Below are 72,089 nucleotides of genomic sequence, written 5' to 3'. Positions count from 1 at the left end.
ACTTCGCCGTAGCGAAACCTGAGAATTTTTTTTAACCCCCCTTCATTCTCTCAATTTTTTCGATTTCAAACCCTAGCCTCCAAAGAATTTCTTTGTCTCTTCTTCAATTTCTCACCTTTTTCCCTCAAAATTCTTACACCATTCCACTCCCTTATCTCTTTAAACAATCATGCACCTTTCAATTGCCCCAGTTTAACCCATTTTGAAGAAATTTTTAGCAACCCCTAGGTTTTGAAAATTTGGAGCTTTCTTTGTGATTTTTAATGAAATTGGAGCAATTGAAGGTTGGAAAGCTTGGGCTTGGTAAGGTTAAGATTTTATGCAATTTATTGTTCATTTTCAATTGTGGATTTTTGTTTTTGTTGAAAAATTGCTTGAATTTGTTGATTGTGGATGTTGGTTGAGAACTTGAGGATTGAGTTGATTGTGGAGTGTAAAATTGTTGATTTTGATTTAATTTGGTGTTGAGGAAGTTGGGTTTGTTGTGTTGAAGTGCTTTTAGCAAATTTGGAGTTGTGTGAAGGAAGAAGTAGAAGAAGATTGAAGCCTGAAGCACTTTTCTTTTATGTTTGCTTTTATTTCTTTATGTTTTGTAAGTAATTGATGTTGATTTCTTGGTTTTTAGCTCTTTATTTGTTTTTGTTTAGATTTTAGGTTTAGTTCAATAAGGTTGAGATTAGGATGTAATTCTTACATATTAATCGGTGAGGGTATCTAACACATTTGGCACCATAAACCTTCAATTGTTTGACAAATGATGATGGAGGAGCTAAGGAATGGATGCCAGGATTTAGCACAAGACAGCCTTTAATTAATCAGAGTATCTCGTAACTTTTACTTTTGTTTTTTCTATTCCTTGGATGTGCATGATGTGACATTGGGGACAATGTCATTTAAGTTTAGGGGTAGGGAAATTTTGAGAATTTGTGTGTTTAGTTTGTTTGTGTGTTTCTGTTTGCTTTAAGTTCTTTGATTGTTAAATGTTAGTGTGTTTTGTGTGTGTTGTTTTGTTGTTGCCTAGATGAATTGCATAAGTCCATGATGAATTTAGAATTGTTGGGATATTATTCTTGGAAAATGTTAAGCATGCTTCAAGTTTAGGTTTATTGTGAATTTGATTGAGGTTTGTTGAGTGGTTCAACCCACCATTTTCATTTTTTCGGCATGCTTAGAAACATTTTATGTGGTTAGGTGAAGTCTTGATAATGTTGGTGGCCTCTAGAACCTAGTAGAGGAGTGCTTGAGGCGAAATTCTAGGATTAGACATTGTTGAGGAAATGATTAGGCATTTTTCGAACGATTGAGCCTTTCCACCGACCCATGAATGAATATTTCCCTAGTCACCCATTTGAGCCTTATGAGATCATCATTGCCTCATTTCCTTGCAAACAAAAAAAAATTGTACAATCCCTATACCCTACCACTTTATCATACCCTTTAGGAGAATTTTGGACCTAATGTATGACACAAAAGAGCTTTGAGAGGTGTGTGAATAAGTGATGACCAAATCTTAAGTGTGGGGTTGCAAAAATGGCACGAAGAAGGGGACAGAGACCTCAATGGTGTTGTAAATATTTGTTAATTTCAAAAAAAAAAAAAAAAAAAAAGGAAAAAGAAAAAAAAAAATTCTTTAGTTCGATTCAAAATCAAAAATAAGAAATGCACAAGTTTGAGGGTTGTAAATGGTTGATACTTTGTATGGTGGTTGAGAAAGAAAGTGGAGATTGATGTAGCTCTTAGTGTTTGCATGAGGAAAACCGAGTTCCTTACTTTGTTTATCCTATCCCTTTCCTTGGAGCCCACTACCCCAGCCTAAACTTACAAGCTTGCAAAGACCTTTTGATCCTTAGCAATGTCTAGTCTACATTAGTGGAGAGTAGTTCCATACTTAGGCTTATGGAGTTTACCACCATTTGATAAACTTTACATTTCCGCATAAAATAATCTGGGAATCGGAATGTGGACTGAAGTGGGGATCACCTACTCGGGGGGCCAATAGAGAAAGATAATCGATGCAACTTATAACTTCTTGGAGTGTTGAACATTTTCTAGTATAATTTTTCAACAACCTTAGAGACTTGCATAAATTCTAGGCAATTCTTCTGTTGAGTTTGAGTCTAATTTTTGTTTGTTCATTTCTTTTTGTTGTTTTGTGTTTTTGGTGTTTGTTGCTTTTCTTCTTTGGATTTTTTATTCCTTTTTGCTCGAGGACGGCACCTTTTAAGTTTGGGGTATTTGATAATCATATTTTACACTTTGATTTTGCATTGAATTTGATAGGATTTAGGATACTTTTCATACTTTGGGCCATAATGCTACCTAATTCTATTAATTTGTCTTTGCAGGCCTAAACTAGGATTTTAAGCATAAATGACAGTTTTGAGTGTAATTGTGTAACGGAGCTTGGAAACTCAGAATGACCTGAATTTAGAAGCTGTGAAAGCAGAAGAAGAGACAAAACTTTCATGTTTTGGGTTTTTCCTAATTCTGATGGACAAGGGTGAAAAATGGCTTGAAGTCGTGAAAAGTACACTGGGAACTGAAGAAAAACGTCTTTGGATGTGCTTTAGTAGTCTACCATACTTGAGCTGTAGACCTTGGATTGTACCGATTCCTAAACTAACAAACATAATTTAAAGGGCTATATTCATATGTTTAACACTTTTCCAGATTCAGACTCTATCATGCTCATATTTGGCCCAAAAATCTTCACTGTGGCGAAGACAAATCTTCGCCGCGGTGAAACCTGCATCAGATTAAAATAAAATGACACGTTTTGGCTTGCTATGGCTTGATCCTTAAGTGAGAGAGGTATAAACTAGAGTGAAAAGGAAGAGAAAAGGGTCTGGTTCGTCATTTGGGAGGCAGCTCATGGAAGGGAAGATTATTGAAGATTTGGGCTTCAAATTAGAGAAGATTTGCCCATCTTTGCTTGTTTTTCAATGATGAATCTGATTCGTTGGTTTTTGTTATTTTATTTCGTTTTTGAGTATGAACTGAGTTGTTTAGCTAGGGTTTGATGTAACCTTGATACATGATTCAAATTTATGAATTGATTACTTTGAGTTTTAATTTCATGATTGAGTGTTTATCTCTTTGCTTAAGGACTTTTGGATGCTTGATCACCATTCAAATGTGTGTTGTTCCCAATGAGACTGAAAGTGATTTGTGATTGTGCCTCTTGGGATAAATACCGTGATTAAGCAAACCTAGAGATAGGTTTAGTGATCTATGAAATCTAGATGGATTCCATAAAGCTATCTTCATTTTGTTGGGTGCGGAATCTTGATAGGGATAAGTACGGAAATGTAGCCTGAGAAGGATGTTTTTACAACTTAGGGAATTCGATTTTCAATCAAGGAATTAGAATTTGGGTAATAGATTCTATGATTTGGGTTGGCGTATCTAGGTGAAATCAACACCTTAGCATTTTTTTTGGCATTGTTTAATTAGTTAAGTTGTTGGGTTTTGCTTTAATTTCATTATCTTTCTATTTTGTTAATTTGTATTTAGTTTGTTAATTTTCCATCAATCCAATTTATTGTTTCTTCAATTAGGACTTAAACTAGAGAAATCAGTACTTAGTAACACTATCCTCGTGGGAACGATACTCACTCATGATCACTTTATTACTTTGTGCGACTAGTATACTTGCTACATTTGCATGTTGTAGGAAACGCGCATCAGCTACCGAACTAATCAGCTTCCTCAGGGAAAACATCGATGTGTTCGCATGGTCGCACGCAGATATGGTCGGGATCAGCCCGAATATTATTTGCTATGCATTAAACATCGACAGTGAAGACAAGCCAGTTCGCCAAAAGTGGTGAGCGATAGACCCGGAGCGATATGCTGCCTTGAAACTTGAGGTGGATAACCTCCTCTGAAATGGATCCATCCAAGAAGCACTCTATCCGACCTGGGTTGCCAACCCAGTTCTAGTAAAGAAGCCTAACGGCAAATGGCGGACCTGTGTCAACTTCACCGACCTCAACAAGGCATGTCCGAAAGATAGTTTTCCCCTGCCAAGGATCGACCAGCTCGTGGATGCCACCTCGGGGCATGAGCTGCTAAGTTTTATGGACGCATACTCGAGATATAATCAAATTCTGATGTACGGGCCAGACGAACATACATCTTTTATTACAGATCGGGGACTGTACTGCTACAAAGTTATGCCCTTCGGCATCAAGAACGCTGGTGCAACTTACCAGCGAGTGGTTAATCGGATGTTCTCTGAATAGATAGGCAGATCGATGGAGGTCTACGTAGACGACATACTGGTGAAGTCGCATGTCGCTTCAGATCACATAGCACATCTCGCTGAGATGTTCGTCATCCTCCGGTAGTACCGAATGAAGTTGAACCCCCTCAAATGTTCATTTGGAGTATCTTCGGGAAAGTTCCTAGGGTACATGGTTAACCAGCGGGGAATTGAGATCAACCCCGAAAAAATCCAAGCTCTCCTCGATATGAAGAGCCCGACTAACAAAAAACAGGTTATGAGCCTGAACGGGCGTATAGCGGCGCTAAGTCACTTTATATCGAGGCTAACAGATCGTTGCTTGCCATTCTTCAATGTACTCAGGGCCAATAAGAAGTTCGAATGGACTGCCGAGTGCGAACAGGCCTTCCAGAGAATAAAGGAACACCTCGGGAAGCCACTACTTCTGTCCAAACCTTTCCCACAAGAGATCCTCCGTTTATACCTGTTCGTCTCGCAGTTCGCAGTCAGTGCAGCTTTAGTTTGGGAAGAGAACGGAATGCAATGGCCAGTTTATTACACGAGCAAGCGTTTGTTGGATGCCGAGATGCGGTATTCGGAAATGGAGCGATTAGCCTATACCCTGCTGATTGCTTCCCAAAAGTTGCGACCTTACTTCCATGCCCATACAGTTCATGTATTGACTAATTACCCGCTCAGGTAGGTCCTCCAAAAACCAGAGGCATCGGGAAAATTGCTCAAATGAACCATGGAACTCAGCCAGTTTGATCTCCATTACAAACCAAGAGCAACTATTAAAGGGCAGGCTATTGTCGACTTTATATTAGAGTTCTCGCATCATCTAGCGAACGAGTAAGAACAACCCAACGAATTCATCTAGGAAACTGTTCAAAATCTCTTGACTTGGACCCTCTACATCGATGGATCATCGAACAGAAAGAGGGTCAGAGCAGGCCTTCTCTTGTTGAGTCCCGAAGGGGCCCACATTCATGGCATTCTCCGGTTCAGTTTCAAAGCAACTAATAATGAGGCCGAGTATGAAGCTCTGCTCGCTGGACTCAGGTTGGCCAGAGAAATGGGCGCAACTGCAATCAGCGTACACAGGGACTTCATGCTAGTCATTAACCTGATTTTGGGAGAGTATCAAGCCAAGGAAGATAACATGATCAATTATCTGAAGAAAGCTAAGGCCACACTCGAGCCGTTCAAGCACTTCACGATCACTCAGATTCCTAGAGAAAACAATTCAGTGGCGGATGCCTTGGCAAGGATAGCCTCATCATTAGACTCGGATGCACCGGAGAACATTCTTGTTCGATTCATCGAAATCCCCAGTATCAGCTCAATCGAACAGGCCGTGAATGTAACGGGTTCGGACTCATGGATGACCCCCATTACTCGGTATCTCAAGGATGGGATCTTGCCTGATGATAAGGTTGAGGCAAGGGTTCTGCGAACAAGATCTGCTCGCTACACCCTCATCGGAGACCAATTGTACAGGCGAGGGTTTAGTGCCATTCTCCTCCGATGTATAACCAGCGAAGAAGCGGATTACATCATGAGGGAGATACATGAAGGGATCTGCGGTAATCACACCGCTATGCGATCTCTTGCGAACAAGGTGTTAGAGTAGATGCCCTAGAGCCAATCAATTATTGTAGAATTGACTCTTTGTAATAATGTTCATTAATCAATAATAAAAGGCATTTTATTCTATATTGCGTAAATCATTATTATTGCAATATATATTGATATATGTCCTTAGAATGGTAGAACCGTGACGATCAAGTGTTTCAAATCTTGATAGTGAGAACCCTATGAGCACATATGGTGGCCATTCTAGAAACGTCCGTAGCCCCAGTATTATTCTGAAGTAAGGGCACAGATAATACGGTAAGGCTATCATAGTGTTGAACGACCCTGTCGAAAGGCAGTGACTGATCTCACTTGTCAAGGTTGTTTGGTGACAACCTGGTGCAACACATGGGTGCTTGTTGTAGGCGGATATACCGCAGCAAGTTCACTGGACTGACCCACCAGAGGATTCCATATGGATGGTAACCCCAGTGTCTATGGAACAAATCCTCTAACGAATGGTGGTGCATGTGATCCTTAGACTTGAGATCACCGGAGTGCCTTGTGCACCGATTGGTACAGTTTGACACTAGCCTAACGCAGTTCTATTCAGAGCTGTCAGTACGGTGGTGATTGGCTATATCAAGGAGTGTATCAAGACTATGGTGGATTGACAAAGGATTCATCACTCCCGGGTACGGGAGAAGTTATCTCACGGCGCAATTCAGTATATGGCAATGACACTAAAACTGTGGCCACAGTGGGATTGAGTTGTTGCTCTATCCAGATTATAATACGGGTCATTGGTCCAGAAACTGAATATATAATATCGAGAGTAACCGAAGGTTGACACTATTTCTATGCCTTCGTCTCGTCGAGATAACGTATGATGAAAGGATCGTATTGTACGGTAACCATATCGTTGACAGGTAGCTACTTTGCTGAATCCGAATCTATCGGGTGGCCATGATGCCTTGCTAGGGGCCAATCTTGGTCTGTGTATTAGTGAGACGATTAATTGGTGTTAATCGCGATACTATACACTACCGGTATGATGAGGAGCCTATGGGTCACACACATAGAAGATAATTTAAGAGCTAAGAAGAAAGAAGGGCGTTTTCGTCTTTTTAGGTGAAAGGGTATTGGCAAATTTGGGGGTGTTTGGGTTGTAGCCCAAGCCCATTCCCTATGGGAATAGGGAAACTAAAATAGACTATAAAAGGAAAAGGTTTTAGTTGGAAAAAGGTAGTGTGTTATTTTATTCATTCTTCAATTTTGAAAAGAGAAAAAAAAACCTCCAGCCAAAACTCTCCCACGCCACTTTTACTGTTCCATTGAAAAACAAACACTTTTTGTTTTTCTTCTTGATTTCTTAAGGCCAAGGAGGATCTAGCAAATCCCTCCTTGGTTCTTGTTGATTGTCTTCGTGTGGACCTCTACGGTTCGATCCTACACTTGGATCGGTAGCAAACACGTTCAGAGACAATATTGGTGGAGCCTCCAAACGTGGGTATGAATCTAAACCTTTGGATTTATTTTTCTGCAGATTCTTATAAAATATAAACTGTAATTTTCTATGCCCTGATTTTGGGTTCTAAGGAACGATCCATGGTTGTAATTTTTGTTTTTCCGCTGCGCAACTGGGTCGTTTCCTAACACAAGGTTATTCGTTAGGGGTACTATTGGCCCCGAATCCAAGATGACGCCTACAACTTTGTCAAAAGGTGTGATAAGTGCCAGCGGTTCGCGAATATACCGCGAGCTCCCTCCCACGAACTGATAACCATGACTAGCCCTTGGCCTTTTTCAATGTGGGGGATCGATCTCATCAGTCCCATGCCAGTCAGAAAAGGGGGAGTCAAATATGTCGTGGTCGCGGTAGATTACTTCACCAAATGGGTGGAAGCCAAACCGCTAGCCGCGATCACGACCAGAAAGCTTAAAGACTTCATTTTCAAGAATATTGTGTGCCGCTACGGAATTCCTCATACCCTCATCTCGGATAATGGGAAATATTTGACAACGAGGAATTCAAGCAGTTTTGCGACGAGCTGGGCATCCATAAAAAATTCGCCTCAGTCGCAAGGCCACAAGAAAATGGCCAAGTTGAAGCTGTCAACAAAACCATCAAGCACACTCTGAAGGCCAAACTTGGCACAGCCAAAGGGAATTAGGCCGACGACCTCCCCGAAGTCCTATAGGCGTACAGAACAACTCCAAAACCTCCACCTCAGAAACACCTTTTTTGCTAGCATACGGATGCGAAGCGATGATCCCTGTATAGGTGGGAACTGGTTCACTTCGAAGGGACTTGTACAATGAGGTCGACAATGAAGCACTTATGAGAGCAAGCCTAGATCTTGTTGAAGAACATCGCAACAAGGCTTCGCTAAGGATAGTAGTCTATCAGCAACGCGCGAAAAGGTTCTTCGATTCAAAGGTCAGACAAAGAGACTTCTAGGTCGGCGACCTTGTGTTAAAGGAAGTTCTTCTCGGTACCAGAGAGCCAAGTGCGGGAGTGTTAGGACCGAACTGGGAATGTCCATACCGCATCGATAAAGTGATAAGACCTGAGACTTATCATCTCAAAAGGCTGAACGGTTCTAAAGTACCCCGAGCTTGGAATGTTGAGCACCTTCGACCATACTATCAGTAATTCTGAACTTAGTTTTCCTTGTAAATTAACTTGCGATTTGTGTAAATAATTTCCTTGTAAAGTGTCATTTTGTGCGGTTGTAACAATCTTCGCATTTAATCTTGTTCGTGTGAATGTGTTATGTTATCACACTTGTTCCAGTAAATGTAAGCAATCAGGAAGTACTCATGTACAATAAAGCGAACAGAAATTGTAAAAGTAAAAATGTATTTCATTAATATGGAATACAACAGGCAAAATGGCATGACTACAAGCCCTAATCCAGCTCCTAGAGGGCCGATCTCATCGTCCTAGGGCTGGTCGGCTAAGGGTTTATCCGAGGTGTGTCCCGAACCTCCTGCTCGGGAGGCCGCCGCTTCATCATCCTCCCATGCCATGGACATAAGTGTATCTCGCCAGTCTTTCGGGAGGTCGGACATATCAAGTCGCAGATTCTTCGGTCGCAAGGCATAAATAGACTCGATCGCCCATTCGGTAGCCTTCTCCTCGAACTCCGCTGCCTGATTCTGCATCTCTTGTGTCAAGGAAGCAACTTTTCCTTGACTTGCTTGAAGTTCAACTTTGAAAGCTTGCCTTCGATTCTCGGAGGGGTCCCTCTCTTGTTCTATTCGCAAGGCCTGCAGAGAGGTCGCTTTGAGCTCCTGGTCCTTCTCCCCGGCCTTCTTGGAGAGTTTGGCTATGGTCCTTTGTAGCTCCTTTATTTCCTCTCCATGCTTCTCGAGCTACGCTTTTTGGAAGTCCACCGTACAAAGAGTCGCATCTCTTTTGTTCAGGTTTCTCTCTGTTTCAATGACTTCTAGGCTTCGCTTGAGTGTTGCGTTCTCTTCTTTCAAAGCAACATCTCCCTTTGCGGCTCCCAGTTGAACCTTCTCCAGGGACATTCGCATGGAAAGAAGAGCCTACGAACAAAGAAAGATAGAGTTAGCTAATCAAAAGAAGCTAAGGGTAGTCCTCGCCGAGGACAGTTCATTCACCTTGATTAAGTGTTGGATCGATGTGGATATTAGGTCCACGTCGTTGGAATCTGTGAACTGCTCGAATGATTCTGAGAGTCCGCATTCCAATAAGGCGTAGACCACCGGTTGTAGGTACTCTAGCAGGTTCCCCAGCGAGTCCAACACTGGAGTATCCTTCTTCGCGCCTTCAGCAGTGGTCGTGTCGTCCATCGGTTCCTTACCTGACCTCCTCACGTCTGGTCGCGACCTCTTGGGTTGATCGCCCTCATATTCGGTCTCTGACTCTTTGACCTGAATCTGTCTTCTCTTCTTTTGCTGGGCCGTTGTCTTCAGCCTCGGGCGAGTAGGCGATGGTTGGGAGACCTTCGTGGTTCATATTGGTGCGTCCTCTAACGGTTGTGGCTGGGAAGTTCTGGAAGGTCGCAACGGTGGGCCTAATGTTACACCTTCAGCCGGGGGAAAGGTCGGAGCAGCATCAGTAGCCTTGGCTTTTCTTGACCGAGGGAAATTGAGTGGCCTTCGTCGCGGCTGCTCTGACTCCTTCGGAGGCATGGTCGCTGCATGCAAAGCATCGTTAGCAAAGATATCTCATTTCGCAACCAGAAAAGGACCAGTTAGCAGGACTTACTTAATGGGGGCTCTAACGATGCGTTTGCGTTGAAGAAACCGTATTTCCGCAAATTTGCGGTCGTCACGAGTTTCTTCGCGTCGTGCTTATCCTCGAGTAGGGAGTTGAAATGCACGATCCTACTTCTATCGAAGAGCAGCCCTAAGTCGGTCGTCTTGTTAACTATCAGAAAGGAATCAGGTCGTTAGAAAGAGCACATTTCGAATGTAATGAATTTGTCGAAAAAAAAAAAAAAAAAAAAGGCCTACTTGGTTCCTGGAAGCAACAATGGCCGTCATAATGAAAGAAGAAAAACTTCGTTTCATAGGCCCCTACGTTGCTCGGGTAACTGTGTATTCCCTTGGAGATAGTAGGTCGCCTGGATAAGTAATAAGAATCCTTGTCCTTGCTCTTTTTCAAAAAAATACGAGTAGCTGACCTTCATTGCGGTCAGCTCGCCTAGCCCATTCTCGTGGCACACGATGTACATTGCAACGATAATGACATACGCGTTCGGAGTCAGCTGCATCGGCGCGACCCGGAAGTGGTCCAAAAACGACCTGATGAAATGGTGGAAGGAGATCAGTCCCCCACCCTTGATGATCTCCTCAGAGACCGTGACCAGACCACTTAGCGAGTATCGCGATGAGTGTGCCACGTCGAGGAAAGCGTCCACCTTGATACCGTACTATTTTATTACCCTCTCGAGCTCATCCCCAGTAAGTACCGAGAAGACCTCGATAGGAATACTTGGAGCACCTTGTGGGGACGAACCGGTTCCCTATTCAGATTTGGTTGTTGAGTGGTCCATTTTGCTAACCTACTAAAGTGACAAGCAGAAGGGTCATTTAGCCGCCGTACGCTATTTCGTACGATGACGTGGGAGGAAACAAACTCCTTAAATCCCAAAGGAAACCTTAACGGCATGATTTGAGCCGCCATTCATGGCTCGAACCTGACCTAAGCATCTCATCTCCAATGGGCTACCGGAAGACAGACGCCATTTAACCATGGAAAATAATGAAACAAAAACAGAGAGAAACTCTTACCTCTCGCAGTATGAGAATAGCTTTCGCTTTGAATACTGGAAAAATTCTGGTTTGGAAGGCAAAGGTTCCAGGTTTGTGAAAATCTTTTACTCTCTGTGAAAAAGACTCTGGTGACATTGCCTGAGAAAGACTCGAGGTTTCTATAGCGTATGAATCGGCGTTTGGATTTCTTGGAATCGAAACAGCGTTTGGGCAACAAAGGTTTCTTACCGTTGATCACAGCCACGTGTAGCCCATCAGCGGGCAATAGTGTGCGTCACGACTGGATAAAGTCAAACCTTCATCTTTCTCTTTGAAAAGCTCAAACGACGGCCATCTCTCTTTCTCAGAGCATTAATTGCGTCTCAAATCTACATTTAATGCTCTGATAAAGGACGTCGTTCCAACGTATAACGCATTTAATGTCCTGATAAGGCGTATTGTGTCAGCGTACAACACATTTAATGCATCTGGCTGGCACTTATCACGCACAAGGCACATCTGTCAACGTAGAAACTGCTTCATTAAATGCGCCTATATCAAAAGCACAACAAGTGACGTCTGACAAAATCAGGTCGCTCGTCCTCTGCAAACAATGATCATGCGAGGTCGTGTTCTCAAAAAAGTGTCGTCCTGACCTACTTTCAAACAGGTCGGAATCACCAGAATTTCCAGAAATCATCCAAATGCGGCATGACTTGTAGTTTCCCAGGTTTGATTCTCAAACCTTAAAAACTAGGGGACTTCTGTTATGCTTGGGAGAATAGGGTTGACGTGGCGCCCAGTTAAGTGTGAAAGGTCAGACCTCGGGAAGAGTTTACTAACATTCTGACGCAGCCGCGTCGTGTGATCATGGTTACACCCACAGCCTGCTTCCGTCAGAATAGTGGGTGCACGTCAGGTCAGCCAAGAGCTGTGATGATCCCGCGTGTCCAATCCCTGCAGCAAAGCACGTGAATTACTCTAGAAGATGGATAATGTGACATAAAGAAGGATTTGCACGGATCATCCCAAAAACTTACAAATCCAGTGATCATTACTTCAATGCATCCCACTATAAGTTGAGAACTCCTCTCTCATTAAGGGGATTTGCACATTTACTCTTGACCAACCTCTCTCTCTCTCTCGAATAGACAGCATTTGATACCTTGTATTCTCAGTGTAAATCAGTCGTCTAAAACGACCTGACTCTTATCATTAACAAAAACATCAGTAGACGTAGGACTTGCTTCCTTAGCATCCGAACCACTTTAAAACTCCTTTCTCACTACATTTACTGTCATTTTCCTTTCCATTCACGTATATCTTTTGGGCCAACTCAACATTTCACACGTGCGTTTCATTGGTGTCAAAATCACGCATCAACAACAATATTTTCAAACTCCTCTTCATCTTCGTTTTCTTGTCATTGATTAGAAGGCAATTGAGAACATTGTCTATACTTTTGAGCGGCCATTTGTTGAGTTAAGATCTCCATTTATTGAGTCACCTAGCTATTGTCAAAGCAATCATTTATTGAGTTAACATCTCCACAAAAAAAAACAGATCTCTTTTAAGGAAATACCAACATTTTATATGATGTTCTTTCAAACAACATTTTCTATTCTCTAAGTTTCACAAAAAACACAAATAAGGATGAAACTAAAAAGCTAAAGAACTGAAGGACTCAAGTAAACCAGATAACATAAGACCATAAAATAATTTGAGGATCAAAGTTCAAACTCGGACTGAACTAAACAATGAAACTTGATGGACTAAACAGATATTTACCTGGGTAGGACCAAACAAAATTCAACCGACCACGTTTCAAGCAATTTTTTTTTTAAAATAATAATAGGAGAAAGGCAATTCTGTGGAAAAAAAAAAAAGGTTTTCATTTCAATTTTTTTTTTAAATAATAAGGGGAATAAAGAAAGAAAAAGAAAAAAAAAAAAAAAAAGGGAATGAGGAGGGAATAAAAGGATTGTCTTACCCTTGTTCATTTCATAGTTTTGGACGACATTAGGGTTTTAGGGAGTGGTTGATTTATTTTTTAAAACTTCTGGGGGTAAGTTGATAAAAAGTCTATAGTTATAGTTTCCTAAGTACTTGTGACTTTTGAAAACTATAGGAGGCAAACTGATTATTTTTTATTAAGAAATGGGAGATTTTCATAAACTACCTCTGAGGTTTAGCTATTGCACAAACTCATGGCACTTTTGCAAGAAATCATCAAAACTTACCCCTAAACCCTATCACCATGTAATTCTGTCAAACTAAAACTTAGCTATAGTTGAAATAAAATTAACTCTATTTATATTTACAACATATGCAAATGACTAAAGCATCCCTAAATTGTAATTTTTTTTTTTTTTTTTTTTTTATGACCGGGAGTGTTCGGTTCAACCTACGTGCATCTCAACTAATCATCTAAAACCGTAGAACTACCGACCAGGTAAGAGTTCTACTAGCTATTCCTATTAGCAACCGAGGAGAGACTCGAACTCAGAACTTCTTGAGTAATATACTTAAGAGTCATTATCAAACTACTTGATTACCTAGAGGTAGCTAAAATTGTAAATTCTCTTGATGGTGCTGGATTTGAGGGTTGGATTTGATAATTTTCTGTATAAGTGATATAAGTTTGAGTATTAGCCAAACATTATACTTTTCAAAATTTTCCCATTAAGAAATTGGTAAATAGAAATATGGGCCCATTCGTAAAATAGAAAGCCCAATAGGCCCAACGCCAACCTTTCTCTTTCCCATTTCACTACCGCCTCTGAGAAGAAAACATCCGCAGAACCCGAACCTGCTAAAACCCTAACCACCGTAAAATGCCGGAACCAAGAAAACGTGGACGCAAACCCAAAGCGCCCGAAACCGAAACCTTAACCATGGACTATCAATACACCAACCCCACTCCCCAAAACGACGCCACCGTCACCGATACTCATCATAATCCTTCTTCCCCTCGTCGCACACGTGGCCGCGCCAGACGGGCCCTTACCGAAGACGATAACAACAACAACAACGGCAACGTTAACAATTCCAACTCTAACATCGGCCATTTGGCTTCACCGGAACGAAGCAGACACGGGGATGCAAATGAAATAACGATATTGCCCCCGAGGTGGGACAGCGTGGCATTTAAAGCGGTGCCGTCTATGGACGCTGTCGTGAAAGTGTTTTGTGTTCACACGGAGCCGAATTTTTCGCTGCCGTGGCAGAGGAAACGGCAGTATAGTTCGAGTAGTAGTGGGTTTATTGTGGGAGGAAGAAGAGTCTTGACTAATGCTCATTCGGTCGAGCATCATACGCAAGTCAAGTTGAAGAAGCGTGGCTCCGATACGAAATACTTGGCCACCGTTTTGTCTATTGGGACCGAATGTGATATTGGTACACAAAATTTTATTATTTGGTTTTCCAGAATTTTTATATTGGCTTAATTTGTTGGTTTCCTGGATGATGTGTCAAGAATCTTGTTTGAAGTCCTTTTTTTTTTTTTTTTTTTGGTGAATGTCATAAAAAATGCAACTGATGGGTTCAATTTAATAGTTATTATTTCAATACATGTGTTGTTTCTTGAATGAAACTTGTTATAATTGTATTTTATGAAATTATATTAGAGGGGTCAAAATGGTTATTGAGCATGTCGGAAGTTGTTTGAATTTGTGAATTGCTTAATTTGTGATTGTGTTTGCATTTTTTTTGTGGTGCTACAGCAATGTTGTCTGTTAACGATGATGAGTTCTGGGAAGGAGTTTCACCGGTGGAGTTTGGAGATTTACCAGCTCTTCAAGATGCTGTCACTGTTGTGGGGTATCCGATTGGGGGCGACACTATCTCTGTGACAAGTGGGGTTGTTTCACGCATGGAGATACTATCTTATGCCCATGGCTCAACTGAGCTTCTTGGACTGCAGGTTATTGTTATAGAATTTGGTTTATGCATATTTTCTGTTTACAATATGGAATTAGAGATTTAAAACTGGAACTGAGTGCAGTTGGAGAGGTTAAATCGTTATTTTTCTGAAGTTTACGTTTAATTATGTTTATTCTAATTCTATGGCTCAGTCACTATGACCAGATACAGTCTTCGATTGCTTTAGTCATGTTTTTCCTGTAGAAGGTATTGATGTATTGGACATTTGTACTGATATCCTTTATTTTTTATTGTGCTTTTGTAGATAGATGCAGCTATAAATTCTGGAAATTCTGGTGGACCTGCATTTAATGATAAGGACAAATGTGTTGGTATTGCATTTCAGTCTCTAAAACATGAAGATGTGGAAAATATAGGTTATGTGATACCCACACCTGTTATTATGCACTTTATTCAAGATTATGAGAGAAATGGTGCTTACACAGGTATATTTGCTTGTAGAGCTCTTTATGTTTTTGCTGTTGCTTTTTTCTATTGTACATCATCTTTCTTATTTACTTTTGGATCTTAATTGTTTTGAGAACCTTTTAATTCCTAAATTCTATGGTGATGTCCAATGTGTTAGGGTTCCCGATTCTTGGAGTTGAGTGGCAGAAGATGGAAAATCCTGATTTGCGCATGGCAATGGGGATGAGACGTGATCAAAAGGGTGTTCGAGTTAGAAGAATTGAACCAACAGCTCCAGAATCTCAGGTTCTGAAGTCATCTGATATTATCATTAGCTTTGATGGCATCGATATTGCCAATGATGGAACAGGTGATTTTTTTTTTTAATATTTAGTGACACTTTTTCCTTTTAAGTTTTTATTTTACACTTTTGTTGTCTTTGCTTGTGATTCCTAATTGTTGTTCCTTGCTAATCTTACTATCTTGTTGACAAAGCGGTACATCATGGCGTTCTTCTGAAATATTTATTAAGGGCTACCATGTGCCTCTGAAACTGTTTCTTTTTTATACAAGATTGTTTAAAGTGTGTATATAAAGGGCTTTACCGATTCCACTAGATTGTGCTGCAAAGAAATGAAATTATCTATAAATTTGCCGTTCAAATGGATTGTGGTCAAGTATTTAGTAGTTTAAATGTGGCCTTTAGGAGTAACCAGCATGAAGCTGTTAAAGAATCCTTAGGTTATTATGGTCAAAGATACTATATAATTCTAGAAAGTGGTAAACACTAATGAAAATAACAAATTGGATATACAAATAGTAGTTAAGAGTGTTAATTGGTATGATTACGCAGACAACATGTTGTGCAGATGGAAAAAGTCCATGTGAGGAATTTAGGGAAGGTTAAGTGCAAGGTAGGAAATGACTTGATATGAATGATACTTAGAACGAGAAATTTAGGACTAGTTTTCTGTGCATTATAAGGGTAGGTGATGGAGATGATGGTCATATGATGATATATTAATGGAAGCACATATTTTGCAATTGTTTTTGCCTGACTGCTATTCAGAAAAGAGTTAATTGCTCGAAGAAATAAACAAATAGAGCTTGTTGACAAGTTCCTGACAATATTTGGACATATTTATTGCTCTAAATAAAAGCTCTACAGTTAATGCCAAAAGCTGTGATTAAGCTTGAAAGGTGATAAATCTGGAACTTGACTGTCTCAGTATACACAGATAGAGAGTTGCTTAGGCAAGATTCACAAATAGTGCCTTAACACCCTCAACTCAAACAATTTTGTTCATGTGATTGTGATAGGAACCTGCTCCAATAATTCAACAATTTGGGTTGGGCTATGGGTCTTTCATGGGCTTGGATAGAACTCTTCTTGGAAAACCGACCTCATCCTTTTACCTTTCAATGTGGGATCCTAACATTCTCCCACGCTTCGAGACCCAACGCCCTCGTTGATCTTCTTTCCAGAGAGTGCCCGCCCTCATCGGCCTTTACTGCCCTCCTTTTGGGTCTTACTTCGCCTAGAAGCCTGTCAGCAACTCTCCTTCTTGACCCTTCGGGGGGCCCACTGGGCCCTGCTGCATGGGCTCCACGTCGGCCTCTTTACCCCTTGGGTGACTTTACGGATCCCCTTTCCTTGGGATAATAGCCCGAGCCCAAGGTTAGCCTGCCACGGGATCATGCTCTGATACCAATTGATAGGAACCCACTTCAATAATTCAACAATTTAGGCTGGGCCATGGTTCTTTCATGGGCTTGGGTAGAACTCTCCTTGGAAAACCGGCTCCATCCTTTTCCCTTTCAATGTGGGATCCTAACAGATTGCCTTTCCCATTTAGATGAGTTACTTGTTAAAGTATTCAATGCTTAATGCGTATGCCTAATTTGAATTCACCCATATCTGTGCCTATTAATTCACTGGCCTTTTGTTTGATGGGCTTAATTCTTGTAACGAGAGGTATTTTTAACTGAAGGGTGCTTGACTCACCTTGCTTAGGCAAGATTCACAAATAGTGCTTTAACACCCTCAACTCAGACAATTTTGTTCATGTGATTGCCTTCCTCATTTAGATGAGTTGCTTGTTAAAGTATTCAATGCTTAATGCGTGTGCCTAATTTGAATTCACCCATATCTGTGCCAATTAATTCACTGGCCTTTTGTTTGAGAGGCTTAATTCTTGTAACGAGAGGTATATTTTAAATTGAAGGGTGCTTGACTCACCTGCTGTTTGCTTGCATTTCTTTTTAATATTGTTATACTGCCCTCATGGTACTTTCTGTATTGTTTTAATTCTTTATCCCTTTTCTGGGAGCTAAATATTTGTTCTAACTTCTCTCTTGAACTTGATATTAGTCTCATTCAGGCATGGGGAGCGGATAAGTTTTAGTTACCTTGTTTCTCAAAAATACACTGGGGATACTGCTGTTGTAAAAGTTCTCCGCAATTCGGAGGTTCTAGAATTCAACATAAAACTTGCGACTCATAAGCGGCTCATCCCAGCACACATCAATGGCCGTCCTCCTCCTTATTACATAATTGCAGGATTTGTCTTTACAGCTGTAACTGTTCCATATCTGCGTTCTGAGGTGTGTTTTGGCACTCTTTTCTCTCTGTGCTTTATTTGTGAAGTGCTGGCTGTAGATGCATGTGTTTCTTCCTTCCGCTGTGTGTTTGTGTGTGTGTGTGTGTGCGTGCGCGCACTCACATGTGTAGGACCTGTTACTTCCACAACCGTTGCCAGCTTATTTCTTTATGTTTCAACAAGACAGTAGAAATTTTGTTGGTGGGTCTATAAAATGCTTTTTGATATTAGTACAATTTACCTCTTGTTTGCATTTTTGCCCAGTATGGAAAGGATTATGAATTTGATGCTCCGGTCAAACTGCTGGATAAGCTTTTACACGCAATGGCACAATCTGTGGATGAACAGGTTGTTGTCATTTCTCAGGTTATCTCTCTCTCTCTTGTGCATTGTCCCTAATTTCCTACTTGTTATTGTTACAATATTATAATAGATTTTGTTTCATGTGAAATTAATTATTTTAATTTACAAAATTTTCATTGTAAATGACTGTCAGAAGTTTCCAACATAGCATAAAAATTTTCATTGTATACATCTGAAATTTGGCCAGGTGCTTGTGGCTGACATCAATATTGGATATGAGGAAATTGTCAATACTCAGGTCTGGATTATGAGATACAACTCTTGGATGACATAATATTGCTGAAACAAATAAAATTGGTCCATGAGCTAAAGGTTTCTTTATGTCTGTTTTTCTAGGTTCTTGCTTTCAATGGTAAGGCTGTGAGGAATCTTAAAAGCCTAGCCGACATGGTGGAGAGCTGTAAAGATGAATATTTAAAATTTGATCTGGAGTACCAACAGGTTCTCTCTCTCTCTCTCTCTTCCTCATCTCTATCTCTATGTACATGTGTCTCCCTGCTTCCCTGTAATATTCTTCAATTTACTAATTTAAATTCTTTGAGCAGATAGTGGTCCTACAGACTAAGACAGCCAAGGCAGCTACCTCTGACATTCTCTCAACACATTGCATACCTTCTGCTATGTCAGATGATCTCAAAACTTGAGAGAATGTTGAAACTAAGGTATAGAAAATTATTCCTCTTTCGTCTCTGTTTTGTATTTAACTCCATCTCTTTCCATGAGCTGACATAAATAAAACACACTTTATTGCCTTGAAGCGAGTATGGAAGGTGGCAGTTAATTACTTCTTTGTTGTTACCATATGCTTTTGACATGATATTTTCGTAAACTTAGGACTGGAGTCTAGTGGCCTTTTGGCTCTTAGTTTTCTTGACAGGGGATGAGATATTTTTTTTATCAGTTTTTGTACTCATGTATTAATATGTACATTGGGAGAAAGCTGGGATGATTTGACTGTAGGTTTTGCTGAACCTAGAAGCACCTTTTGATGATCATTTCTTGTCATTCTCTTCAGCTGAAATTATGTGAGAGATGTGATCTTCATGTAATATTTTACGGAACCAGAGAAAATACTAGAATATCAACTGCGGGTCAAGCTGATTATGGTTTGTGAATGCTCTTTTTACCATTATTTCAATTGCAATTTTTGATGTGTTTTACTAAATACCAGATGTCATTGCTGTTTTGCAGGAAATATTTTGATGATACTTCTTTCCCAGCTGAATGTATTTGTTTCTATGTATGATATGGCGATTGTCTGGTTAAATGTGTCTCTTTTTCTCCACAAAATAGATGTTCTAATTACTCTCAATTTGCTTTCATGTGATAGCTGAAAAGCCCCTTGGCCTTGTAGTTTGGTATGTCAATCTTCAGGTAAAAACCATGTGAGAGGTATGATCTTCTTGTAATACTTTAACTGGCAAATTTGCAAGATGAAATACAAGAATACTAATTGTAGGTCTATCAATGCTGTTTTCCATTGCAAATTTTTGTATCGTTCTTGTTGCCAGTATATATAAACCTGTTTTTGGGTAATCATTTTTGTGTCAAACTTGGTTTTCCGGCAGATGCTTAATAGTCCAAGGGGATTACATATCTGACTGTCTTTTCAATTGGTTTTCACTGCCTGGGTCAAGATCTATTTCTTTGCTACATAGATGTTCTACAGTCTACTTGCTCAGAATTTGCCCATGTATTTTCTATGTTAGATGAGGTGGGTATATGCTTGCTGTAATACTCTAGCTTCTCGCTAGTCATCTGGCGGAAACTGTTTTCTAACTAGTGTGTTGCAAAGGCACACGATGTTTTTTAACATTCTTTTCTTCTTAGGAAATACCGCAAAAGCTGATCAATCTCATTCTAATTCTATATATCACAAGCCTTTAAGTAGGAAATGTAATTAAGCCTTGATCTAGCATGTATTCATTTTTACATAAATAAACGGAAAGCTGTCTCACACGACTTGTGCCACATGTTGCATGATTTGGTCTCTCACTATGGCATCAGAAATTTTATCCCCACTGAATTAAATTCCTGAAAGAGGAATTCGTGTTAGGAATTATGTCACTGAGTGTTCGCTTTTCTTCGGTTTCAACAAGTTGTCCGTTGTCTTTGTAAGAAGAAATGGGTAACACACGATACAGGGATGAATTTATGGCAGTACTGACCCTTCAAAAATATGTTACATTCTGCTGTGCTAAGAATTCGTATTAGGCAGTGGAGATGCTGAGCACTATTTATATTTAGATTTTCATTCATTTACGTTTATTTGCTCTACACTGGACTAGATCGTTTATCTTGTTCTACAGTAAAGGGACTTTCTGTGCAGCGTCTGGTGATTCCAGGCTACAACCATCACAGTCTTCACCGATTTCTTCTTTTGCTTTTCCCCACATTACAGTATAGAATCCAATAGAGATTATTGTTGCTCCAATAAGACTGCAAAACAAAAAGATGATTAGCAGTTAGGTGCAGTATTTCAGGTTTCATTGTGAAACTCATCTTTAGTGTAAACTTCTATTTATTCTCAGTGTATTTCTACCTACCATGATAGAGGATGTCTCCGAGAAACATGACACTCATAGCGACTGCAATAGCAATAGATAGGAGCTTGAACATTGCTATGAAGACCGGCTCCTTCAGTCGCAATGCCCACGTGTGAACATTATTGTTCATGCATGATCCAAAGAGTCCCTAAATACACAATCAGGCCACCGTTAAGAAATTCCAAAGAATTTTTGGCTCTTCAACTCAAGACATAGTTTCTTACCGAGCACAAGATGGAGGCCGATGTTATATTAGGCCTCACTCTCCAGGCCTTTCTGCAATCAATCCAACAGTAGCTGCAATGAAGCTTACGCATAAGTTATAAAAGAAGACGACCGTCAATTCTGTTGGGTACTCCTCCATTATTTGTGTCTGTTACAGAATTACGAAGTTCAAAATCAATCCTTTAAGTGAATCAAGTCCCTTCAATTTCAACAGATTTTGAAAATTTGTTACTACTTAATACTAACCTGAGCAATGTACCACAGTGTTACAAGAATATACTCAGCTGTGAGAATAAGGCCACCAATGGCCCAGTTGGAGTTTGATGAGTGCAGAGGTTGAGGTTGTGTAAGAGGAACAGATGGTGATGAAACCATAAAAATTGGAGGGCCCCTCTGCCAAAAATGCTCCAGCTATTGATACAAAAGTTACCAACACTTTAGCCTAACTACTTGGGTTTTCTGCAAGCTAGTTTCTCCGTCTTTTTCATGCCAATAAACCAATGAAAAAGAAATGAAATGAGAATAAGAAAAGCGACTGTGGTCCTCACAGAAAAAGAAACAACCTTCAAATTTATGGTGAAATGATTACATTCATTGAACAAATAGCAACAATGATAATTACAGGGAACTAAGAGATAATTTTATTATAACTGGAGGTTTGTTACAGTAAATTAGAATTATTTAGAAATTAAGGCTCAGGGAGGAGCAAAACACAAGAAGTTAACATGCAAATTGACAAGGATCTGGCCTTAGACTGCTTTTAACAATTACCTAGCATCGAAGTGCCCAAGTTTCATAGTTTTTCAAACCATATCAAGCCGAATTATTTTGATGAGATATATTCAAGTAGAATTATTTAATAAAAAAAACCTGTCAACTTAATAAAAATTCAGTAAAGAAAAAACACAATATTAACAATGGCAACATCAAAGTAAATTACAATAAAGAAGTAAAAATCAGTAAATTACAATGTTTGAAATTGGATGTTGTCCAGCTTTCGCTTTGATAAACACGTGATACAAATTCAATTGCAATGCTCTATTTATGAGACATTCATCATCTCCAACTGGGGTGAAGACCCCTTTTCCCGGATATGGCAAGGGCGTACGTCAATGGCATTATCTTTCCTTGCTTTCGTAGCTTTAGCTTTAAGATCTCTTCATTATCCAAAGTTTTCATCAAAGAAACTGGTTTCTTCATTAGATTACTAAGACTGATGCGCAGTCATTACAACTTAAATGGGATGTGTTCTTAGCCATTAGCTTTACCTTTTACAATCTATAAAGTTACGTGTCGTTTAACAAACAAATCGGTAAGGTCATCAAATTACTGCATACTAATCTAATTACTCAATTTGTAAGTGTAAAATTATTATAGGGTAATTGGCAAATAGTTTGGGTAAGAGTCATGTTATTTAATTTAAGCACAAATAATCTCTTTTTAAGCCCCAATAATAATTAATTTGTTTGTGGTTGTGGACTTATGGGGCATTTGTTTACATGAAATTGCAGGAGTTTGTTAATTTGTTTGTGGACCGTGGTTGTGGACTTGTACTTGTACTTGTGGGGATTTGTTTTACAATAAATTACAGAAGGCCAATTTCTAAATTTGTTTGTGGTTGTGGTTGTGGTTGTGCATTTGGTGGTGGGGGCTTTATTTTTTATTTAATTGCAAAAAGGGTAAAGGGCAGTCTTCACTCTTCACAGTTGAAATCCCCTGCAGTAGCCAGTAGGGGATTTGCTTGTTTTGAAGGAATCTTTAATTTAGTATTAAAGACATTATGATTTATGCAGTAGAATAAATAGGCATAAGACATTTAATTCTACAAAGTCATTTAAAGAATAAATGGGTTTGAATGAATAAATAGAGCATTTAATTCTTCAACTAACATCTCTAATTAAAGAATAAATGAATGTTAGGATGTATTGGTGACAATTAATATTGGTTCGAATTGACAAAATTAGATGCAATATCCAGCATGTAACATTTGATGTGCAATGTATAATGTATGGGTTTGATGTGTGTGCAATGTAATGGTTTTACATTATTTCATATTGGTTTTACATTAAATTGCATATTTTTTTTTTTTTTTTCATTTATAGGTTTGTAAATGGAGGGTACTTCCTCAAGCACCCCTACAATGCAAGATACAATTACCAATAACTTGAATACAGCCACAACAAATACGGAGCAAAGTATTATTAGCCCGGATAATGGTGATGAGAATGAGAATCTAATTTAGAAGAAAAAAAGAGCGAAGACATCAGTGGTATGGACGAAGTTTAAGGAGGTGGTACTCGCTAATGATACCAAAAAGGCAGAGTGTATCCATTGCAAAATAAAGTTGTGTATTAATGCCACCGGAAGCACCACCCAGTTTAATAGACATTTAAGTCGGTGTTTAAGGAGAAAAGCTTTCGTGAGACAACAACATATTAGTTTTCTGAGTGCCGGTAATGATGTTACAACTACTATTTTGCCAGCTTTAAGTGGGAAGTTTGACATGTTGAAGATGAGGGAATTTATCGCCCATTCGTTGCTCATGCATGAGCATCCATTTACGGTTGTGGAGGAAGAGGACTTGAACAATATGATGAAGCACGAGATTCTTGAATGGATTTCGGTTTCCCACCATACTTGTAAAAAAGATTGTATAAGGTATATGAAAGTGAGAAGGCTAAATTGAAGACTTTGTTGAAGAGTGTGAAAAAAATCAGTTTGACTACAGACTTATGGAATTCAGGGAATTAGAAGATGGAGTATATGGTGTTGACCGGGCATTGGATAGATAGTACTTGGAGGCTGAATAGACGTATCCTTAACTTTGTTTGTCTACCTCCTCCCCGGATTGGTATTGCAATTGCGAATGACATTTTCAAGTGCCTAATGGGATGGGAAATTGAAAATAAGGTATATACTATTTCTGTGGATAATGCTTCAAGTAATGATGTTGCGATTAAGGTTTTGAAGGAAAATTTTGAAGTTTCGGGGAAGCTCCTTTGTGGAGGTAAACTGTTTCATGTAAGATATTGTGCACACATCTTAAACCTGATTGTTCAGGATGAACTTTGTCAAATTAGGCACATCATTGATGACATCCATGAGAGTGTGTTGTATATCAATAGTTCAGAAAGTAGGCTTAAGGTATTTTCTGAGATTGTTCAACAACTTAAATTGCTGTATCAGAAACTTATTCTTTTTTGTAAAATAAGGTGGAATTTTACCTATGAAATGTTGGCAATGCCATTGTAAAACAATGTGGAATTCTACCTATGAAATGCTAGCAATGACAATTAAGTTCAAAAAGGTTTTTCCAAGATTGAAAGAGAGGGATATCAATTATAATAATAATCAAAGTGACGAGGATTGGGAGAAAGTGGAGAAAGTCTGCTACATTTTAAAAGTATTCAGTGGTTCAACCAAACTTATTTCAGGGAGTGATTATCCGACGTCTAATTTATTCCTAAATGAGGTGTGTCTAGTGAAATGTATGTTGGATAGTAAAAATGAATCTAAAGATGATTTTATTAGAGTAATGGTTAGGAAAATGAAGGAGAAGTTCGATAAATATTGGGGGGAATGTAATGTGTTGATGTCTGTAGTTGTGGTTGTTGTATTGGATCCTCAGTTATTTAGTGGGCATTCCTTAAGATGCATTTTGAGTTAGAAGCGTGGATAAATATGATGACAGTTCAGGATGCATTGTATGAGCTATATGGGGAGTATCTTCAAGCTAATTAAGGCATGACTATCGCCCGTGCTTCTATATTAGATGGGGATGGACATGGAGCCGCTGGTAAGGTGGCTACGTTTGAGGGAGCCTAAGCCTGGGATGATTTTAGCAGTTTTTTGGATGTGGTTGAAACTATTGAGCCTAGTAAGTCTGAGTTGGACTGTTATTTGGGAGAGGGATGCCATGAGTGTGTGGGGGATCATGACTTATTCGATGCCTTATAATGGTGAAGGCAAATTCAACCAAGTGCCTTATATTGTCTACGATGGCTCCTGAGATACTAGCCATCTCGATCACTACGGTTGCTTCAGAGTCTACATTCAGTGCTGGGAGTAGGGTTATTGATAGCTAGCGAGCTTCTTTGTCTCTAGCTACGGTGGAGATGTTGTTATGTGGATGTGACCAGTGTCGCACTTTGAATGAAGTGAAGAAAGTGTGCAAAGTAAGTTCCATTGATTATATTTTTTGTTTAATTCAATATTTAAAATTACTTTATTCTAATTTACAGTTTATTTTTATCTCTTTTTCATTTTAGAAAGAGGAGGATCATTTGGAGATTCAGCTTCTTGTCCTGTCTTGTCAGGTGATGGGAGTCAGCAGATTGGTTGATTCACCTGTGAGTCATCAGCTATAGCAGTAGGATTCTACAGGTCTATATTTATGAGTTTTGTGTTTAGGTTTTCATTTTCATCTTTACGGTTTATATAAAATGACAATTGTACTTAATGTGTTTCACTTTAATTTGTTTGTAGGAGGAGTGGGGCTACAATGGACATACAACCAATTATCTTTTGAGAATTCAAGTCATTCGACAATTTATACATTTTATTTTGCTATTATATATGTATTTTGATGGTTGGGAATGTCATTTGATGTATAGTTATGCTAACCCCCAATTTATTTTGATGAAAACTTAATTAAGTCAAGTGAACTAAACAAAAAACCTTTAGTTAGATTAACTTAATTTGTTGTAGATACAGTATGCTGAATGATAAATTGTTAACAGCAGTAGCATTTTATTTGATGTTTATTTTAAGTAGGTTTAGTTGTTGGGTGATGTATCAGGACATGAGAAGAAAAAAAAATTGTAATCTGCCTACCCATTGCCTAGCAAATTTAAAAAAAAAAAAAAAATTTAATTTTTTTTCGAGCCAGCTCGAAAAACCCATGTATCCCTCACAAGTTGAGTCGAGCCATAAAATCTACGACTCGGCTCGACTCATTTTTTCTTCCCATTTCACGAGTCGAGCTCGTTAAGCCGAAAACTCTGTTCGACTCGTGAACACCCCTAGAGGTTTGTATACCACTGGAGTACTGGTCCCACGAGGCTAGAGCAGAAACTCTTGAACATGTATACTTTGCGAAGATCTTGAGGTATGGCGGCGACAAACATTCTTTGTTTGTAGGAGGCTATGTGGTCGTCCAGGTCAGTGGTTCCAGCGTAGAGTTTCATGTTGGAGAAGGTGAATTTGCGTGACATCTCTATGAGTGCTATAGTGTCTATGAAGTGTGAATCAACATAGCTTTGGTGTTGGCTCTTCTTGAGGGGTGTGGGTACGCCAGGAATGCATTGGATCATGACTTCCATCTCGGTGAGTCGCTTGGTTAAAGTTTGCTTAAGAGGGAATTGCCACAAGTTTGTATAAGCTGTTTAAGAATTGAGGGAAGACGTTGGGATTGATGTGTATGGTCGAGCCGAGCCAGGCAGTTTGGTTGGTGGCTCCGACTACTGGGTGACTAGGATGTGCTTGTGGGAGGGTGAGATAAGTGTCTAGTTGTTGGAACGAGGTAGCTTGAAGGAGTGTTTCAGCATCCAAGTGAATGATGGTTGGAGTGTTGTCATCTTAGTCTATTCAGCTAGGGGTATGGTGGTTGTTGGAACTGAGTGAAGGGATAAGTTTGTGAGGGTGCCAAGATCTAGGGTGGAAAACAGTTGTCTAGGGTAAATAGGAAGTCGAGAAGAAGATGCATGATGGTGATTCAGAGACCAATCTAGAGAGTTAAATTGTGTTACCTTGTTTTAAAGAGCTTGATTCTTTGCACAGAATGGCAACGTTTTGAGCTTCCAAGGCTTGGTACTTATCACTGCTCTTTTGCACTAGTTTGGTGAGAGTCATAATCTAAACCGCAACTTCAGGCGCAGGGGCTTCGGTGTTGTTAGTCATGATAACTAAACGGAGGGAGCAGGTCATTTTGAATAATTGTCAGGGCCCCACGGTGGACGCCAAACTGTAAACGATAAAATCTACGGTCAGTTGAGAGGCACATATCTTATGAGAAGTGAGTCACTAGCAATTTGTTGGACTTGTACAAAAAGCAAAAGGGAACGTGAGGGCTTAGGTGACACCAGTGTGGTGTTTGCCGTAGGCACTCCAACGCTCAAGTCAGCGAGGCTAAGGGTATTTAGTGAGGGTTGAGGATGGGAAAGATTACGGAAATACATGTGGTGGTTCTTAGGAGCAAGAACTTCAAGCGCTTAGATGTTGTGGGTGATTTCTCAATGCCTAATGAGAGAGTCTGCCCCTGCTTATATAGTGAACCCAAGGGGTTGGAGTCTTAGTAGGACTCTGAATCCTACTGATTAGAGGAGTCCCAATTAGGAAGAAGATATGATATATTCCTTTATTGATTGAACTTAACACTTTGAGTAAGATTCAGGATCTTGACAGAAGTGGAAACATAATAGGATTTTGTCTCTTATTTATGGATTGTTGTGGGCTAATGGGCTAGACTCAAATCAATTTAGCTTAACTTATAGGATAACCTAACTCATTGAGAGAGCAGTTCACAAGGTGGGTTTAAGCGTAGGCCCAACCGGGATTGGGTTAAGACCTTGGGCTATAATATGTTTATTTTGTTACTGGGCCTAACAATTTTTGGCCCATACACAAAGTAACATGGTAATCCACTGGTCTAGATTAGAGACTATAGTATTGTCAAATAAGCAACATGTATGTATTGAATCGATTTCACCTATGAGATAGACAAGTCATAATCGATTCTATTGAAACTCAATTGAAGGGCTATATATTATACTTGTGTGAAGCAATATGGGACAAAATTCATACATAAAACAAAGTGAATGGGGAAATCTACCCTCGTTGCGTTACCATCATACCAATATTCCTAAACATATAGCTTGCAATACCACATCGAGAGCGTTGATTGAAATAACAAGATTGTCCTTATGAACATGTCCTTACAAAATCCAAAACATACTGTTTAGGCATGTGGCTAGATACGGATACGGGAGGAAGCCCTCCACCACTTGCATGTTATGCATGCGCCACAAAGTTGGACTGCCACAATTATATAATTTCAAACCATAAGATACAAAATCAATCTTGTTTAAGTTAATTAAAAAATTGATACTCCATAATCCATTTTACAAACACTTAGCATTTGCAAGACATGAATAGAAAAGCATATGTAAAACAACAGCAAACATCAATTCAGTCTTTACAAGCAAAGACAATCAATTATCAATTCAATAATCTCAAAAGCTTATTTCAAAATTTCAATTGACCAAAGAGTAAAACTTAATTACAATATATAACGCCTTTTTTTTTTTTTGTTAAAGACGTAATAAATCAGTTCTTAATGGCCTAATTTTTAAAATCTACATCAGTTAAGAGCTGTAACTAAACTAGTAATTAATAAATTCAATTAACTATCAGAGCTTATATTATTAAAGCGAGTTTGCTGATTTAGTGATTAAGAGAGCAGAGTTCTTATAAAACTCAGAAACAAAAAAAAAAAAAAACTTTGAGCATGGAGAGTGTTAGAATTTTAATTAATTAAAATTCATTGCCCTAAAATTACTATTTGGTCCTTCACTTTTCTATATATTATTTTATATAAAAAAAAAAAATTTAAATTGCTGAGTAGTTTTCAGCAGTTATCCCCTGCAGTTGTCTTTAATGGAAAGACTTCTGCATACTTTAGAAGGGCAATAGTTACAGGTCCCCAATACATGCAATTATTCTGATTCCCCAAAATTATTATTTTGAGAATTGCAGTGCATTGGAAGAGTTTGTAACTTTCGAAGAAGATAGCAACAACAAAATTGCTATGGTTGGAGGTTAGTGGTTAAACTATTTTGGTTCCGCAAATTTCATGAATATATGAACATGTATATGAATAATGATATAAATATATACATGTTGATCTTGTGTGATTTACATTGCTGGTTTTAATATGTGGTATCAGAGCCATTCTTTTAATCTCAGCCTAGCATGTAATTGTTTGTTGCAAATTTAGAGAATATTGCATAAAATCAAAAATTTTTATTTAAACCCGTAACTTTAATAGGACATAACTTCTTGAATAAATCAAATCTGTTTTCGATTTTAGTGTCATTGGAATCTTTGTTGAAAAAGCTTTCCAATGATATATTATTTGGCAAAAACGAAGTTGTGGTTGCAAAGTTATGCTGGTTTAAAGTTTTGGATAAAATTACCATTTAAGTGATTTCGGCAGCCATTTACGGCACCGATTTGGGATGAAAATGTCATTTGGGATGTCACCGACATAAGCCATGTGTCCATGTTCAAGTTTCCCCTCTAAAACACTAGAAAAATGGTCGAAATTGGGCTGTTAAAAAGTGCTAAAAGTAGGTTAAAGGTGTAGAAACCGGGTTAAGAAGACCTGGTCAAACTGAGTCAAATCTACCCAGTCAAGGATAAAATTGGTCAAATTGACCCGATCAAATTCAAAGGTCAAACCGACCCGATCAAACTCGACCAACGATTCAAGCAGGTCAACCCGACCCAATCAATGATTCAAACCGATCAACAAACTGGTCAACGAGTCAAACCAGGTCACTGAACCAATCAAGGTGGTCAAATCGGGTCAACGAATTGGGTGAAGGTCAACCCAACCCAATCAAAATGGGTCAACCTGACCCGTTTTGACTATGGCAAGCGTAAGTGCGTGAAGGTGCACGTGCTTGCGTCAGGCGCGTGCGGAGGTGTGTTTTGGCGCATGTAAGCGCGTGGGAGAGCCGTGAAGGTGCGTGCAAAGAGTGTGTTGTCTTCTAGAGGCGTGTGCAAAGAGTGTGTTGTCTTCTAAAGGCGCGTGACAGTGCATAAGGACACTTGGTTGTGCGTGGTTGAGTCACGGTGGTGCGTGGGAGTCAGTGATAGCGCATGTGATGGTTTTTATGTCATTTATTAATCTATTATGCATAAATAATGTGTTATTCTTGTATTGATTTATGTTATGTTGTTTTATATGCAATAATTCATGTTATAACTATTTGATTTTTTATGATCGTATATATTTGATTAATTTAGAGTAGCCACAACATCTAAGTTATGATAATATATACATTAAGTAATATTATTTATGATCATATAAAGTTAATAACATCGTTTTGTAGTTAATCATGTTAATATAATCATTTTACCCACAAGGAATGTTATATTTTCATGATTAATTAGGATGAAATCGAAATTATTCTTATTTCTTAATTAACCTACAGGCATTATGAAATATTAATAATTTATAGTTTCATCATTAAAGGATAATAAATCATAATATGTAATATCTTTACCCACAGAGAGATTTTATGATGTGTCGATTCATTTATGATTTGTTATTTGTTTTACATTGGTAAATTTATAACTGTTGTTGATGGTTTCTGCCTCATGATTTATTTAGTAAGCATATCTATTGATATACCTACAGTTGATCAAACTTTGATGATGGTTGAGGATAAAGTTCCTTATTTAAATGGTGATAACTACAAATCCTAGAGGGAGGTTGTCCTTCTTCATTTAGGGTGCATTGATCTTGACTATACTCTTCGTAAGGAAGAGCCACCTACACCTACGAATACAAGCACTCAGGCTGAGATTTCTTTGTATGAACGGTGGGAGCGATCCAACCGTTTAAGCATGATGTTTATCAAATCTCACATTATGAGTAGTATTCGTGGGTCGATACCAAAGTGTGAGAATGTCAAGGATCTGATGGATGCAATTCATGCTCAGTTTGAAACATCAGATAAGGCATTAGGCAGCACCTTAATGAGTAGATTGACATCCATGAAGCTCACTGGTATTAAAGGAGTTCGTGAGCACATTATGAAAATGAGGGATATCGCTGCTCAGCTAAGATCCCTTCAGATGGTGATTAATGATGATTTCCTGTTACATTATGTCCTAAACTCTCTCTCATCTCATTATACCCCTTTCAAGATATCCTATAACACGCAAAAGGCTAAATGGTCAATCAATGAGCTTTTGACCATGTGTGTTCAAGAGAAGGAAAGATTGCTTTAGGAAGTGAATGAAACTGCACATCTGGTGATAGGAAATGTCAAGCACACTTCAAACAAGAATAAGAAGTGGAAGGGAAAAGGAAAGTTGCATGAGGTTACGAGCAAAGGAAATAAGGACAACATCAAGAAGGATTGTCCTAAAAGAAAGGTTTGGCTTGACAAGAAAGGTAATCTCACATCTCTTGTGTGTTATGAATCTAATATGATTTGTGTTTCAATATGGTCGAGCCGAGCCAGACAGTTTGGTTGGTGGCTCCGACTACTAAGTGACTAGGATGTGTTTGTGGGAGGGTGAGATGAGTGTCTAATTGTTGGAATGAGGTAGCTTGAGGGAGTGTTTCAGCAGCCAAGTGAATGATTGGTGGAGTGTTGTCATCTTAGGTCTGTTCAGCTAGGGGTATGGTGGTTGTTGGAACTGAGCGAAGGGATAAGTCTGTGAGGGTGCCAAGATCCAGGGTGGAAAACAGTTGTCTGGGGTGAATAGGAAGTCGAGACGAAGATGCATGATGGTGATTCAGAGACCAATCTAGAGAGTTAAATTGTGTTAACTTGTTTTAAAGAGCTTGATTCTTTGCACAAATGGCAGCGTTTTGAGCTTCCAGGGCTTGGTACTTATCACTGCTCTCTTGCACTAGTTTGGTGAGAGCCATAATCTAAGCCGCAACTTCAGGTGCAGGGGCTTCAGTGTTATCAGTCATGATAACTAAACAGAGGGAGCAGGTCATTTTGAATAATTGTTAGGGCCCCAAGGTGGACGCCAAACTGTAAACGATAAAATCTACGGTCAAGTTGAGAGGCATAGATCTTGTGAGAAGTGAGTCACTAGCAATCTGTTGGACTTGTACAAAAAGCAAAAGGGAACGTGAAGGCTTAGGTGACACCAGTGTAGTGTTTGCCATAGGCACTCCAACTCTCAAGTCAGTGAGGATAAGGGTATTTAGTGAGGGTTAAGGATGGGAAAGATTACCGAAATACATGTGATGGTTCTTAGGAGCAAGAACTTCAAACGCTTAGATGCTATGGGTGATTTCTCAATGCCTAATGAGAGAGTCTGCCCCTGCTTATATAGTGAACCCAAGGGGTTGGAGTCTTAGTAGGACTCTGAATCCTACTTATTAGAGGAGTCCCAATTAGGAAGAAGATAATAGGATTTTGTCTCTTATTTAGGGATAATAGGTATTCCTTTATTGATTGAACTTAACACTTTGAGTAAGATTCGGGATCTCGACAGAAGTGGAAACATAATAGGATTTTGTCTCTTATTTATGGATTGTTGTGGGCTAATGGGCTAGACTCAGTTTAGCTTAACTTATAGGATAACCTAACACATTGAGAGAGCAGTTCACAAGGTAGGTTTAAGCGTAGGCTCAACCGGGATTGGGTTAAGACCTTAGGCTGTAATATGTTTATTTTGTTACTGGACCTAACAATTTTTGGTCCATACACAAAGTAACATGGTAATCCACTGGTCTAGATTAGAGACTATAGTATTGTCAAATAAGTAACATGTATGTATTGAATCAATTTCACCTATGAGATAGGCAAGTCATAATCGATTCTATTGAAACTCAATTGAAGGGCTATATATTATACTTGTGTGAAGCAATATGGGACAAAATTCATACATAAAACAAAGTGAATGGGGAAACCTACCCTCGCTGTGTTACCATCATACCAATATTCCTAAACATATAGCTTGCAATACCACATCGAGAGCGTTGATTGAAATAACAAGATTGTCCTTATGAACATGTCCTTACAAAATCCAAAACATACTATTTAGGCATGTGGCTAGATACGGATACGGGAGGAAGCCCTCCACTGCTTGCATGTTATGCATGCGCCACAAAGTTGGACTGCCACAATTATATAATTTCAAACCATAAGATACAAAATCAATCTTGTTTAAGTTAATTAAAAAATTGATACTCCATAATCCATTTTACAAACACTTAGCATTTACAAGACATGAATAGAAAAGCATATGTAAAACAACAGCAAACATCAATTCAGTCTTTACAAGCAAAGACAATCAATTATCAATTCAATAATCTCAAAAGCTTATTTCAAAATTTCAATTGACCAAAGAGTAAAACTTAATTACAATATATAACGCCTTTTTTTTTTTTTGTTAAAGTCGTAATAAATCAGTTCTTAATGGCCTAATTTTTAAAATCTACTTCAGTTAGGAGCTGTAACTAAACTAGTAATTAATAAATTCAATTAACTATCAGAGCTTATATTACTAAAGCGAGTTTGCCGATTTAGTGATTAAGAGAGCAGAGTTCTTATAAACCTTAGAAACAAAAAAAAAAAAAAAAAAAAAAAAAAAAGTCTGAGCATGGAGAGAGTGTTAGAATTTTAATTAATTAAAATTCATTGCCCTAAAATTACTATTTGGTCCTTCACTTTTCTATATAAAAAAAAAAAATTAATTGCTGAGTAGTTTTCAGTAGTTATCCCCTGCAGTTGTCTTTGATGGAAAGACTTCTGCATACTTTAAAGGGGGAATAGTTATAGGTCCCCAATACATGCAATTATTCTGATTCCCCAAAACTATTGTTTTGAGAATTGCAGTGCATTGGAAGAATTTGTAACTTTCAAAGAAGACAGCAACAACAAAATTGCTATGGCTGGAGGTTAGTGGTTAAACTATTTTGGTTCCGCAAATTTTCATGAATATATGAACATGTATATGAATAATGATATAAATTTATACATGTTGATCTTGTATGATTTACATTGCTGGTTTTAATCTGTGGTATCAGAGCCATTCTTTTAATCTCAGCCTTGCATGTAATTGTTTGTTGCAAATTTAGAGAATATTGCATAAAATCAAAAATTTTTATTTAAACCCGTAACTTTAATAGGACATAACTTCTTGAATAAATCAAATATGTTTTCGATTTTAGTGTCATTGGAATCTTTGTTGAAAAAGCTTTCCAACGATATATTATTTGTCAAAAACGAAGTGGTGGTTGCAAAGTTATGCTGGTTTAAAGTTTTGGTTAAAATTACCATTTAGGTGATTTCGACAGACATTTACGGCACCGATTTGGGACGAAAATGTCATTTGAGATATCACCGACATAGGCCATGTGTCCATGTTCAAGTTTCCCCTCTAAAACACTAGAAAAATGGTCGAAATTGGGCTGTTCAAAAGTGCTAAAAGTAGGTTAAAGGTGTAGAAACTGGGTTAAGAAGACCTGGTCAACCCAGGTCAAATCTACCCAGTCAAGGATAAAATTGGTCAAATTGACCCAATCAAATTCAAAGGTCAAACCGACCCGATCAAACTCGACCAATAACTCAAGCGGGTCAACTCGACCTAGTCAATGATTCAAACCAATCAACAAACTGGCCAACGAGTCAAACTAGGTCACCGAACTGATCAAGGTGGTCAAATTGGGTCAACGAACCGGGTGAAGGTTAACCCAACCCAATCAAAATGGGTCAACCTGACCAGTGTTGACTATGGCGCATGTAAGCGCGTGAAGGTGCATGTGCTTGCGTTAGGCGCGTGGGGAGGTGTGTTTTGGCACATGTAAGCACATGAGAGAGCCGTGAAGGCACGTGCAAATAGTGTGTTGTCTTCTAGAGGCGCGTGACAGTGCATAAGGACACTTGGTTGTGTGTGGTTGAGTCACAATGGTGCATGGGAGTCAGTGATAACGTGTGTGATGGTTTTTATGTCATTTATTAATCTATTATGCATAAATAATGTGTTATTCTTGTATTGATTTATGTTATGTTGTATTATATGCAATAATTCATGTTATAACTATTTGATGTTTTATGATTGTATATATTTGATTAATTTAGAGTAGCCACAACATCTAAGTTATGATAATATATACATTAAGTAATATTATTTACGATCATATAAAGTTAATAACATCGTTTTGTAGTTAATCATGTTAATATAATCATTTTACCCACAAGGAATGTTATATTTTCATGATTAATTAGGATGAAATAGAAATTATTCTTATTTCTTAATTAGCTCACAGGTATTATGAAATATTAATAATTTATAGTTTCATCATTAAAGGATAATGAATCATAATATGTAATGTCTTTACCCACAAGGAGATTTTATGATGTGTCGATTTATTTATGATTTGTTATTTGTTTTACATTGGTAAATTTATAACTGTTGTTGATGGTTTGTGCCTCATGATTTATTTAGTAAGCATATATGTTGATATACCTATAATTGATCAAACTTTGATGATGGTTGAGGATAAAGTTCCTTATTTAAATGGTGATAACTACAAATCCTGGAGGGAGGTTGTCCTTCTTCATTTAGGGTGCATTGATCTTGACTATGCTCTTTGTAAGGAAAAGCCACCTACACCTACGAATACAAGCACTCAGGTTGAGATTGCTTTGTATGAACGGTGGGAGCTATCCAACCGTTTAAGCATGATGTTTATCAAATCTCACATTATGAGTAGTATTCGTGGGTCAATACCAGAGTGTGAGAATGTCAAGGATCTGATGGATGCAATTCATGCTCAGTTTGAAACATCAGATAAGACATTAGGTAGCACCCTAATGAGTAGATTGACATCCATGAAGCTCACTGGTATTAAAGGAGTTCGTGAACACATTATGAAAATGAGGGACATCACTGCTTAGCTGAGATCCTTTCAGGTGGTGATTAATAATGATTTCCTGTTGCATTATGTCCTAAACTCTTTCTCATCTCATTATACTCCTTTCAAGATATCTTATAACACACAAAAGGCTAAATGGTCAATCAATGAGCTTTTGACCATGTGTGTTCAAGAGGAGGAAAGATTGCTTCAGGAAGTGAATGAAACTGCACATCTGGTGATAGGAAATGTCAAGCACACTTCAAAAAAGAATAAGAAGTGGAAGGGAAAAGGAAATTTGCATGAGGTTACGAGCAAAGGAAATAAGGACAACATCAAGAAGGATTGTCCTAAAAGAAAGGTTTGGCTTGACAAGAAAGGTAATCTCACATCTCTTGTGTGTTATGAATCTAATATGATTTGTGTTTCTCATAATGATTGATGGATTGATTCTGGTTTTATAATCCATGTTTCTAATACCATACAGGGTTTTCTGGATCAAAGGAAATCGATGGGAAGTAAATGTAGCATCTATTTAGGAAACATGATGCCTTGACGTGTTGAAGCTATTGGAACATATAGACTTATTTTAAGCACTAATTTTATTTTGGATTTGGAACGAACCTTTTATATTCCTAGTTTTTCTAGGAATTTAATTTCAGTTTCTAAACTTGTACCTTGTGGATAATCTTTCAATTTTTATGGTAGTTCTTTTAATTTAATTAAGAACTTATCTATTGTTGGAAATGATACTATGGTTGATGGTTTGTTTAAAATTCATTTAACTGATACCGTTCCTTATAGTTTAACGACTTCAAATGCTAGTACTAGTATTAACGTACTATTATGAGTGAAAACTCTTCTTTTTTGTGGCATAGGAGGTTAGGACACATCTCCATTAATAGGATTAAAAGATTAGTAAATGCTAGAGTTCTTAGAACTCTTGACTTTATTGACTTTAATACTTGTGTAGACTGCATTAAGGAAAAGCAGACTAACAAATCCAAGAAAGGTGCCAAGAAGAGTTCTGAACTTTTAGAGATCATACACACAGATATTTGTTGTCTTGACATAAGCTGTAGTGGTCAGAAATATTTCATCACTTTTATTGATTATCACTCACGATATATGTATCTCTATTTGCTTCATCACAAGGATGAAGCATTGGATGCTTTCAAAATATATAAAGCAGAAGTAGAGAAACAATATAGAAAACAAATTAAGATCGTGAGATCTGATAGAGGTGGTGAATATTATGGTATATATACTAGTATAGGACAAGCACTTGGTCCATTTGCTAAATTTCTTCAAGAGTAATGTATTGTGGCTCAATACACCTTGCTTGGCACACCATCTCAGAATGGTGTAGCAGAACGGAGAAATAAAACATTAATGGATATGGTATGGAGTATGTTGAGTAACTCCAAACTTCCTCATTCTTTGTGGATTAAAGCTCTTAAAACTGCAACATATATATTAAACCAAGTTCAAACTAAGGCAGTTCCCAAAACGCCATTTAAGTTAATTATGAAAAGGCTGGAAACCAAGTTTAAGTCATTTACACGTCTGGGGTTGCCCAGTTGAAGTTAGAGTTTATAATCCACAAGAACGGAAGTTAGATCTTAGGACTATTAGTGCATATTTTATTGGATATGCAAAAAAATCCAAGGGATATAGGTTTTATTGTCTGAACCATTCTAGTAGAATTATTGAATCAATAAATGCCAAATTTCTTGAGAATGACGTGTCAGTGGGAATGATCAAATTAGAGACTTAGTCCCTAAGAAAGTTGATGTTTCAAATAATGCTCCTACATCAAGTAAAAGATTGGTTGTTCATCCAAACAAGGTGAACAATGAGGTACCAAACAATCAAAGTCCACGTTTTGATGAGATTGTTTTAGAAGGTCATTCTGAACAACCTCCGCCACAGGAGGAACAACCAGTTATGCAACAATCTCAACAAGAGACTGTTGATACAACATTAAGGAGATCTACTAGAACAAAGAAATTAGCAATTCCTACTGACTATATAGTATTTATGCAAGAGTCTAACTGTGACATAGGTATTGAGGATGACCCAGACACGTTTTTACAAGCTATAGACAGTAGTAAATCTGAGTTGAGGTGTAATGCCATGATTGACGAGATGAATTCTATGGCGGATAATAAAGTTTGGGACCTTGTTGAGTTGCCTATTGGAAAGAAACCTATTGGTTGTAAATGGGTATTTAAAACCAAAAGGGATTTATTAGGCAACATTGAGAGATATAAGACTAGGCTTGTTGCCAAGGGGTTCATGCAAAGGGAAGGGATAGATTATAAAGAAACGCTTTCTCCAGTTTCTAAAAAGGATTCCTTCCACATCATTATGGCATTAGTTGCCCATTTCAATTTAGAATTACATCAAATGGATGTGAAAACAGCTTTCCTCAATGGAGATTTGGAGGAAGAGGTTTATATGAAACAACTTGATGGGTTCATTTCAAGATATGGTGAGTATTTGGTTTGCAAGCTTAAGAAGCCCATCTATGGACTTAAACAAGCCTCCCTACAGTGGTATTTAAGATTTCATAATGTTATCTCTTCATTTGGTTTTGTAGAGAATGTCATGGATCAATGTATATACCACAAGGTTAGTGGGAGCAAAATCATCTCTCTTGTGTTATATGTAGATGATATTTTGCTTGTAACCAATGATTTGAGTTTGCTGCATAAGGTGAAACAATTTCTCTCTCAACATTTTAGTATGAAAGATATGAGTGAGGTGTCTTTTGTCATTGGCATTAAGATTCATAGGGATAGGTCCCAACATGTTTTGGGACTATCTCAGAAAACTTATATTAATAAAATTCTTGAGAGATTTAGGATGAAAGATTGTTCACTCAGTGTTGCACCCATTGTTAAGGGTGACAGGTTCAATCTGAACCAATGTCTACACTTGAGATTGAAAAGGAAAAAATGAAAACTATTCCTTATGCTTCAACTATTAGAAACCTAATGTAAGCTCAGGTCTACACTAGACCTAAGATTGCTTTTGCAGTCGATATGTTAGGAAGATATCAAAGTAATCTAGGTTTAGATCATTGGAGAGCTGTAAAGAAGGTCATGAGGTATCTTCAAGGAACTAAAGGTTTCATGCTTACTTATAGACGGTCTGAAATTTTAGAAGTCGTCGGATATTCAGACTCAGACTTCGCTGGTTGTGTTGATTCTCGAAAATCAATATCCAGATATGTTTTTATGCTAACTGGAGGTTCTATATCTTGGAGAAGTACCAAACAATCTTTGGTTGTCACTTTTACCATGGAAGCTGAGTTTGTTTCCTGTTTTAAGGCCACTACACAAGGTATTTGGTTAGAAGTTCCATTTCTGGATTTGGAGTTGTTGAGTCTATCTCTAGGCAATAAGGTTGTATTGTGACAATTCAGTTGTTGTGTTCTTTGCTAAGAACAATAAGAGTGGGAGTCAAAGTATACACATCGACATCAAATACTTAGCAATAAGGGATCACATTAAAGCCAAAGAAGTGCTCCTTGAACAATAGACATCGAGCAGATGATTGCTGATCCTCTGATAAAAGGCATGCCACCAAAGACGTTCAAGGATCATGTAGTACAAATGGGACTACGTCCCACTTTGTCACTATGAGAGGTAATACTTTTATTCTTTGAGACTTTGTAATTTAGTTTGTTTTCTCTTTTAAGTTGTATACATTTTGGTTGGAGACAAACAAACATTCTAAAGGACCTGGAACAAACATTTGAGGTTTGTTTATAAAGTAATCTTTCACATTTAAGCGACAAAATACTATAACAATTGAAACTCATATTTGAAAAGCTTTTTCGATATATGAACAAATTTAAAAGAAGAAAATTGCATAGTAATACATGGAAGGTAATACTTGTTTAAAAAAGACTTACCGCTATGATTCATGCAATTTTATTTTTCTAATTAAACATAAGAAATATAAAACTACTATGTTGTGGATTGTGTAATAAAAGTTTGGATCAAGTGGGAGAATGTTAGAATTTTAATTAATTAAAATTCATTGCCCTAAAATTACTATTTGGTCCTTCACTTTTATATATTTAAAAAAAAAAATTACTACTAAGTAGTTTTCAGTAGTTATCCCCAATAGTTGTGTTTGATGGAAATACTTATGCGTACTTTAAAAGGGGAACAGTTACAAATCCCCAACACATGCAATTATTTGGATTCCCAAAAACCATCGTTCTAAGAATTGCAGTGCATTGGAAGAGTCTATAACTTTTGAAGAACACAGCAACAACAAAATTGCTATGGCCGGAGGTTAGTGGTTAAACTATTTTGTTTCTGTAAATTTCCATGATTATATGAACATATATATGAATAATAATATAAATATATACATGTTGTTCTTGTGTGATTTACATTGGTGGTTTTAACAGAGAGAAGATTGTTTCGCTCGGGGAATAAAGGACGAAGGAGATCACATTCCCTGCAGTACAAAAGAAAAAACCATAATCAAATTACTATAAAACCGAAACATGTTTTTTCTAGCAAATTCTTCATTCCAATGCATCAACTCAAATCGAAAAGGCGAAATCACGAAAACAAAATCATCTAAAACACACATAGACGTGTTTCTGGAAACAGAGAAAACAAAAATATAGAAAATAGCTACAAAGATAAATGATAGATATGCGTACCAACTATGCCAAGAACCAAAGAGACAGTATTAGCATTAGACATTTTAGAAATTCAGAGAATTGAAGTTAGTTACAGATAATTTTTTTTCAAAAGACAGTGAGAGAGAGAGAGAATGATGACCGGTGTAAATTTATTTATGGAGAAATGAAATGAAGCATCAACTTATACTGCGGATTGAAAATTAGGGTGGAGGGAATTTTAATATAAAACGAAAAGTTATAGAAGTAAAAAAAGAAATGTTTGTAAACAAAATTTACTTGTATAATATAATGTAATTTTTCATTTTCATTTTAATAATATGAATTGATATTATAAAAAGTTTCGATTTCTTAAATATGCTTTTGATGATTGACACGTCCTAAGCCACAAAGGCTATGAATAAGATTTCTAGAAACAGATAAAACAAAATATAAAAAGTAACAACAAAGAAGGAATAATACACATACTCATTCCATACAATATTTCTTATACAACTTATGTGGCAAGATATGATTAGGTGAAAGTTTAATTTTAACTTTAAATTAGCCAATCATCTTGCCACTAATATTGTATAAAAAATGTTGTATGAAAATGATGTATGTGTATTATTCTCCAAGAGAAAGGCATTACTAGCAGTCTAAAGGTGGAAAAGTAACCCGCTCGGCCGGCCCGGCCCGGCCTACGCAGGTACTTTGTTGGCGCCAGGCCTAACCTGCCCGCAACAAAGGCAGGCCGGGTTAGGCCCGCCATTTTCTGCAAAATGGCTGCCCAACCCGGCCCGCCAGCCCTAACCCGTCGGGTTAGGTGGGCGGTTGGGCCGGGTAGCCCGATTTTCCTTTTTTATTTTTTTTTTATTTTTTTTATTTAACTTTTCAAATAATAATTATAAATTAATTGTTTTTAATTAACTTTTCTAATATCAATAATTCAATTCAATTTTTTTGTTTGTTACATTTCAAATATTAATTCATTTTGATATAATAAATTATAATATAAGAAAAATTAGACTTATTGAAGTATGGAAATTAGAATTTGGAAAATTGGAAATATGAATTAAAAATTGTAAAAACTAATAAAATTAAATAGCAAATTGCAAAAACTAATAAATGAATAATTGAGAGATTAGAGATTAGAGAATTGAGAGAATGAGAGAATTTGAGTTGTGAGAAAAATGTGAGAACTTAGGGCCAATTTATAGGAAAAAAATGGGAAAGAGAAATGACGAAAAAGACACTTTCAACGGCTAAAAACGGCTATATTTCAAGGGTAAAAGGTAATTTGAAAAATAAAATAAAATTTTTTTTTTTTATTTTTTTCGGCCAACCCGGCGGTGCACACAACCAACCTGACGGGTTGCTAGGTCTCTTGCAAAAGAGACAAAATAGCAACCCGCCGGGTTGCGGGTTGCCATTGTGCAGCCCGGCCCCCCGGGGTTGCTACCGGGTTAGGTCAACCCGGAACCGCCATCTTGGCGGTCCGGGCTTAACCCTCATTTTCCCGGGCCGGGTTAGGGTTGACCCGCCTAACCTGGCCCAAATTTTCCACCTCTAACTCGCACCGGTGATTCCAACGATAGAGCGAGCAGTATCAGGTGTTAGAAAATTCAAGAGAGTTGAGTTTGTTACTGATATTTTTTTCAAATGAAATTATGTGAGAGGTGTAAATTTATTTATGGTGAAATGAAATGAAGCAGTGGAGTTAATATTTAGTTTGTTTATAGAAGCCTATATCGTATTTGCATGAAATTTGAAACTTAGTGAGCTAGCGTTACAGTTTGTTAGCACGTAGCAGTTATAACTAACCATATTTCAGTCTGCCTGCGGATTACTGAATTTGCTGGCTTTGAATATGATTTGACTAACATCCACCTACATTGATATTAAAAAGAGCAGAATTTGTAGTAATTGACACACATACAATGTAATATTATGTTTCTTGTGCAACAAATATTTCTTATACGTTGTAAAAGATAATTAAGTGAAAGATTTAAAATTAATCAATTATCCTTTATTATGTTACATGAATAGTATTAGAACAATCATTAGAACAATGTTCCATCACATTATGTAGTACACCAATTCCACTCCCCAAAACGACGCCGCCGTCGCCGATACTCATCATAATCCTTCTTCCCCTCGTCGCACACGTGGCCGTGCCAGATGAACCCTCACCGAAGACGATAACAACACCAACAACGACCGCAACGTTAACAATTCCAATTCTAACATCGGCCATTTGGCTTCACCGGAACGAAGCAGACAAGGCGATGCAAATGAAATAACGATATTGCCCCCGAGGTGGGACAGCGTGGCAGTTCAAGCGGTGCCGTCGATGGCGTTGTCGTGAAAGTGTTTTGTGTTCACACGGAGCCGAATTTCTCGCTGGCGTGGCAGAGGAAACGGCAGTATAGTTCGAGTAGTAGTGGGTATATTGTAGGGGGTAGAAGAGTCTTGACCAATGCTCATTCGGTCGAGCATCATACGCAAGTCAAGTTGAAGATGTGTGGCTCCGATACGAAATACTTGGCCACCGTTTTGTCTATTGGAACCGAGTGTGATATTGATACACAATTTTATTATTTGGTTTTCCCAGAATTTTTATTTTGGCTTAATTTGTTGGTTTCCTGGATGATGTGTCAAGAATCTTGTTTGAAGGATTTTTTTTTGTTTTCTTTTTTTTGTTTTTTTTTTGTTTTTGTGAATGTTATAAAAAATGCAACTGATGGGTTCAATTTGATAGTTCTTATTTCAAATACATGAGTTCTTTCTTGAATGAAACTTGATATGATTGTATTTTATGAAATTATATTAGAGGGGGTAAAATGATTATTGCACGTGTCGGAAGAAGTTGTTTGAATTTGTGAATGATTGTGTTTGTATTTTTTTTTTTGGTGGTGCTACAGCCATGTTGACTGTTAACGATGATGAGTTCTGGGAAGGAGTTTCACCGGTGGAGTTGGAGATTTACCAGCTCTTCAAGATGCTGTCACTGTTGTGGGGTATCTGATTTTTTTTTTTTTTTTTTTTTTGGGGGGGTGGGGGGGAACGCTATCTCTGTGACAAGTGGGGTTGTTTCACGCTTGGAGATACTTATGCCCATGGCTCAACTGAGCTTCTTGGAATGCAGGTTATAGTTATAGAATTTGGTTTATGCATATTTTCTGTTTACAATATGGAATTAGAGATTCTAAACTGGAATTTAGTGCAGTTGGAGATGTTAACTCGTTATTTTTCTGAAGTTTACCTCTAATAATGTTTATTCTAATTGGCTCAGTTACTACGATCAGATACTGTCTTTTGTTGCTTTAGTCATGTTTTTCCTGTAGAAGGTATTGATGTATTGTTCATTTGTACTGATATCCTTTATTTTTTAATGTGCTTTTGTAGATAGATGCAGCTATAAATTCTGGAAATTCTGGTGGACCTGCAGTTAATGATAAGGGCAAATGTGTTGGTATTGCATTTCAGTCTCTAAAACATAAAGATGTGGAAAATATAGGTTATGTGATACCCACACCTGTTATTATGCGCTTTATTCAAGATTATGAGAGAAATGGTGCTTATATAGGTATATTTGCTTGTAGAGCTCTTTATGTTTTTGCTGTTGCTTTTTTCTATTGTACAGCATCTTTCTTATTTACCTTACTTTTGGATCTTAACTGTTTTGAGAACCTTTCAATTCCTAAATTCTATGGTGATGTCCAATGTGTTAGTGTTCCCGATTCTTGGAGTTGAGTGGCAGAAGATGGAAATTCCTGATTTGGGCATGACAATGGGGATGAGACGTGATCAAAAGGGTGTTCGAGTTAGAAGAATTGAACCAACAGCTTCAGAATCTCAGGTTCTGAAGCCATCTGATATTATCATTAGCTTTGATGGCATCGATATTGCCAATGATGGAACAGGTGAAAATTTCTTTCTACTTTTTTTTTTTTTTAATATTTAGTGACACTTTTTCCTTTTAAGTTTTTTTCTTATACTTTTGTTGTCTTAGCTTGTGATTGCTAATTATTGTTACCTGCTAATCTTACTATCTTGTTGGCATAATGGTACATCAGGGCATTCTTCTGAAGTATTTATTATAGGCTGCCATGTGCCTGTGAAACTGTTTCTTTTTAATACATGTCTTGTTCGTTTAAAGTGTGTATATAAAGGGCTTTACCGATTCCATTAGATTGTGCTGCAAAAAAAATGAAATTATCTATAAATTTGCTGTTCAAATGGATTATGGTCAAGTATTTAGTAGTTTAAATGTGGCCTTTAGAGTAACCAGCATGAAGCTGTTAAAAGAATCCTTAGGTTATTATAGTCAAAGATACTACAGAATTCTAGAAAGTGGTAAACCCTGACGAAAATAACAAATTGGATATACAAAAGTAGTTAGAGTGTTACTTGGTATGATTACGAGACAACATGTTGTCCAGATGGAAAAAGTCCATGTGAGGAATTTAGGGAAGGATAAGTGCAAGGTAGGAAATGACTTGATATGAATGATACTTAGAAGGAGAAATTTAGGACTAGCTTCTTCTGTGCATTATAAGGGTAGGTGATGGAGATGATGGTCATATGTTCATGGAAGCACATATTGTGCAATTGTTTTTGCCTGACTGCTGTCCAGAAGAGAGTTAATTGCTCAAGAAATAAACACATAGAGCTTGTTGACAAGTTCCTGACAATATTTGGATAGATTTATTGCTCTAAATAAAGCTCTGATTCAGCTTGAAAGGTGGTAAATCTGGAACTTGACTGTCACAGTATACACAGATAGAGAGTTGCTTAGGCAAGATTCACAAATAGTGCCTTAACACCCTCAACTCAGACTATTTTGTTCATGTGATTGCCTTTCTCATTTAGATGAGTTACTTGTTAAAGTATTAAATGCTTAATGCTTGGTGCCTAATTTGAATTCACCCATATCTGTGCCAATTAATTCACTGGCCTTTTGTTTGAGAAGTTCAATTCTTGTAACAAGAGGTATAATTTTTAATTGAAGGGTGCTTGACTTGCCTGCTGTTTACTTGCATTTCTTTTGAATATTGTTATACTGCTTTAAATGGTATAGAAAATTATTCCTCTTTCGTCTCTGCTTTTTATTTAACTCCATCTCTTTCCATGACCAAACATAAATAAAACACACTGTATTGCCTTGAAGCGAGTATGGAAGGTTTATAGTTAATTGCTTCTTTGTTGTTAACATATGCTTTTGACGTGATATTTTTGTAAACTTAGGACTGGAGTCTAGTGGCCTTGTGGCTGTTAGTTTTCTTGATAGGGGATGAGATATTTTTTAATTAGTTTTTGTACTCATGCATTAATATGTACATTGGGAGAAAGCTGGGATGATTTGACTGTAGGTTTCGCTGAACCTAGAAGCATCTTTTGATGATCATTTTTTGTCATTCTCTGCAGCTGAAATTATGCGAGAGATGTGATCTTGTAATATTTTAAGGAACCAGAGAAAATTTTAGAATATCAACTGTGGGTCAAGCTGATTATGGTTTGTGAATGCTCTTTTTACCATTATTTCATTTGAAAATTTTGATGTGGTTTACCAAATACCAGATGTCATTGCTGTTTTGCAGGAAATATTTTGATGATACTTCCTTCCCAGCTGAATGTATTTGTTTCTATGTATGATAAGGCCATTGTTTGGTTAAATATGTCTCTTTTTCTCCACAAAATAGATGTTCTAATTAATCGCAATCTGCTTTCGTGTGATAGCTGAAAAGCCTCTTTGCCTTGTAGTTTGGTATGTTAATCTTCAGGTAAAAACCACTTGAGAGGTATGATCTTCTTGTAATACTTTCACTGGCAAATTTACAAGATGAAATACAAGAATACTAATTGTAGGCCTATCTATCAATGCTGTTTTCCATTGCAAATTTTTGTATCGTTCTTGTTGCCAGTAGTTATAAACCTGTTTTTCGGTAATCATTTTTGTATCAAACTTGGTTTTCCGGCAGATGCTTAATAGTCAAAGGGGATTACATATTTGACTGTCTTTTCAATTTGGTTTTCACTGATTGGGTCAAGATCTATTTCTTTGCTACATAGATGTTCTACTTGCTCAGAATTTTCCCATGTATTTTTCTATGTTAGATGAGGTGGGTATATGCCTGCTGCTTTCAGTTCAAAACAAATGTTATTCGATCAGTAATACTCTAGCTTCTCGCTAGTCATCAGCGGAAACTCTTTTCTAACTAGTGTGTTGCAAAGGCACACAATGTTTTTTAACATTCTTTTCTTCTCAGGAAATACCACAAAAGCTGATCAATCTCATTCTAATTCTATAAATCACAAGCCTTAAAATAGGAAATGTTATTAAGCCTTGATCTAACATATATTCGTTTTTACATAAATAGAACGAAAGCTGTCTCACACGACTTGTACCACATGTTGCACGATCTGGTCACTCACTATGGCATCAGAAATTTTATCCCCAGTGAATTAAACTCTTGAAAGAGGAATTCGTGTTGTTAGGAATTATGTTGCTGAGTGTTCCGCTGTTCTTCGGTTTCAACAAGTTGTCCGTTGTCTTTGTAAGAAATGGGGTAACACACGATATAGTGGTGAATTTATGGCACATACTGACCCTTTAAAAATATGTTACATTCTGCTGTGCTAAGAATCCTTCTTTGGCAGTGGAGATGCTGAGCACTATTTATATTTAGATTTTCATTCATTTACATTTATTTGCTCTACGCTAGACTAGATCGTTTTTATTGTTTTGCAGTAAAGGGACTTTCTGTGCAGCTTCTGGTGATTCCAGGCTACCACCTTCAGAGTCTTCACCGATTTCTTCTTTTGCTTTTCCCCACATTACAGTATAGAACCCAATAGAGATTATTGTTGCTCCAATAAGACTGCAAAACAAAAAGAGGATTAGCAGTTAGGTGCAGTATTTCAGGTTTCCTTGTGAAACTCATCTTTAGTGTAAACTTCTATTTATTCTGAGTGTAATTCTACCTTCCAAGATAGAGGATGTCTCCGAGAAACATGACACCCATAGCGACTGCAATAGCGATAGATAGGGGCTTGAACATTGCTACAAAGACCGGCCCCTTCAGTCGCAATGCCCAGGTGTGAACAGTATTGTTCATGCATGATCCAAAGAGTCCCTAAATAGACAATCAGGCCACCGTTAAGAAATTCCAAAGAATTTTTGGCTCTTCAACAAAAGACACTTGAGTTTCTTACCGAGCACAAGATGGAGGTCAATGCTATATTTGGCCTCACTCTCCAGGCATTGGAATCCCTTTCTGCAATCAATCCAACAATAGCTGCAATGAAGCTTACGCATAAATTATAAAAGAAGACGACTGTCAATTCTGCCGGGTATTCCTTCATTATTTGTGTCTGTTACAGAATTACGAAGTTCAAAATCAATCCTTCAAGTTTATCAAGTCCCTTCAATTTCAACAGATTTTGAAAATTTGTTACTACTTAATACCAACCTGAACAATGTACCACAGTGGTAAAAGGATATACTCAGCTGTGAGAAAAAGGCCACCAATGGCCCAATTGGAGTGTGATGAGTGCAGAGGTTGAGGTTGTGCAAGAGAAACAGATGGTGATGAAATCATAAAAATTGGAGGGCCCCTATAGAGGGTCACCAAAAATGCTCCAGTTATTGATAGAAAAGTGCCCAACACTTTAGCCTGACTACTTGTTTTTCTGCAAGCTAGTTTCTCCATCCTTTTCATGAAAAAGAAATGAGATAAAAATAAGAAAAGCGACTGTAGTCCATAAATAATAATTAAAAAAAATCAACATTCAAATTGATGGTGAAACTATTACATTCATTGAACAAATAGCAACAATCATAGTTACAGGGAATTCTGAAATTATTGGAGAAAACTTAAAGAGATAATTTCTTTAGAATTATTTAGAAATAAAGGCATAGGGAGGAGCAAAAACACAAGTTAATTGACAAGTGCTGTATCACCTTCAGCTTTTAACTAGATCACTATATCCAAAAGCGTTCACTAAAGTGAGTTGAGAAAGCCGAATAAACAGACTGCTGAAGCCACTAGAGGGGTAATTGTGTAATTATCATTGAAAAGGAGAGAGAAATTAAAGAAACCTGAAAAGGATGGCAAGGATGAAGGTAAAAGCTGGAGTGAGGTTGCTGATAGCTGAAGCAAGTGTTGGAGAACTGTAGTTGATTCCTGTATAACCCATGATCTGAGATGAACTCCTGCTCCCCATAACCAATCAATTTACGTTAAATATTATCAGATATATAAGCAAAAAGAAAGACAACACTTTTCATTAGCAACAAATTTACATACCCAATAAGGCCTAGAAGACCAATTTTACAAAGTATGGAGAAGGTGAGTGGAGGGAGAGATCTTGATCTGCAGATAAATAAAAAAACTTGTTGCTTGTGCATGGATGTTGCCGGAAAAACAGAAGCAAATAATTAAAAAATTACTGAACCTGATGAGGAAAGATATGAAAATTAGTAACCTGTAAGAGAAGAATGGAGCAGGAAGAAGAACAAGAGCGGCAATACCGTAGGCATAGACAACAAAGACATGGTAACTCATGCCCTGTAACGTTGCTGCTTTAAAGAGTGTGTTTAAGCCAACGTTTACACATTCCATGGACACCATGGCACTGAACGGCAGCAAATCTCTGTAACAATACCTCCATGCCATCTGTTCTTCCTCTCTCTTTTTCTCTGTCACAAGAACACACAGTTGAAGAAGAAGAAGTAGAAGAAGAGGGTACTGTTTTGAAGTATTTGTATTGGGGTAGCGTCAGAGGGGAGTTATATTATCTAATAAATTATGTAAAATGCAATAATATCACTGGGTCCATCGCTCTGCTTTTTCACAGTAGAAAAGAAAGTGATATGACATTGCATTATAGGACGCTGTTGATTTTTATGGTTTTTGTGTTGGATTATCACTCATCGCATGCATTTCATTAAATTATATATTTTGTGACTTGATTATCTTTTTTTCTTTTTCATTAATGAAATTACTTATCTAGTGAATACAAGAGGATGATTTGCTGTCGTTTTATGTATAAGCCGTGAATCATGCTACTGATTGTCTCGTTATTGAGTTACAATTGTGGAGTACACTTAACCTAATACCAGTGTGAAAAGAATATTGATGATCAATCACCATAAAATCAACGATTTTTTGCATTTGATTACAACAAGGTATCCATTATTTTGAGGTTAGTGGGCGTGTGCTAACGTTCCGTAATCTCCCATGGATTAAAATAATCGATTAAATTCTAATATTTTAAGATTTGTGGTCATAGATCTCCCAAGTTACACACATCTCATCATCCCATCTTATATATATAGATTACTTAAATCTAATACATAATTAATGAAGGAAGACTAATAGAGACAGAGGCATACAATTCAGCATCTTCTGATTCACACTTAAAAATAAAATAAATAAATAAAGGAAGAGTAAAGAGTGGGTGAGGTATTTTGACAAAGTTAAGTTTACAGAAACTTGAGGCTCAATAATTGAAGGGGAACGTGCCCGTAATCCATTTTCATTCTTTTTTTAAAAGGGAACGTGTCGCACACACTCTGATAGTCTGATTCAACAGACAACAGGCCCCTGCCCTCCCCTTTTTCCCTTACCAAATAAAGCTTATTAGTCATTCCATCAAAATCCTTTCTGTACTTGTTATTAAAAAGTCTGATAATCGTTATTAGAGGTTGATTAATTTGCAGGCAATTCAATGGTTGTTATGGGATATTTTTTTGTTTTTATGCACTATACAACTTTATTCTTTCCCTCTGTGGAAGAAAACTTCACCTGAAGAAATCACAGCTTTTCTTTTTATATATATGGCAATGGCATGCCTAAACGTAACGCAACGCAATGCTCTTTGCCTTTTAATAAAGTTCTTGCTAGTGCTTCTAGTCAATAAAAGTATCAGAACAATTATTTTCAAGGGATTTATACGAATATTGGTCAATTGTTGTCAATTCCATGACTTTAAGAGTTTGAATAACCCAGCTCTTTATCTTCATTGATAAAGACCATCAACTGAATTTCATTAAACCGTTAGGTTAGTTTTTAGTTTTAGTTCCTTTAATAACAGGTAAAAAAATTTGAATGAAGAGTCTCTTTCTTTTATTGAAACAAAAACATAATTTATAATTTAAAATCTGTGAAAGTTGATTAATTGTCCTTATCATAAGGGTTGATTACTTGATTTTAACTAAACTATAAATATATTTTCTTTCTTCACCACTCAAAAACTTCAGTGATGGAGGTCAATTGCCTCCACCAAAGAAACCCAGAGATATAATAAAAAAAATAAAATATTCAAAACCTAAACTCATCCTGAAGCTTACGCAACTGGTTTGACCCCACTAAAATTATATTGAACCTTGACTGTTTGATTTGTCCCCACGCATCTTCTCGCACAACTCCTCGCCTCACTTTCGGCTTCTCTGTCCCACACTCCCCAACCCAAATGGCATGATTGACAAGCGGCTTTATCAAGTGCACACAAAACAATTGGGCAAGTTCAATAGCCCCTTTTTTAACGCCATTTGTATCTCAATTAATTCTCAGGTCTATTGCATCTATTAAATACTAGGGTCTATTAAATATCCTACAAACTCATTTAATTAATCTCTTGAGCCATATGCACCTCAACTAATTATCAGAGTCTATTAAACATTAGGCTCCACTAAACACCTTATAAGCTCATTCAACTAATCCTTAGATCCATTGAATACCAGGGTCTATTAAACACCCTACAAACCTAATGAACTAAATAAGTTACAAATATAGTAAATAACCACTTTATATGATTTGAACACAAGGCTTTTGGTTAACTCAAAGTCTTGCTATCCAACCACAAATCACCACAAATCAAGTGGTTAACATTAGTTTTAGTTCTTTGGAGATGCTTCATTGGCCAATATCTTATGTTGATTTTTTCGTATATAATCTACCTTCTTATAGCAAGCATACACACAAGCATTGTTTATGAAGATGACTAGATGAGCATGTATATATACATATATACCCCTTAAAAGAAGGCTTTCCATTGAATTTGTCTTTGTATTTTTGTAGGATTCCATAGGCCTCTTAGATATCTTCAACTTCAAGGCTCTGCAGTCTGCAACAAAGGGGTTTTACTTTCAACTGCAACAAAGCTAGAGTCCTCCTCGTTGACCTTTCCCCATAATACACCATAAAATCCCATACATATTATTACTGCTCCAATAACACTGCAAATAAATAATATATACCACAAATATGATATGTGAGTCGACATTAAATAACTAAGACAGAGATGTATATATTACCTTCCAAGATAGAGAGCATCACCAAGTAAAATGAAGCCCATAACAGCCGCAATGGCAATTGATAATGGCCTGAAACTTGCAATGTACAGAGGCCCCTTCATGTACAACCCCCACGAACAACATTGGCCCCTCCCAAGATAGAGAGCATCACCAAGTAAAATGAAGCCCATAACAGCTGCAATGGAAACTGATAATGGCCTGAAACTTGCAATGTACAGAGGCCCCTTCATGTACAACCTCCACGCATGAACAACATTGGCCAGCGATAATCCAAATAGTCCTTGCAGTACATACAAATTAAACAATCTCTCATTGCAAGTTTTCTTTAACTTACCTATTCCCTCTGCAATATTTTTGTAGTCCATTAGGTAATATTTACCGAGTATACAACTGCAATTAGAGTTGTATCAAAACTTGGTCTCCAGGCACTCAAATTTGCTTCTCCCATTGTTGATTAAAAAAATACACCAACTAGAGCAATCTGATTGACCTTGACGGAATCAGAACGGATGTGTGTGTGATTAACAGTAACTAGCAATGTAGTGAATTGGAAACGGTAAAATAAATAACATAGAGAGTTTTTAAAGTGGTTCAGCGGGTTATACTCTTGAGCCTACGTCCACCGTTCTTTGTATTTGCTGTGAGAGCTTACAATAATAATCCTAAAACAATTCGCTAACCCCTTTCTTATCGTTGGAGGGGGTTTATATACAGATTTTGTACGAAGGAAAGAGCGAAAATAAAGAGATTACAATTAAGATTGAAATGTAACGCCGATATTCTTGTGATTGAGCATTGAGATTGCGCCAAGATTGTTTTCAATCTAATCCATTCCGAGATATCTGGGATCTAAAGTTATCTATGAGTTGGTTGAACAACTACAGGGATTGGTTGCGACTAGCTTGTGCTAGGTCAAGTTACATCTCGACGAGTTTATGTTGGGTCAGACAATCGATTGAATCGAACTGATTTTGATCGAGCTATAACCTCGTAATTCTCTAAGCTTGATGGAAAAATAACACACAACATCTGCCCCCTAGTGTTCGATGCTTGTTTCAAACTTCGAAGACTATTACTCGATTTGATATCAAGTTCAAACTTCATCGGTTGTGCACTGAATGCAAATTCGGTCGAGCTTCATGAGTCGGACTCATCTTCGGTTGATGTACTCAACACTTGGCTTTTCCTCTGCTGTGAATTCTTGACAAACTTGGAATTTGAAATGAAGGGTACATGTGTAACTTCCATGTGGTCATGTCGCATTAAATGTGGCAAACTTTGATAATTACTTTTTGTTGCGCATGGGCTACTACAACTATCCACACGCGCAATTGATGACGGTTAAGTTTGTGCCAGCCTGACGGTCGATCGCCCCTTGTAGATGATTGAATGTGGCTATATTCAAGGGCCAGAATTGCTCGATGAATGGAGGGCCAAGATTCACTGTAGATCGACGGCTACGATCAAATCCTATCCTTTGGTCTCCCATGCAAACCACTATAAAAGCGGGCAACCTCATCAGAAAGTCTACACACTTTGCAAAAGTTTTTAGATTTTCTTACTTATTCTGTCGCTGCTCCTTCGTTTTCACAGCGCTTTTCCTGTGAGTTTCTTCCACCTTTTCACTTTGGTAACGTTTCTTTCCCCTCATTTGCTTACTTTTATGCCTTTTTGTGGTTAAGGGTGGCCATTGTCATGGCCACATTGGGTTTCTTTTTAGGGCTTTACTAGGGTTTTTGAGTGTATTTCTGGCAATTCTGGGTTTAAGGAGGGTTTATGGTGGCGGCCGCTGGAATCCTGGTAGGTCACTTGTATCTGTTGTCCAACGCAAGCGACCTTAAATGCCTAAACTGAAAGCAAAGTGTGGATAGGTTGTCGAATTTTTTAGGTCTAGCACATGTTTGCTTTTGTTTCATGTACCTAGAGGCGAGCTATTGTCATGTCTTCGTCAAGCAGTCATACCATTGATTGCATGTTCTATTCCCCAGTAGGCTTAGCAGTTCTTGGAGGCATAGTCCCTGAGGCTTCCAAGGATGTCATTGCATGGAGCTCAGACCTCGATACGACAGGCTCTTCCGAACATGCTTATGCAAAGATTGCTCAACCGAAGAAATCTCCAATCCATAGGCCGCAGAAGGAACCACATTCCTTGATTGAGGCTGCGAATCTTAGGCGCATAACTGAGGTTTATGCGCCTTAACTTTTCCTGAGGATTCCGAGAGGCTTCTCCTAGAAAAATCTCCCCCATCAGTTGTATGGTCATCTTTGAATCCCTTTTGAGGTATGGGATGTCCATTTCCTCTCATCACTTCATCGACAGTGTTATGAGACGATTTGACATCGTCCCTCTTTAGTTGTCAGCGAACTCATATATCATTATTGTAGGCTTGTACATAGCATACCGAGTAGCTAAGTTGGGTGAGCCATTCGTAGAGGAGCTCGTCCACTTGTATAGGTTAAAAAAGGGTTAAGACCAAACGTACTATCTCTCCAAGGCGAGGAAAATACATTTTAATGGTTTGGTCAACGTCCCAAAGAATATTCCGCATTGGGATTCTCAATATTTCTTTTATGAGGTTGAGGAGACCGACCTTTTTGATTCGGAAGCTAGTAAGACTTCAATCCTTGTGTGTGCAAAGAGTGTTTCCAAGCTCCACCACCGGACTAACCAAATTTCTTTGCTTTGTAATAAATGTCGATCAAAACTTTCTTCCCACAACAAGCTTAGAGCTATAACAACTGCTGTAAACTAGTACAATGCATGCATAATAATAATAGAAAATGGGTTCAAAACTTTTCTTTTTATTATATGTAATAAGTCTTTTATACACAAAGAGCATTATTTACAAAATGCCATTTTAAAAAGACAAAAAACAGGGGAAACAGTGTAGCTATTGCTCCTCGCTTGCCGACACCCTCCGACTACATCATCACCTAGATCCTGCATCCACAAAGGAAAATAACGGGGTGAGCACAAAATAATGCTCAGTAAGTAAACCCTCTATTTGTCTATCCACGCATGTATTTCTCTTAATTCTTTCCTCACACTTTTTATTATTTTCTACTACACGTCATGGCCTCATCTTACCGGAGGTACGGCCGGATGGCGTTCACACAGCACCATCTCGCTCTTTATGACTGTTGAGTGCAGTTCACATAGCACCAACCCGCTCTTAGTGACTACCGAGTGGGGATCACGAAGCACCTACCCGGTTTTCGTAACTATCGGGTGGAGACCACAAAGCACCTACCCGTTCCTCATGACTTTNGGTCATCGTGATATGAAAAGATCCTTCTCCCTTTATTTATTAATGTTATTTAATATCAAATTATGGATGGTGATCACATAGGGTGTGTTTGTTCCCCTGTTCCTATTCCTAAATAACATGTGGGGTTTTTTTGAATAATTTAATTTCAATCGCTGCTCGTGATTGGATAGGCCAAAAATCATACTAGGCTTTATCAGGGCTAATAACAAAATGTATACTAAATACGACCCTGTGTCTTTGCCCAATTCTGATTAAGCCTACACTTAGATCAATCTTGTGGATTGATCATCATATGAGATAGCCCACTTTGTATAAAAGGTTCACTCAATGGGCCAGCCTATTCTATGAGCTAGTCTACATTGGCTAGTAGGGGTGTTCAGTTCCGAGTATCCTGTATTTTTTGAAGCAACCGAAACCGACAGCTCCTTGAAATTTGGAACCGAAACCGAAACCAACGGTTCCAATTCTGGGTATCCTGTAAAATTATATTACCCCCAAAAGCTTTAAAATGGCAAAAAAAAAAAAAAAAACCCTTAAAAACTTACAAATATCCCCCCACCTGGCACTTGTTAACAAAAATAAAATTATAAATTATAAATTCAAAATTACAAACTCTATTACTTCGTAAAGGTAGATTCTCAAAAGTCAAACCAACTTACTTTAAATGTTATGAAATATAAATATAAATGTATTCACGTTACTTTTTCTACAAAAGTTTTTATTAACCCCCTTACTCTTTAATTTTATTTTATATTAGTCTTGGTTCCTGGTTCCGGTTTCGGTTCCTAACTATAGGAACTGAAATCAGAACTGCACAGTAATGGTTCCAAAAATTTGGAACCGGAACCTACCTATTGACGGCCGGTTCCGGGTAGGAACCGGAACCAAACCCCGAGTACCCGCCGATTTTGGTTCCAATCAGTTCTTTTGTACACCCCTATTGGCTAGACTACTTTACGAGTTGGGTCTCTTTATAATCAGGGCACCCTATGAACTGGGCCAATTTACGCTTTGGGTTGCACCATGAGGTGGGCCTTTCTACAAGAGTAAGCTAAATTGGGCTCCAGCGCATTAGCCCACATTCATCCAAAAATAGGAATCAGAATCCTATCACCTTCCTAATTAATTCAAGATCCAGAATCTTACATGAATTAATACTCTTAAACCAATAAAGTCAAGGAACAAGAGTTTCTTCCTAATTCGAACTCTCATACCAAGTAGGACTTAGAGTTTTATTAGGACTCCAATCTCCTTTGCTCACTGTATAAACACAAGCCTCTCATTATTCATGCAAAGATAACCCATTGCTTTAATTCCTAAATTTTTATTCTTAAGAATCATTATCTTTCCCCGCCGTAAAGCTTAGTTTCGACTAACTTTACCACCTTTAGTCACCGTAAAGCTATGCTTCGGCCACTTTGCTATAGTCTTTCCCCAGCTTTCCCTAGCCACACTTACGGTAAACCCTTTCCCGCTCTCAGTCCTCATTAAAATACCTTCAACCGTGCTGACTTGAATGTCGGAGTGCCTACGATAGACACCACACAGGTGTTCCTCAAGCCTTCACGTTTTTTTTTCTCTTTCTGTGTAGGTCCATCCGATTGTCAGTAGCTTGCTTTTAACAAAATTCATCCCTTCCGAATCAACCATAGATTATACTGTCTACAGTGATTATCTTAGAACATAGAATATTATTCTGACATGGCCGAGGCCGATTATATCTTATTTCAGGGAACTTTTCAATTAATTTACATTGACAATTAATCGTTAATTTATACAATTGCATCATTAAATATATTTGGTGGTTATAGACGTCCATATCATAGCTATAAATAATCAAACGGTTGATATATAGATCATCATGTCGATTAATTTGTCTGTCTTCATGATCTAATTAATTTTTCTTAATCTATTACATGCAAGACAAAATCATGACACTGCCTTCAGCCTTTAGCCTTAACCTTTAAGAAAGTTGTTTTATGTAAATTAATAAGAGTAATCAGTCTTTAATTAAGTTATAATTATAATTAAATTAATAAGTATAATGTTACGTATCTCAATTCTATGGTATATGTCATTTTTTATTTTATTTTAGGTAATGTAGCAAATGAAAATTGCTGGTGGCCTCACTGCAGCTTTTTCCAACAGCAGGGATCTACTTGTTAAGCCAAAAATTCATGGTTATTGATTAATTGCAATCTAACATATATGAGATTGAAGTTGAAGGTGACTATTTGCATTGTCGCATATGAGATTGGTTAGAAGTCATTAGCTGCTTCCCATTTCAGTTTCTTCACTATCGCTCTACTGAGCAAACTTACATATACATGAATTTTTTATTTATTGCCAGAAGGATTGAATAGGGCTTTATGTATCTTCAACTCTAAGGCTATGCAACAAAGGGCTCTTACTCTTACTATCAGTAACAAAAGAGCTAGAGTCATCTTCATTTATCTCTTCATTGGCCTTTCCCCTTAGCACAGCATAAAATCCCATACATATTATCACTGCTCCAATAACACTGCAATTAATAATATTAGAAAAATTAAACACTGTTGATACGTGATTTTAATATCAACGACTCACATGTGCAAAATGCTAAGCTGTTCTTAGAAATTACACATGAACTATTATAATCAGATACAAAGACTGAATAATAAATTAGAGATATGATTTTTAAATGGTTCGGATGTTTAAAGTGAATCCTACGTCCATTGTTTCTTTTATATGTAACTGAGTATTCAGAAAGAATATCAAGTCAGCCTCTTTCTCGTAGGTTATCTTTGCTCTAAAAGTAAAGATTACAATCAGAATGAAGGTTCAATCTCAGAATCCCGAAAATGAGAAGGGGAGTCCTCTGTTTATAGTAGAGGAATTTAAGGTAATGATTACAAATCTGCAAGCGGATAGGTGCTGTGCAAGTCCTTCCTTGCCTCCCATTGGCTAATAACTTAGGAAATATTCTCAAATTATCTGGGGCTTGGATAGGTGTGCGGTCCTCGTCACTCATAGACAAAACCTGAATATGCTAAGTTGGTGACAACCATATTCATTCTGTCATGGAGCAACGTGATAACTTCTGGACGGCGCAAAGCCTTTCTGAACTCTGATTGGTGCTTGCTGCGTAGGCTAACGTCAGCCTTGATTTTTTATGCATAACAAACACAAATACAATATATGAATATGAATAAACATTAAACTAATTAAGGAGTGAGTGAGTTGTTTTATTAATCATATAATTACCTCCTAATATACAGAGCATCACCAAGGAAAATGAAGCCTAGAATAGCTGCAATAGCGATTGACAATGGCTTGAAACTTGCAACGTACACTGGCCCCTTAATGTGCACGGCCCAAGTATGAACCACAGTGATCAGTGATGTTCCAGTGAATCCGTGAAATACAAATCTCTCATCTCTTCAGGTTTTCTTTAAATTACCTAGACTGTCTGCAATATTTGGGTAGTCCATTAGATATTTACCGAGTATATAACTGCAACTATTGCTATATCAGAACTCAGTCTCCAGGCATTCAAATTTGTTTCCGCCATGAAACATATTACTGCACATATGATGGTTGAGCTCAGGTTGTAGAGGAACACAACTTCGAACTCTGATGGGTACATCTTAATCAATTCAGTCTGTTTAATTCAGAGAACTCATGCTTTACTTACTACTCTTTAAATTAATTTTAACATAATACTACACGTACAGACTTATGTATATAAATTAATGTGATACAAATTCAATAAAAATAAATACATCTAACAAATTAGCAATGATTGATATATAAGTCAAATACCGGGATAATATACCAGAAAGAAAAAAGTAGATATTCAACAGAAAGCAAAAGGCCACCAATGACCCAGTTTGATGGAGAGGAGCCGAGGAGAAATTGAAGTGAAGCTGGATGTGTAGAAGATGAAGATAAGATTGTTGGGCCTTTATAAAGAATCACCACCAGTGCCCCCGATATTGATGCTATTGTGCCAATGATTTTTGCTTGAGGTTTTGCACTCCTTAAAATTAACCTTTCCATCCTTTTTGAGGCATATAATTGGGAAAAAAAAAAAAAACAGAGATTGAAGATGACCACCAAGAAGAAATTAAGGAACTCACAAGAGTAAGAAATCCAATAATTACCCTTGGATCCACTTCATGGACAACCATATATAACATCATGCATGTTTTCTTTTTGAGATTGATGGATGTTCTCAAAACTTTGATAAATAGTTTGTTTTATTTGTTTAATAAATTTTATTTTTTGAAATTTAAATGTACATTTTATCTAATAATATAGTTTATCTATTGAAATGACTAATGATGACACAAATTTTTGTTTTGCTAAGTCTTTCTTTTTTTTAGTATGGCAATGGCTGTGGTTGTGCCTGCTTGAGTTTGGGTTTTGGATGGTTTTATTTTCTTGGTTTATGAAGTGGTGGAAGAAGATAGATTTTTGTTAAACTGTGTTGGTGAATTAGGTGGATTTTTGTTGCTGAGTTTTGTAAATAAATGCAGTTAAAAAATTGTTGGAGATGATTGTTTAACTACGCAGTTGTGGCCTGGGAAATCTGGCTTTTATTTTCTGAAGCAGTTTTGAAAAAAGTTTTAATTGTTTAATTATTCAATTATTATTTTATTTCATCTTTTATTTTTTTAATTTGAAAATGAGGGGTATTATTGTTGACGAAAACTTTAGGGTGGATTATCTCTATGATAACGACATGACCTAGAAATTAATTTACTGTTTGATCACCGACCATAGAGATATTAAACTCGCTCAATAGGAGTATCCAAATCATGATAAAATTGCATATTAAAATGAGTAATGCTACAGTTACCGAAGGATACGCACCGAATTCATACATCGAATGACATGGCACAATTCTGACCGTTGATTCATTATAAGTTAATATTAATCAACGTTCAGAATTTTATCACGTCATTCGATGTATAGATTCAGTGTGTAATTTTCGGTAACTCTATCATTTTCCTATTAAAATTATTCAATATTTGTATCGCCCCTGGGGTTTCTCCGATAAACAATATGTCCCTCAGGTATTTAAAATGACAATATACCCCTTAGTTTTACTGGTTGTCTCACTATGTCAAACCAAGAAAATGACTAATTCTAATTGAACCCTATCTCATCTTCTAAACCAAAAAACAGAGAATAACATAACCATAACTCACACCTTTGATCATCACCATGCCTCACAGCGTTACATCCTTTGCCTTGAACCATTGCCATGCCCCAACAACAGTCCACCCCCTTCTCTAAACCAACACCACATCAACCATGACAAACTAAAATCAATGAAAAGAAAAAGAAAAATCGCCTCTGCCATCACCACATCAGCCGCAACAAACAAAATTACAAAAAGAAATATTCTAGTTCACCATCATCATCACAACAAATCAAGATAAGGAGAGGGTATTTTTTATTTTTATTTTTATGACCCGTTCAGGTTAACTTACGCACACCTCAACTAATCCTTCGAGACCCTGAAACTACCGATCGAATAAGAGCTCTAGTGGTCACTCCTATTAGCAACAGAGGAGGGACTCGAACTCAGGATCTCTTAAGTAATCACTCAAGAGTCCCTATCGAACCAATCAACCACCTAGGGGTTGGTTTATTTTTAATACCTGACGGATAAATTGAATAAACTCTATTTCAGTGGGCGGTTGTTAAGAGAACTCTATTTCAGTGGGTGGTTGTTAAGCAATTACAATCACACGCTTTCCACTTTTATAAATATTATATACTATACTACAGGAATTTCCAATAAATTAAATGTTAAGGATGAATTAATTAAAATTAATGAGGAAGAAGAAACAACAAAAACCTGAAAATGACTGCAAGTGTGAAGGTAAAAGCTGGAGTGATGTTGCTTATGGCTGAAGCAAGCGTAGGAGAGGTGTAAGCTATTCCCTTATAGCCAAGTATCTGAGCCAAAGACCTGCCTTCCAAAACATTAATTAAAACTCTTTGATTTCAGGCAATTCCAAACCATAAGAGATTAAAGAAAAATACCCAATAAGACCAAGCAAGCAGATTCTAAAGATGAACGGGAAGCTGACTGATGGAAGCACCGTTGAAGTACTCCTGCAATCACTACAACAAAAAGGGCTTTTAGCTGCGAATTTTTTTGTTGTTAAAAACCTAGAAATTGTTGTGGTATACGTTTAGCGATGAAAAAAAATCGTCGCCATGATCGTCATGGTAGGCAAGTCGTGCTTGATTTTAGGTGACAATTTGTTAAAATTCGTCGCTAAATCTGGCAACAAACTAAAAAATTGTCGCTTATACCATTTTTGTCGCTAAATCTAATTACCGGTAAAATATTAAATGTCGTCGCCTAAAGTTAATAGCAGCGTATTCTCTATTATGTCGCCTACTCTATACCGCAACGAGATGTGTGTTTTTGTCCCTTAACGTATACCACGACGAAATGTGAATTTTGCTCGCCTACAATATACCGCGACGAAATGTGCATTTTTGTTGCATAAAGTTAATAGCGACATTATAATTATATGCATCGCTTAAAGTATACAGCGACGAAATGTGACGTTTTGTCGCCTAACATGTAGTGCGATAAAATATGAGTTGTTGTCGCTGAAAGTTAATAACGACGTAATCTCTATATGTGTCGTTTAAAGTATAACATGACGGTACTTTATATTTTGTCACTTGAAACTATTAGCGATGAAACGTAAAAGTCATCAACAAAATTTTTCAACTTTGAATGTATTTCATAGCTAAAAGTCTACAACGTCGAAATATAATTGTGGTCGCCCATATATATATATAATTTATCTTAGACATTTTAAAATTTAATTCTAAAACATAAATATCAATTTGTAAATGTAATTAATTCAAATCAAACAAATATATCGAACCAAATATATTATAGAACTATATATGTTTGTTTTTAAATAAAAAGTTAAAAATATATAAAGTTGACTAAATTTTTAATGTTCAACAAAAAATGACAAATAAAAACTCAAATTGTTGTAGGTGGGGAGGATCAGGTGGAAATTGGCCCAAAAATATTTGTGAGCCATTAGATTGAGAACCCATATTCATTGAGATGAACTGCTGCATCTTCTCCATCGTTTGCCTATATTGGTGAAATTCTTCCCTTATGCCTCGTAGTTCTTGCACCTCCTCACGCAAGTGTGTGAGTTCCTCTAAAACTTCTTGATCGACTCGCTTTCTAGTCTTCGAAGATGCAGGTGGTTTTGGACCATAACCTAATCCACGATAATAACCAGGTTTTTTTCCTAAAACCTGTTGAATGATCTCTAATTGAGTAGGTGGCTGAGAACCTTCTTCAGGCTCCTGATTGAGAATGTTCTCCATTTGTTCCTACAAAAATAATATATATGTCCATACGCACGAATATATAAATAAAAACAATATAATTCATCTAGAAGTTGTTTTACCTTTGGTTGCTTCACATACTTCTACACCTACTGAAAATGTACATCCCATGATTATTAGGTTGAAATCCTCACAATTTAAACCTTCAGCTCAAGCTTTCTTACCAAAGCTTATGGAACCTAAGACTATAAAAGAGCCTTGGTAGTTCCTGAATGGAAAGCAGCCATAGACAGTGAATATAATGCATTGTTGAACAACAAAACTTGGGAGATGGTATCGTATGAAGATGGTATGCATATAGTGGGATGTAAATGGGTGTTTAAAACAAAACTTAATTCAGGTGGAACATTACAAAAATATAAGGCCTAATTGGTGGCTAAGGGGTTTTAGCAGACCCCTAGTCTAGATTACTTTGATACATTCTCTCTGGTAAAGGTAGCAACTATATGCATAATGTTAACTCTTGCAGTTCATAGCAATTGGGAAATTCATCAACTTGTTTTGAACAATGTGTTTCTCAATGGGGAGCTCACGGAGCAAGTATTCATGATGCCACCAGAAGGTTTTTCTTCTCTCAATCAGCCTCAACGGGTTTGCAAACTCAAGAAGGCATTATATGGTCTCAAACAGGCCCCTAGGACCTGGTTTGATAAACTGAAAAATGCACTTTTGACTTGGGGTTTTTACAATAGCACTTTGGATATTAGTTTGTTCTATTATAAAAATGCATCTACAGTAATGTATTTGTTGGTGTATATAGATGATATTTTGGTTACAAGGAATGACAATGACCTCATTACAAAGGTAGTTCAAGACCTTAACAGCAAGTTTGCTCTAAAGATCGTGGGTCCTATGTATTACTTCCTCGTCTTTGAAGTTAAGAGGAATGGTTCTAGTCTTCTTCTAACTCAAACCAAATATGCTTAAGAACTTCTTGAAGAAGCTAGAATGGAGGATTGTAATCCTTGCCTTACCCCTATGGCAGTTGGTAAGAAACTTAGCAAGGATGATAGGGAGTTATTTGAGCAGCCTACTTTGTATTGAAGCATTATAGGAGGGTTGCAGTATCTAACCTTATCCAGACTTGACCTAGCCTTCACAATCAACAAGCTAAGTCAGTTTTTGCAAAGTCCAACCTTAGCTCATTGGACAGCATGCAAACGAGTATTGCGGTATGTGAAAGGAACACTTCATCATGAACTAATTTTTAAACAAAACTCACGCTTTCGTCTTGAAGCATATGCTGACGCAGATTGGGCAAATGATATCAATGATCAAAGATCTATGAGTGGATATACTATATTTCTTGGTGACAATCTGGTTCAATGGAATTCCAAGAAGTAGAGAGTTGTCTCTCTATCCTCCACTGAAGCTGAATATAGGGTGTTATGTTAGGCAGCCACTGAAGTAGTTTGGGTTCATAACTTGTTTAAAGAGTTGGGGATTGAAATTAAGCATAGTCCCGTAGTTTGGTGTGACAATATGAGTACAGAGGCACTATTCTCTAACCCTATGTTCCATGCTCGAACTAAACATATAGAGATAGATGTCCACTATGTGAGAGAGCTTGTTGCGAGAAAAAGTCTAGTTGGTTAGTATGTAGCTTCAAAATATCATAAAGCTAACATTTTGACCAAATCACTCTCTGGTCATAGATTCAGCTTACTACGGGAAAAGTTGAATGTTGTGTCTGAATTACCTGAATGAATATCGCTGCTGATGAATATAGCTGCTAAAACCACCTGTCTTGCATTGTAATATAGCTGCTGAAATGTTGTTATGCATGTAGTATAGCTGCTGGAATGTAGCTGTGGTTAAAATGCAATAGGTAAGATACAAGCCACCCGACTTGTGTTGTAATATAGTTGCTGGAATGTTGCTGTGCGTTGTAATATAGCTGCTGGAATGTTGTTGTGCGTTGTAATATAGCTGCTGGAATGTTGCTATGGTTAAAATGCAATAGATAAGATACAATACAATAGCTGATGTGACAAAATTGCAGTAGTTGAGGGAAAATTTTGAGATAAAGAAGAAAAAGGTAGTTCAGTTTACGGGAAGATATTGAGATACAGAAGAAGAAGAAGGTAGTCCAGTTTACGGGAAGATATTGAGATATAGGGTTAGTTTTGTAAAAGCACTAAGCTGGAGTATTAAAACGACAATGTTTTGGTTTATTCAAAACTGTATAAGTGTGTTGTACTAACTGATTTGTTAGTTAATGAAAATCCAGATTTCTCCAGACACTCTCTTCACTAATTCTTCTTCTCTTTAGCTCAACTTAGTTTCTTTCTCGTAGCTAGAAATCGTTCATGCACATAGGCAGAGCAGGGAAAAACTGTCATACGCGATAAGCTCTAACATCACTCGGGTAGAACAACTAACTTGTCATACTTGGCAAGAAGTCATTGCTCAGGCAGAGCAACTGAATCTATCATATGCATACGTAGAGCCAAAACTGAAATTTGAAATCCATATTTGTAATCTGATCTTTGGGGGATGGGTACTTTGTAGGGTGATTTGAAATTCACTTATTATTTTTATAATTGAACTAAAGTATGCTTTTATTCTCAATGTATACTTTTCTCGTTGTTCTAATAATGCATAATACCATATTCTAGAAGCAAAAGACATATCTCTCATACTTCTTAATTTTGTAACCTTCCTAATCGGCCTTTATTCTCATGTATATATATAAATGAAGCATGAAATAAAAGACAAATTAACTTCTTCTAAATTTTCTTTAACTTGCACCTTTCTTAACTCAACGCTTTATTTTCAATAATTAATCCAAAACAAATATTGTTCTTATACACACAAATTCGATTCACACAATTTTCATCATCACTATTTATATAAAATATTATAACATAATAAAGTTTGATGATCAACTTCCATAACAATTATAATATAAAATATTTTTTTTTTTCTCATCTCAAGACAAGAATAAAGTTTTTGTAAAGCTTTAACATTTGACTATTTTGCAACCTGCATAAATTTCTAGAATTCCATTTAATTTCCTTAATAAAAAAATATTTTTACCCACATGCAAACTAGGGCTGTCAGTCGAGCCGAGCCGCTCGCGAGTCGCCTCCGCTCGGCTCGTTAAATACTCGAACTCGGCTCGATTGAGCCGGCTCAAATTCGACTCGAGTAGGTTACCGAGCCGAGTTCGAGTCTACCCCGACTCGGCTCGATTCAGCTCGTGAGCCAATAGTGGCTCGTTTAGGGTTTTTCTGCGTATAATACAAGTTTTTGGGTTTTTTTGTAATTTGACATGTAAAAGACTAAAAAGTTTAAAAAATCACAAATTAACCCTTAACCAAATAACTCCAATTAACCCAAAATCAAATCGCGTAAATTCATTCTCCCCCAAATCAAGAACCCTAAAACAAGAAACCCCAAAAACAATTTGCCAATTATCACACCAAGCCACTCACTTGGAGATTCAACTTCTAGAAGTTCGAGTTCTATGCCGTTTTGATGATAATTTTGATGGACATTTGTGTGCATTTTTTTTTTTTTTTTTTTTTGGTCTTGGATTGTATAATTTGTTGTGTAATACGTTGTTTATGTTGATTTGGATGTGATTTATGTTTATTTAGATGCAAATTTATCAAAAAATGGATCTAATTTGAGTAGAAACAAGATCTGTAGGCCAGTTATATTAAAAAATGGCCAAACAAGCCGTAATCGAGCCAATTCGAGCTCGCGTTAAACGAGTCGAGTCACGAGTCGAATTTTTCTGACTCGGTCGACTCGTGACTCGACTCGAACTCGTCTAATGCTTAACCGAGCCAGGCTCGTTTAGGGTGATACTCGACTTGACTCGGCTCGTTTACACCCCTAACGCAAACTCATTTCCGAAAGGACCAAAACCCAAAGTCAAAACATGCACTTGACTTACAAATTGATAGATTTTCAAAATCATCTTACAATTTCCACTTAAACATCACATCCCAACTTTATAAGATTATCCAAAAGGAAATTTTGATTTTTATCAACTCATTCTTTGAAAAAACAAAACCTAACCATTCATGAGTCCATCATCAAATTAAAATTATTTTAAACAAGTAAATAACTTTTAAGCGATTTAACCAAAAAATCATCAAAGAAATCAATATGCATGCAAGTCTATATGACTTTTTAATAAAATATGACAAAAACCAATTAATCATCAAGGGAAACAACATGTAAAAAAGAAATTTTGGATAACATTTTAAAATAAAATTTAATATATATATCTTGATTTGATTTATAAATTATTTTAACTATAAAAGAAGCCAAAAATCACATTCATAATTAAATGTATCTAAAATAAACATGAGTTATATGTAATTTAAGATTCTATCAAATACAATTTAATTAACATAATTAATGCAAAAATATTTATCGTAAAAACATTTTAAGAAAAGTTTCACTCCCTATTCCAACATTTAAGCTGAAGAAATACAGGGATCCTCTAACGGTGCCACCGATTATTCCCCTAATATGTTGAAATAATATAAAAGAGTAGTTAGAGCCTATAAACTAAATAAAACCTCAAATTCTTGATATCACACACAAAGTAAATCCTTATTATTTTTAACATGATGGCCCATTATATCTGGAATTTTAAAATAAAGTAATATAAAGAAAAAGACTACAATATGAAAAAGATCTTTCATGACAAGTGATTTTTTAGCAAATTCAAGCTTTTGCTTCATATGTACGGATCAAGCCTGCTTGAAAGTATGGAAAACTTCACATTATAACCAGACAAAAGGTGAAGAGATAATGCTCTTGAATTCAAAATAATAATAATAAGACATTCTGTAATTTTCCTAAAATTTAGCTTCCCGAAATGGAATTTCAATGTCCACAACAATTCTTCTTCTTTTATCACATAGAGCCCGATCAAAAATGTTAGACAGTTGAGGCTGCTGACCCCACTCACCTCGTGTAGCAGTGTGTTTATTTAAGTTTATTCTTACGCTTTTATAGTTTAGTTTCTTCAAATTCTTTTTAATTTTAATGTTAATCAGCTTCTCATTACTAATTAGTTTCCCTCCTATTATGTCCATAATTAAATACGTTACAATCAATTTTAATTGTTAATTTTCATACATAATTAATATGTTTATATTATATTGATTTATTATCAGTAAATACATTTATAAACATTTTAAATAGTCTATGAAATTAGAAAAAGATTAATAGATAAATGATGTATAACTTCTTTAAATAAATAGATAAAGATAACAATATCTAAGAATACTTATATTATATCCAATTCAATGCTGAAACTTAGTATATTTTTTAATTCCTAAAATACTACTGATTATATCTTTTAGTTTTGTATATATTATTTTTTGTAATTTTTTTTCTTTATTTTTTGTAGTTTAATAGGCCTCTTATGTTTCTTCCGCTTTAATTCTCTGCAACAAAGGGGTCTTACTCTTACTATCAATTGCAACAATACTAGAGTCCTCCTCATTCTTCCCTTCACTGGCCTTTCCCCATAATACACCATTAAATATTAAAATCCTACAAATATTATTACTTCTCCAACAACGCTGTAATTAAATATAATATACCACAGTACAAATTTACATGAATCCACATTAATGAAACTAAAGAATGAGTGGGATAATGTTTAATTAATCGTATTACCTGCCAAGATAGAGAGCATCACCAAGGAAAATGAAGGCCATATCAGCTGCATTGGCGATTGACAATGGCTTGAAACTGGCAACGTAAAAAGGCCCCTTAATGTGCAAGGCCCAAGTATGAACCACAGTGCCCAGTGATGACATGATACACTTAATCCCTGAAATACAAATCTCTCATTACACTACAAGTTACCTTAGTCTGTCAGCGATATTTGGGTAGTCCGTTAGACTATTACCTTGTATATAATTGCAGCTATTGCTATATCAGAACTTGGTCTCCAGGCACTCAAATTTGCTTCTCCAATGAAACATATAGATACAGCTATGATGGTTGCGCTCGAGTCGTAGAGGAATACTATTACTAACCCACAAAATAATGAAAGTTAAGATTATTCAATATTATATTTTAGTCACTACATGAAATTCAATAAATTAAATACGAAACATTAATTTATTGAAATATTAATTGAAGAGGAAGAAGAAAGACTGCAAGTGAGAAGGTAAAAGCAGAAGTGAGGTTGCTGATGGCTGAAGAAAGGGTAGGAGAGCTGTAAGCTATTCCCTCATAGCCAAGTATCTGAGCCAAATATCTGGCTTCCAAAACATTTAAACTCTTGATTTCAAGCTTCAAAACTATAAAAAGATTAAAGAAAATTTCAGTAGAGTTACCCAAGAAGACCAAGCAAGAAGATTCTAGAGATGAGAGGGAACTTGACTGATGGAAACACCTTTGAAGTACTCCTGCAATAGAGATGGATTGAGAAGATCGATGTTAATAGATATATACATTATATACAGCATTTGATGATTAGAAGATTGAGGGAAGAAGGCAAAATGGAGGAGAACAAGAGTGGCAATTGCGTAAGAGTAGAAGATGAAGACATATTGCTCAATCCTTTCAAAGTAGCTGCTTTGTAGGTTACGTGTAAGCCTACATAGGAGCACTCTAAACTAACCATGGCTGCGAAGAGTAATATTTCCTTGAAAAAGTTTCTCCTATTCATCTCCCTTTTCTTCCTCTCCTTAATTCTCTGGTGATCTATGCGAAAACCTTAACTTTCTTTCAGCATCTTTCTTCGTCATATGTAATACAAAAGTGTCCCTCCCATGGTGTTAAATACTCTAAACAAAATCACGACCATTCTAATCAACGTCATGGTACTTGAAAATTAACTGTTGAGGCCAACGCATTGAATACATGGACCCCTTCAATATAAACGTACAATATCCAAATGGATGAGACACCTGAATTGTCAGTCAGATTTTACTGAAAATATTGTGGCAACACTCTACGATTCTTCATCTACACACGATTATATTAGGAAATAAGCAGTAATGGTTTTTGAATCTAAACGTAACTACCTAGCAAATTAATATATCATTTATCACCACAAAACTTAACAATGCTGAAAATTAACTTATCATTGAGTGCAGACAAAAGGATGGAGAAACAATGAGAGGTTTTCGTGTAAGTAGATTATTGATGGAGCGAGGTGATGAATAGTTGAGAAAAAAAAATCAGTAGGATTACCCAATAAAACTAAGCAAGCAGATTTTAGCGATGAGAGGGAACTTGATTGATGGAAACACTGTTGAAGTTGTGCGAAAGAAGGCGGCAAAAGGGAGGAGAACGAGTGTGGCAATGGCATAAGAGTGTTAGAAAATTTCCCCATTATGGGCTAACATGAACCATAGTTTGATTTAATCAAAACCAAGCAAATATATAGATCGATGAAATATCCTAATGGGCTTATGTGATCATTCTAAAATTTGCCCATAACATTTCCATTATCAATAATCTGGGTTTTATGACTAGTGTGGGCATAGGGTTGTAATGAGCTTAAGGATTTATTAAGCTTTTAATGGGCGGGCCCAATAGACTAATATAAATTGGCTAGTTCCCCTTTCCAAATGTAATTGACAAAACTTAACCCATTTGTTAGTCGTGACAAAGTGTACGTTATTTGGAAGAAAGACCTACGCTCTCTGTAACAGGGAAAGGAAAAACCACTGCTTCTCAAGATTCAGAAACAATAATCTAATCAGGTTTGTCTTAGATTCTTAATGATTAATTCAGTGTTCTATAATTTATGTGTTAAGATTTTGGGATATCAATCATAAAGATTGATTTCAGTCATAAGGTTAATTTATTATTGATTGATTGGTTTTTCTAACATGTGGAATCATAGCAAAACACATCAGATTATAGGATTTGAAATTAGAAATTGAAATCAAGTCCCTTTTTTTTCAATTTTGTGAAATTAGGGTTCATGGACAAATTAGGGTTTCTTTTGTTTTTTGATGATCCAACTTTAGGGTTTTTATAAATTGAACCCATAATGGGTTTTTCCGAGTGATTTTTTACTGCTAGAGTCACAAAATTGCGATCTAGAATTTCCAGATCGTAGGGGTGTAAATGTCAGTTTTTAAACCTTAGGTGTTGTTTGTAAACAATATGTGCTCAACTGTAATTTTATAGACCTTCAGGGGAAAATTGAAATTAACTATCAATTAGGGTCAAACCGACTAGATAAAGTCAAACTGAGTCAATAGACCTGGTCAGTTGGGTCAAACCCAACCCGTAAAAGTCAAAACGGGTTGTCCAACCCAATCCGGCCAACGTAGGTCAACCCGATCCGGTGAAAACCGGGTTAACCCATCTAGTTAGTTCAGGTCAACTCAAACCTATCAAAGTCGGGTCAACCCGACTCAGTCAAACCAAGGCGTTGACTTCGCACGTGGTGACACATGTTGGTGCGTGGGAAGTGCGTGTAGGTGAGTGAGAGTGTATGGTGGCATGTGTAGGCGTGTGGGTATGGTTTTTCTAGCACATCGTGGTGCGTGGTATTGTTTTTTCGATGCATGTTTGTGTTTTTAGGCGCGCGAGAGTGTTTTCCTATGCGTGATGACGCGTATAGGATGTTAAAACACTGTTATCTTTGAACTCTTCCCCATGTCAGTGTTATTTTATACTGTTAATCTGTCATCAATGTTGTGTATAGACATAATGATAGTACAGATTTAGGGAAAGGATTATTGTTCACTACATTAAAATGCAACAATTATTGAATTAAAATTGTCAGAGATAACTAAGTGTGTATCTCATGAAATCTTGATACATAAGGCAATGTTATTTTCTATCATTAGAACAATTTTGTGAGTTGTCAGAATGTTTAATCGTCAAAGCGATGCATTCATTGAAGCTTGCAAAATTGTTCATTAGATAAATGATACATTATTTTAGTTTATGGCAATATTACTCAATATCATGAGAATAATTTATGAGTTGTCCAAATGTTATTAGCCAAAGCAAAGCATTCATTGAAACTTGGAAAATTATTCATTTGGAAAATGATACATTCTTCAATTTTTAATGCATATAATTTCTTGGCCAAAGTAGGTTAGTATCTGTATTAAAATTAAAGGTTGCATAAGGTTGAATTTTTGGGAAATGCACTAGTCTTGAAAAATTTAATACACATATAAGTGGATGATTTTTCAATTGACATGCATTTTCCTCTTAAGTAGAGGATAAACTATGACCTAGAAAGTTTTATCTGCCCAAAAATGGCGATAATCTTTTGAATGTCATATGTTCTCATTAGTTATTTTCATAACCATATGCATAGGGTCCTAATAACGTGTCATTTTCTCTGCTAAAGTGGGTTAAAGATGATGCACCAGGAATCCCTATAAGAAGTAGCTTATCAAGTTATTAAAGTTATCTTGATTATTTATTGCCTTTAACCTTTTAGTTGGAATTCTAATAGCATGTCATTTTCTCTACTCAAAGGGGAGTTAATGGTGATGCACCTAGTGTCCCTATGTGAAATAGCTTATGAGGTTTGAAGCCTTTTTTAGTTATTTATTGCTTGTGTTACTGATTAGTTGCATTGCTTTGTTTTATATATATTTTCCATTATAGTGGACAATAAGAATGCCACCATTGTGGTCTTGGTTGTTAGTAAATTTTTTTAAGAGATGGAAACATGATATTGTGTTTGTCCTGGGAATGTACCATAAATCATGTTACTGATTAGAACATTTCATGTTTTCAAAAATTCCCATGGTTTATAATATATTGTTATTATGATTATGTTAAATATATA

General features: G+C 36.9%; 2 protein-coding genes and 3 pseudogenes across 3 annotated transcripts; 2 read left to right on the top strand and 3 right to left on the bottom strand.

Moving 5' to 3' along the window:
• Positions 1 to 13,766: 13,766 nt before the first annotated feature.
• On the top strand, positions 13,767 to 19,785 carry LOC116123429 (protease Do-like 9). 2 transcript variants are annotated; one of them, XM_031409212.1, is made up of 12 exons: positions 13,767 to 14,425; positions 14,752 to 14,951; positions 15,216 to 15,396; positions 15,537 to 15,728; positions 17,730 to 17,962; positions 18,223 to 18,324; positions 18,509 to 18,559; positions 18,658 to 18,762; positions 18,867 to 18,983; positions 19,337 to 19,427; positions 19,513 to 19,561; positions 19,652 to 19,785. In XM_031409212.1, the coding sequence occupies exons 1-9, from the start codon at positions 13,864 to 13,866 to the stop codon at positions 18,963 to 18,965; spliced, it is 1,725 nt and encodes a 574-aa protein (XP_031265072.1). In that variant the 5' UTR covers positions 13,767 to 13,863; the 3' UTR covers positions 18,966 to 18,983; positions 19,337 to 19,427; positions 19,513 to 19,561; positions 19,652 to 19,785. The 2 variants fall into 2 exon arrangements, with proteins under 2 accessions (XP_031265072.1, XP_031265065.1); XM_031409205.1 differs by having other exon boundaries at positions 19,513 to 19,785.
• Positions 19,786 to 20,576: 791 nt separating this feature from the next.
• Positions 20,577 to 22,292, bottom strand: LOC116123338 (annotated as a pseudogene).
• Positions 22,293 to 42,431: 20,139 nt separating this feature from the next.
• LOC116123420 lies at positions 42,432 to 46,533 on the top strand (annotated as a pseudogene).
• Positions 46,534 to 47,063: 530 nt separating this feature from the next.
• On the bottom strand, positions 47,064 to 49,140 carry LOC116123374 (WAT1-related protein At3g28050-like). The gene is made up of 7 exons (XM_031409155.1): positions 48,845 to 49,140; positions 48,667 to 48,732; positions 48,459 to 48,572; positions 47,830 to 48,070; positions 47,573 to 47,731; positions 47,342 to 47,493; positions 47,064 to 47,238 (listed from the first exon to the last, which is right to left on the bottom strand). Exons 1-7 carry the CDS (start codon positions 49,033 to 49,035, stop codon positions 47,079 to 47,081), a joined length of 1,083 nt encoding a protein of 360 aa, XP_031265015.1. The 5' UTR covers positions 49,036 to 49,140; the 3' UTR covers positions 47,064 to 47,078.
• Positions 49,141 to 51,472: 2,332 nt separating this feature from the next.
• LOC116123326 lies at positions 51,473 to 68,984 on the bottom strand (annotated as a pseudogene).
• Positions 68,985 to 72,089: the final 3,105 nt, after the last annotated feature.

The sequence above is a fragment of the Pistacia vera genome, unplaced genomic scaffold (assembly GCF_008641045.1).
Source record: "Pistacia vera cultivar Batoury unplaced genomic scaffold, PisVer_v2 Contig1028, whole genome shotgun sequence".
NCBI classification, from domain to species: domain Eukaryota; kingdom Viridiplantae; phylum Streptophyta; class Magnoliopsida; order Sapindales; family Anacardiaceae; genus Pistacia; species Pistacia vera.
This window is presented reverse-complemented; position numbering and strand designations above follow the sequence as displayed.

Excerpts from the sequence above, each read along its gene's own strand:
- LOC116123374 (XM_031409155.1), bottom strand. The coding sequence starts at position 49,035 with ATGGCATGGAGGTATTGTTACAGAGATTTGCTGCCGTTCAGTGCCATG. Across the intron at positions 48,071-48,458 it reads ATCCTTGCCATCCTTTTCAG|GATGGAGAAACTAGCTTGCA; the intron begins GTTTCTTTAATT and ends TTTCATGAAAAG. Across the intron at positions 47,732-47,829 it reads CACTGTGGTACATTGTTCAG|ACACAAATAATGAAGGAATA; the intron begins GTTGGTATTAAG and ends ATTCTGTAACAG.
- LOC116123429 (XM_031409212.1), top strand. The coding sequence starts at position 13,864 with ATGCCGGAACCAAGAAAACGTGGACGCAAACCCAAAGCGCCCGAAACC. Across the intron at positions 17,963-18,222 it reads TTCCATATCTGCGTTCTGAG|TATGGAAAGGATTATGAATT; the intron begins GTGTGTTTTGGC and ends ATTTTTGCCCAG. Across the intron at positions 18,560-18,657 it reads AGGAAATTGTCAATACTCAG|GTTCTTGCTTTCAATGGTAA; the intron begins GTCTGGATTATG and ends CTGTTTTTCTAG.